The following is a 54,193-nucleotide window of genomic DNA, read 5'->3' on the forward strand; positions in this document are numbered from 1 at the left end:
ATCTGAATTGTGTGGAAAAAAAACGAAGTTTTTCTAATTTCAACACGCTTCGTTTCAAGAAAATCCTTAAATACAGCATGGAAACAATTTCCATGAAAGTAATCACGAGAAAGCTCATTTTAAAGGAAAAGAAACAAGAAATATTTCGTGGTTTTCAAAAAATTGGGTAAAACGGAAACAGTTAAACTGGTGGCAGAAATATTCTCCGTAAAGTTCGCTAGTGTTGTCGAGTGTTTTTCGAATTTTAAAATAATACAGATACAGCGGCGCTTGTGCCGTTAATATTATAATCAGAATCAGAAAGACGACTGCGCAGATTTATATACCTACATGCTTTGTTGGTTCCGTTCTACAATTGGTTTTTAAATTTTATATAATCGTTATTGTTTTGTAAGAGGTAAAACACTCGGCTTTGAAAGTAATTGTACGTAATACACGTATAAATTTAGGTTTCCGAAGGCGAAGTTTTTCACATTTTAAACACGTTATAGCTGCCAGAATCAAATTTCTAAGGCGGTACCTATCTCCAATTGCGCGATTGTGGTGAAGATTTACTTTTCATTTTCTTGGATGAGACATGGATATACAAGAACGGATCCATGGTGAAATTGTGGATCCATGATGATAACATCAAAGCTTGTCCTCCTAAAAAAACTAGTGAAGGGAAAAGATTCAAAATTTTACATGCGGGTTGCTCTTTGGGCTTTTAGAGGGATGCGATTTTCTCCTTGGTTCAAAAATAGATTCACCAGATTACCACAAAACCATCACATTTTCGATATTTGACCTTTACTTACTTACATGTCACATTTTTGATACCTACTTTCTGACATTCCAGTAATACATTATACACTAGAACAATTATGTCCGCAGTTACACAGCTTAAAAAAAAAAGTTACCAAATCTAGTTACATCTACCGAACGTGAATTCCTTATACTTTGTGTAACTAAAAACTCTTTAGATGAAATACTTATTGTGTATCTTAATTTATTGAAAGTAGATTTTAAGTAGAAAAATAATTAAGTGCTTTATCTTTAAAATATGTAAGTTTAGTAGATATATTAGATAATATATTATACTTGTTATACATATTATTATATATCTTAAAGTTATATTAATTTATTCAAAGTAAATTTTAAGGAAGTGAAACGAGTTAATATATTTTAATTTTATCTTTATTCAGCAGCTGTATATTTCTTACGATTTTTTTTTGATCTTGCATTACAGTACGTATGGATGAGCGCTGCGCTCTCACCGCCCTCTATCTCAAAAACGATCAAGCGCATCAAAAAATGTTTCAAATAAAACTTGTCCAAAATTGAATGCTCTACAATTATTATAATAGACATTAACATCATTGGAGCAATAGAAACCGAGATAATCGCGAAAAACTGTTTTTTTTTTTGACATTCGGTCTGGAATAACTTACGACGCAGACACGAGATTTTATGAGACTTTTGAGACAACTTTTAGAACGCTAAAATGAAGGTATATACGAAAATTCAGCTTATTATCTCTCATTCCGAGGTTGATCCCTTTTTTATGCTAAAGTGACTGGACTAAGATGACTAAAATTAATCATAAGCCTCCATTGAACAAAATATTACGAATGTTATTATTATAATTCTTACCTTATCATTATTTTATTGTTATAATGACGAGCGTATTCTAACATTTTGCAGAAAATGGGGTGGCTCGTTCTTAATTTAATCAATAATAAATTGACTGATTCATTAACTTTTTTTGAGTCGCCTGTTTAACCAAATCCAAAAAATATTAATGCAATGATTAAAAGTCTGTTCATATTTTGCACATTTGCGAAAGAATTTATTCGGCAAAATTTTAAGATGCCGTAATCAATTTTTTGGGGTTGATAAACAGATACATTTTCATTAAAAAGTTACCATGCTTATATGTAATTATAGTTTTTTTTTTGTATTATTATGAGTTTTTTAGAGTCGAAAATATGAATTTACTGTTTCAACAGGCACGTCATCTTCGTCTGCTGTTTCTTCTGTGATTAGTCCATTGATAATCTCTTCACCATTGCCTGCGATCCACTCTTCCATTTCTTCTGTAGTTACTTCCATTTCCTTTCTGACATATAATATCACCAGATAGAGGAATATGTCGCGCCCTTTGTTGCAGGAATCATGTGAAATGCCCACATTCTGTACCAGGAATTTGGCACAACTTTAGAGTTTTCCTTGTTCCTCAACCATTTTCTGCAGACGAAACGTTATAGCAGTTTTCTTTTTGTTTGTATTGATGAGGCTGATACGTGTTTAAACTCCATATTAATTTTAATAATAATGAAAAAACTTTCAGAGTTTAAAAAATATATTTGTAGTCACTGCTACACGTGTTTCGGTACACAGTAGAAGAGAAACTCTTCTGCCTGAAGACGGTACTGTGTACCGAAACACGTGTAGCAGTGACTACAAATATATTTTTTAAACTCTGAAAGTTTTTTCATTATTATTAAAAAAAAAAAAAGTTTTCTTTTTCTTGATGGTCGCCTTTCCAACATTATACTCCTTGGACAAATATGTGATAGTTCTTCCATCAGATTACCCAGATTAAATAAGTACAACACATGCAGAAGATATTGCTTCATTTTTGCATGTCGGTGCATGTTTGCAGTTCAGTTCGAATTGCAGAGTCTTTGTTCGGATTAAAGGGGCACCGACTTCAACTAGCCTCTGTGCGGATTACTGCATGTTCGGATAATCGTGGGTTGGGATTATAGACAATTTTATTTCTCAGTAGCTCCTGTTTACGCGACAAATTACAGAGCGATTATGTACAAAAATATTTCCGGAGCAACTTGTCTGGATTTTCTCGACACACGCTGGACTGATTAATCCTGTTCCCGACGATGGCCTCTATTTAAACGCACACTCTCCTTCTCGAGGTTTCCTGATCGAGGTCTTTCTGGAGTCCATCGCGACTTACGCTTCCAGGTCTTTCTTTAGCGAACGCCGCTCCGCCCGGCCGATGAGTCATCACCACCGTACATACCAGAATAAACACATACATACTAGAAGACCCATGAGCGTCCTACTGGCTTTCATTCGTAACAATGTTTATTTTAAAATGCAAGGGAATATAGCACGAATGAAACTTTGCACATGAGAGCTAGCGATTGTGATAACTTTATGAATGCCATAATAATTATGAACCCATATCATGTCATTTAATTCATGAAATTTGGATAAAAAATATGATATAAAATCCAAATAACGATGATAGTTGCTAGACTAAATAAACAAGAAAACTTTTGAAAAAAAAAATCAGAAGCTTTTTGTAAGAAGGAGTATGATTATGACTTTAATAATGAAAAAATACATTCAGTAAAACCATGATATTGCTTTTTGAATTTTTTGAATTTATAACAGGTTTTTGTTTTAACATGAGATGGGTGATTTCTTACAACACTATATTATTTATTTACGGCTTTTGAAATTGTCGTGTAATAAGTCATTGTACAATTGGTAGACAATGAATGTTATTATTATTATTAAAAAGTAAATATTAACACAATGTTTTATTTAAAAGTCTCCTGCAGATCGAAAACATTGTCCTCTTCTGATGACGAAGAACTGTCATCGGAAGCATAGTTGCCATCTGGATATTTCTGTTTATAACGCACCAGCCGCATAGCAACACAACCTGTTACAAACTGAAAATAAAACCATGCAGTTTTTTTCAACGCGTTATGATTTTCCTTACAGATAGTACTGCAACAACCAAGAATTCGACTTGCAGAGTTGACAAACAAGACGAGAAAACGTTAAACTTAAATTGGCAAGTAGGAGTGTACGCTACATCCAACGTACAGTTATCACCTGGGTACTTTTCTGGACAACAACTCTCAGGAATTCGTATTTTCCAAAATTGGCGTCCCGTGAATCCGCAACATCCCAACTGAAAAAATGTAACCGAGGCATTTCGTGTCAGACTTAGGTACTTTGACGGATTCTAGTCTAACTTCTAGGCGGCATATTTGTTTTGTGAACCAACAGCCAAATATTGATCTTGTGGTAAATGATGGTTGTCTTTTTCTGAACTTTACATCCTTGCGAATTTTTTTTTTTTTGTTTATGTGTATGTAATTTACATTTATCAAACTTATTTTGTACGAAGGTGTTATCCGTGAAATTGTCAGAGAAATCTTAAAAAATTTACATTTTAGTTTTTTATTTTTGGCTTACAAATCTGGACATTGACAACGGAGTCGCGTGTGGTTAAAGAAATTTCCACAAACTGTAACACGAAAAAAGTTATTGTATGTGATGGAACCTAAGACGACAGTCCAAGAATACCAGCTATACATTTCTGATTGGCAAAAGTTTTCACGAAAATGTACTATAAGACAACCTAAACGAAATTAATTTATAAACTGCTAATGATAACAGTTTCACTTCTATCGATTTGATTCTATGTCAAAATAACTTAAACTTACAATCTTTTCCAAAGAAAACAACCAATTCCCAAAAGTAAATAAACGAAAATACGAAGAAAAATATTTGTAACTTGGTTCACTTTGTATAACCAAATTTGCTTAAAATCAACCACCTTCAATTTACTCAAATCTGATACAAAAATGTCCAACGAAATACTTCAAAAGGTACAATGAATCTCACCTGCGTTTGAATGTAATCTACCTCTGCCTTTAAGAATTCACTGCCATTTGCAAAACGTACCCATCCATAAGCAAGAGGCAACCGATAGCTGTAAGTAGTCTCCCCCAATGTTTCCAATATTTTGTTTTCTGAGAAGGAAAGCAAGCTCTTGTACTCAGAATTCATTGCATTGACCTGCTCAAACAATTGTTTCATTTCTTGAATTACTATTTTTTCAAGGCTGTTAATAACCGGTACCAGAATCCATGCACCAGTTAACTCCAAGAGCATAATAAAAAAACAATTCATACCTGTCTACTCACAAGAAAAACAATGAGGTTGTCTTCAAGGAAAATTCTTACCACAAAAACGAGCAAAGGGCGAGAGTTAAAACATACAGCGCCGGCAAAACCTAGACCGCAAGTCACAACCGACATGAAGACTGTCACCACTGGCAACATTTGCAGCGAATCTATGCCTATGGCGATAGGGTCGCGTAAATTTTCTAAAAACGCAACTAAAATAATTGCAGATGAGAATTTACCCTGACAGTCGACTTCTGTAATTGCAGTCGCAAAGACTCCTACCTTAAAATGTCATCGTATTAGAGACTGCAGATACAAAAAAAAATCTTACAATTTTCAGGATAAGTAAGAGGAAAAGAAGATGTCGAAAGAAATTTACCGCTGCAGCAGTATTCATTTGAAAATTGTGCTGAAAATTAGTAAAATGACAAGGCGGGTTTTTGTTGTGATGGTTTCTATGGTACTTGTATGGAACTAAGATAAGGCCAGGCATTTTTGACAGTGAGACTAAAATAAAGCCTCAACATCAGCTCAACATTCATTTTTGAAAATTAGTTTTCTCTCTCAATTTTCCAATATTTGATACAGAATTCGGTGTACCAGGTGTTGGAATACTGACGGTTTAAACAAAAAATGACTCTCTTCTAGCCTGGCTAGATCAGCAAACGTATTTATAAAAAATTATGGATTAAATGATCTAAGAAAACACGCTTTTGTAGCAATACGAACTAAAAAATTAAAAATAATCTTTAAATACGGTTACGAAATAAAGCCATGCGCCGCCCCGATACGACGGCTATGGGTTTTCTAGTATGTGCGGCGATGACGGCGTTCGCTAAAAAAAACCTGGAAGCGGAAGTTGAGAAGGGGTTCCAGAAAGACCTCGATCACGGAACCTCTAGAAGCGGAGTATGGGGTTAAAGAGAGATCACGTTTGAAAAGGGATTACGAGTTTTAACCGACGCCGATTTTAAATTACCAATCAACGTAACAGTACATATAAAAGTTTAAGTCAAAAGCGAGAGGGCCTCTCACAATTGGGTATAACTTAATTTTTTGAATAAGCTTAATATAACAATAAAGTAATCGACAAAAAAAACTTAAATGTAAAGAAAACGTAAAAATACTAGTCCGTGACGATTAATGAGCTACATTTTTGGAATTGCCACGTCGAGATTTACAACGAGCCCTGAATTTTTTGAGAATATTTAGACGACTTTTGCAAAAATGAAATTTTCCATTATGCAAATTTCGACCCATTTTCGACCATTTTCCAAATTTAACAAAACCATTTTCGTGTAGAGGTCGGGCGCAGAAGTCACTTCCGGCCTCATTTCGTCGATAACTCCAACCATTTTTCCAGAATCGCCATCGAAATATTGTGTTTTTTAAAAATTTGGAAAAATTCGACTTTCACTCCGAATATTTCGAAAATAGTGTTCCGTGACTCTAAACACGCTACATAATTGGTATCAGCACCTCAATCGCTATAACCCTGAGTTTTTTGGGAATTTTTTGACAATTTTTAAAAAATGAAATTTTCCACAATGTAATTATAGTTTTTTTTTTGTATCATTATGAGTATATTAGATTCGAAAATACGAATTTACTGTTTCAACAGGCACCTCATCTTCGTCCGCTGTTTCTTCTGTGGCTAGTTCATTGATAATCTCTTCATCATTAATCTTGGATTCTTCATCATTGCTTGCGATCCACTCATCCACTTCTTGTGTAGTTACTTCCATTTTCTTTCTGACATATATTTAATATCACCAGATAGAGGAATTGTCGCAGGAACCATGCGAAATTTGCACATTCTGTATCAGGAATTTGGCACAACTTTAGAGTTTTCCTTATTCCTGAACCATTTTCTGCAGATGAAACGTTATAGCAGTTTTCTTTTTCTTGATACCACAGATGGTCGCCTTTCCAACATCATACTCCTATGCTAAATGTGTGATAGTTCTTGCATAAGATTACCCAGATTAAATAAGTACAACACGTGCAGAAGATATTGCGTAATTTTTGCATGTGGGTCCACGTTTGCAAGTTCAGTTCGAATTGCAGAGTTTTTGTTCGGGTTAAAGTGACACCGACTTCAACTAGCCTGTGTGCATGTGCGAATAATCGTGGATTGAGATTGTAGACAATTTTATTTCTCAGTAACTCCTGTTTACACGACAAATTACAGAGCGATTATGTACAAAAATATTTCTGGCGCAACTTGTCTGGATTTTCTCGACACTCGCTGGACTGAATAATCCTGTTCCAGACGATGGTCTCTATTTAAACGCATACTCTCCTTCTCGAGGTTTCCTGATCGAGGTCTTTCTGGAATCCATCGCGACTTCCGCAGCAAGGCTTTTCTTTAGCCAACGCCGCTCTGCTCGGCCGATGAGTCATCACCGCCGTACATATCAGAATAAACACATACGTACTAGAAGACCCACGGGCGTCGTACCGGGGCGGCGCATGGGTTTCATTCGTAACAATATTTATTTTATAATGCAAGAGATTACAACACGAATGAAACTTTGCACATGAGAGCTAGCGATTGTGATAACTTTATGAATACCATATTCATTATGAACCCATATCATGTCATTCAATTAATGAAATTTTGATAAAAAATATGATATAAAATCTAAATAACGACGATAGTTGCTAGACTTAAATAAACAAGAAATTTTTTGTAAAAAAAAAATCAGAAGCTTTTTGTAAGAAGAAGTATGATTATGACATTTATAATGAAGAAAAAATACATTCCGTAAAACCATGACTTTGCTTTTTGAATTTTTTGAATTTATAACAGGTTTTTGTTTTAACATGAGATGGGTGATTCCTTACAACACTATATTATTTATTTACGGCTTTTGAAATTGTCATGTAATAAGTGTTTTATTTAAAAGTCTCCTGAAGGTCGAACGCATTGTCCTCTTCTGATGACGAAGAACTGTCATCGGAAGCATAGTTGCCATCTGGATATTTCTGTTTATAACGCACCAGCCGCATGGCGACACAACCTGTTACAAACTGAAAATAAAACCATGTAGTTTTGTTCAACGCGTTATGATTTGCCTTACAGATAGCACTGCAACAACCAAGAATTCGATTTGCAGAGTTGACAAACAAGACCAGAAAACGTTAAACTTAAATTGGCAACTACGACTGTACGCTACATCCAACGTACAGTTATTACCTTCGTACTCTTCTGGACAACAACTCTCAGGAATTCGTATTTTCCAAAATTGGCGTCCCGTGAATCCACAACATTCCAACTGAAAAAATGTAACAGAGATAGATTCTAGTCTAACTTTCTAGGAGGGATATTTGTTTTGTGAACCACAACCAACTACCAAATATTGCCCTTGTGGTAAACGATAGTTGTCTTTTTCTGGACTTTATATCCTTGTAAATTTTTTGTTTGTTTATGTGTAATTAATTTACATTTATGAATTTTTTTCTGTACGAAGGTGTTATTCGTGAAACTGTCAGAGAAATCTTAAAAAATTAACATTTTAGTTTTTTATTTTTAGCTTACAACTCTGGACAATGACAACGTAGTCGCGTGTGGTTAAAGAAACTTCCACAAACTGTAACACGAAAAAAGTTATTGTATGTGATGGAACCTAGAACGACAATCCAAGAATACCAGCTATACATTTCTGATTGGCAAAAGTTTTCACGAAAATGTACTATAAAGCTACCTAAACGAAATTAATTTATAAACTGCTAATGATAACAGTTTCACTTCTATCGATTTGATTCCATGTCAGAATAACTTAAACTTACAATCTTTTTCAAAGAAAACAACCAATTCCCAAAAGTAAATAAACGAAAATTCGAAGAAAAACTATTTGTAACTTGGTTCACTTTGTATAATGAAATTTGCTTAAAATAAACCTTCTTCATTTTACTCAAATCTGATACAAAAATGTCCAACGAAATACTTCAAAAGATACAATGAATCTCACCTGCGTTTGAATGTAATCTACCTCTGCCTTTAAGAATTCACTGCCATTTGCAAGATATACCCATCCAAAACTAAGAGGAAACTGATAGCTGAGAGTAGTCTCCCCAAATGTTTTGAGTATTTTTTTTTCTGAGGAGGTAAGCTCGCTCTTGAACTCAGGAGTCATTGCATTGACCTGCTCAAACAATGCTTTCATTTCTTCAATTACTATTTTTTTAAGGCTGTTAATGACCGGTGTCAGAATCCATGCACCAGTTAACTCCAAGAGCAAAATAAAAAAAAAATTCATACCTGTCTAATCAGAATCACAAGAAAAGCAATGAGGTTGTCTTCAAGGAAAATTCTTACCACAAAAACGAGCAAAGGGCGAGAGTTAAAACATACAGCGCCGACAAAACCTAGACCGCAAGTCACAACCGACATGAAGACAGTCACCAGTGGCAACACTTGCAGCGAATCATTGCCTATGGCGATAGGGTCGCGTAAATTTTCTAAAAACGCAACTAAAATAATTGCAGGTGAAAATTTACCCTGACAGTCGACTATTGAAAGTGCGATCGCAAAGACTCCTACCTTAAAATGTCATCTTATTAGAAACTGCAAATACAAAAAAAGTCTTACCATTTTCAGGACAAGTAAGAGGAAAAGAAGATGTCGATAGAAATTTACCGCTGCAGCAGTATTCATTTGAAAATTGTGCTGAAAATTAGTAAAATGACAAGGCGGATTTTTGTTTTAATGGTGTCTATGGTACTAACATGGAACTAAGAAAAGGCAACTCTGATAATAATTAATATCAATAAAGACTGACAAAATTTTGATAAGAAATATGATACAGAATTCCGATAGCGAGGATGTCTACTAGACTAATTAAACAAGAAAATTTTTATGAAGCAAAAATAGGCGGCAAAAATTTACCAATCGACATTAAAAAAAAACTGCAAAAATGTTTCAGTGGACAATCATAAGCTGATAAAGCTATGCTTGCATATTTTTTGGACCAGATAAATTACATTTTCAGGATTAGTAAGATAAGAACAACAGGAGATGAAGGAAGTTTGCGAACATTTGTGATGGGTTCTATGGAGCTAAGAAAAGTCACTATGGATAGATAAAATGGATGAGTCCATTAAGCCTAAAACAACGCCTCAACATTTCATCTTTAAAAACTCTGTTTGATACAGTTTAAACGGCAAGGCGGAGTAATCCATTAAGATGCGGGCCTTAGGTTGCGAACATCAAGGCCAGGTGTTTACGTTGACGATTAGTGTCCTGAAAATTTGTCTCTTACCGGGATTTTTCTTTAATTTTGGATATATGAAAAGAAGTAAAACGTGTCAGTAAATTGGAAGTATGCAACCAATGTTACATCCAACCTTCTTCATTAAAAAAAAACTAAATACCAACTTGTTTGAATGATTGTAATAAAATATTTTACAAAAATATAAACAGTGTTTACACCATAAATGAAACAGAACAAATTATGTTTTAACTAAAGAAAAAAGTTAATATCTTATGAAAACCCAATCTCTTTACTCAACTACGTAGTTTGGAATTTTTGTTCGACAAAATCAGGTGCTTTTTTTTCAACTGAACATAGGGATTGAGCCCATACTTCCTTTCATATGTTCAAAATTAAAAAATGTCCTGGTATAAATAGCATTAATTGACATTCATCATCGCGCCAAAATATTAATTTCAAGAAAATTCAGTCAAAAATCTATACAACTTCAAAAATAGCACGTTAATTTACGTAAACAAAATTAAAACTCAAAATTTGGCGTAAAATATGACAAAAATAAAAAAACGCATTGAAAAGAAATGATTTGTTGTTTTTTTCAGTTTAATTTTTGTATTAACATTGTGTCCATAATACAGACATATTTTCCTGAATTATAATCGAACCAGATTGCCAACATTCAAAATTAAAATCGGTAATGTTGCAATAAAAAAAAAAAATCTTTATAGTTGATAATTTACACCATTTTTATGAATTACGTTGCAACAAAAATTTAAAAAAACTTGAAAAAAATGCAAAACACGGTCTAATCGCTAACGCAATGACAAATTAAAACCCGATCAGCAATACCAACCTATCTGTCTAATTTACGTCAATGTCACCATACCTCAGACTCAAACAAATAAAATGAATTAAAACTTTAGGAATTTTTGGAAGCGACCCAGTTTTATTTTAAATTGCGCAATAAAAAATCTAAAATTTCGTTCTCGGACCGAACTCCGCCAAAAGTAATCTTCCCGCCAAGCCGAGTTTGCCGTTGCAATCGTGTAGAGTGCAGCACTGTCGCTATGTTTAGAACGCTTGCAGTCGTCAAACATTAATAAAAAAAGCAAATTTAAGGTAAGACAAATATTTTGAGGCACTTAGAATTCTTCACTCTTACACCAAAAAACGACCTTCATGCACGCAAATAATTATTACGCCATTTTTCCATTTTCGCGTCAAATGTGCAACCGTAGAGCACTCAAGGATAAACGTCCATTTTCCGAACAAACCGTGTCGTAAAATCGGGATAATTTTTTCCCAGTGGCGCTAAATATAAAAATTTAATGTTTGAGGTTATGTTTATTTGCAGAGATGGAAGAGACGCCCGCCGACCCATTGGATATTTCCAAAGAACAGGATTTAATCAAGGGTAAGTGAGGTTTTGTTTGGGTCAAGTTGGTAATTTTCGCGTTGTAGACGCGCAAAAAGAGCTGTCAAAAATCGACGTTTTGGTCTGCGGGGGCTGTCATGAGGTCTTCCACTTCGTGGAGGAGTTCCAGAAGCACAAGACTTCGAACGAGTGCACGAACATTTCGGTGCTCAAGTGCGAGAACGAGGAGAAGTCGCAGATATGGGGCTTCACTCTCTGGAAAGTGAAGCAAGTGAAAACGTGCAAGAGCAACGGAGAGGAGCTCCCCACGTCGTGGGAGATCTACCAGAAATGGACAAAGCTCAACCAGATCGAGAAAGATCTGTGGATTTCCGCAGGGCGGACCTTACAATACACACACAAAGTCGGCACAGGGAAAATGCAGGTGGTCAGGGAGGAAAAAAAAGTAGAAAAGGACCCTCTGGCCATGGATGAAGGTAAGTCCAAGCGTTTCATTGCTATAAGTACGATCATCGCTGTTTCAGATGGGGCTGTCGAAAATGAGGTCAGCAGCAACTGCACGAAGACTGAAATCCTGAAAAACGTCACAATTATACAAGTCTGTTTTGTAATCGCGTGGATATTTTGAGGTTAATTTTGTTTTTGTAGGGCTCTAAAAAGGGTCTTCGTACCACAAAAGATAATGAAAGGGAGGAGTATAATGTTGAAAAAATTATTGGCAAGAGATTCAATCCTAGAAAGAGGCTGTGGGAATATGAAGTAAAGTGGGAAAGTTATCAAGAGTGAGGAGATAATTTTGTAAAATACGCGTTGCTAATGTTGAAAATTTGTAGACCGTCTTGGGAGCCTTTGGCGCATTTAGAGAATTGTAAAGCTTTGGTTCAAGAGTTTGAAGATAAATTGAAAGCAGAGAAAGAACTGAAAGAAAAGGAGAAACCGCCAAGTAGGGGGAGAGGCAGGCCCCGATTGAATCCACAAAGCCCAGGGGCCGTTAAAGTCGTTCAAAAGAAGCCCCCATTGCCTCCCACTTCGACAGTTCTCATTACAACGCCAGGAGGGTTAGTATTTTGTTTTAAATCCATTTGTTTAGTTAAATTAATAAAATTAATTTTGCGGATTTAACTTTTTCGTAAGTTAGAGTTTTTAATAATAAACTTTTAAGATGACGTCATCAAGTTTTTGGCAGGAATAAACACATTTTGAATTGCCGATTTACCTTGAAGTTCTAGTTTCAAGTTAGATTGTAAAATATTGCAACCAAAAATCTGTTACAAAATTCAAAGAGCATTTATTTGGCAGAAATTAAAAGTATATTGTTTAGAATTTACAAAGTACGGCGTTCGTATTGTAGCTCACGCTTAGGAAATAAAAATGCAAGGAATTTTTTATTGATTAAATATCCCAACAGCTTATCTACTTTCTTGAAATTCTAGAAACACACGTGTTATTAGTGTTACACTCAACCTTGAAAATAGATATATTTATACCCGCTGGAAAAATACTGACATCATCTTGATTTTTTCTTTGAATAAATCGTTATTAAAAAATATATGAAAGCTGTAACTGTTGTACTTCAGAGGTGAGAGGAATTCGTGTAGATAATTTTGCAATTGTTTTTCGTAGTCGCCCTCAGCGCACCAGCAAGCAAAAGGCCCTCAACCAAGTGAAGGCCTGGTGCGGCAACATCTCCGACGAAGAAGGCGGCTTGAAGCGCCCCTTCGACGACGACGTCGAAAGCGACGACTCCTTCGAGAAGCGGATGAAGCTAGAGGGCGAGTCCGAGGACACGGAAGAAGACGAACCGAAAATGCCGGTTCGCAAAGTCGCCAAAATCGTGCACACCTACAACAACGGCACCGGCAAGAAGCTCCCCGACAACGTCCTCATCCCCGACGCCAAGGGCGTGGTCCGGATCAGCCAAAAACAGTTGCCGTCGCTCAGCTCCGGCGTCTACATCATGTCGAAGTCGTCGGGCATCATCAAGCTGGATCCGACCGCGTCGAAGATCGCCACCAGCGGAGGCCAGGCGATCGTCAAGGTCAGCCCGAAGATCGGCCAGACGCAGATCAAGATAATCAAGAAGGAAGACGGCAGTAAGAGGGTGGTGCAGGTGAAGGGACCCGAAGCGGCGACGACGACAACCACGGCGACGATCACGCCGTCGCTGACCCCGATCGCGCCCAAGCCCAAGGTGGTGCAGCAGGTGGTGAACAGGACGCCGATCGTGAAGAAAGACGTCAAGAAGGTGGAGACGCCGAAGGCGCAGCCGATCAAAGTCGTGGAGAAGAAGGAGGAGGTGAAGGCGCCGGTGGAGAACGACGAGGATTCCGACGACGGGATCCCGGAGTTGGAGTTCCCAACGGACTTGCCGCTACCCGGACCCGAGAGTCCCCCAGGGGAGTTCACTCTGGACCCGTTCACGGGAAAGGTGGCCGGAATGGATTACCCAGAAGTGGAAGAAGCGGTTGAGGAGAAGAAAGACGCGACTGAGGAGGAGAAGAAAGACGGAGCCAAAAGTTTAGATAATATCGTGAAGTTGGCGGCAGCGGATATAACCGAGGACGATTTGAAACCCGATCTGGAGGTTACTACCAGTGAAAATAACCCTGCGAGTACTACCCCTAGTGTGTCGACGGTGACGGTAACCACGGCGGCTGTGACCGTAACCGCCTCCAAGACCCCCGTGGTTACACCCGCGGCGCCCGTAGCCGTCGCCGTGCTGGCTACCACCACCCCCAAAACCACGCAGTCAATTCTGAGCGCGGCGATGGCCAACTCCAACATCCTCCAGAAAACCCTGCAATCCCCCCCTCCCCGACCGAAAACTCAACCCAGGATAATCAACCAGTCGGTGGCCAGACCTCGAACCGCCATCGGTCAAGTCGTGAGGACCCCGTCGCAGCCGCGGCCGTCCGCCGCCCCACGTCCCCGTCCCCAAATCCTCCCCCGACCCAAATTCAACATCTCCTCCATGTCGCCCGTCAAGAACGTCTACTCAGCGAAGACGAACAACGTCGCCAAGAAGGTTAACACGCCGGTGCAGAAACCCAGACCGACGCCCACGACGCCGCAGCTTTTGAAGAAGAGTGCGCACAAGGCGGCACCCAAGCCCTCCATTAGCATGCCGACGCTGGACGAAGAGCCGGCGGCGATGGTGCTGGCGCCGAAGGTGGCGCAGGTCGTGAGCGAAGTGCCGACGGTGGAGGCCGACTTGTCGACGTTTACGTTGGCGACGACCGACAGGCCGATGTTCATCACCGGCGACGACGGGACGGTGTACCAAGTCGCGGGACAGAACGAGGAGGGACAGACGATATTGGTGACGCAGGATAGCGACGGGCAGCAGCAGTGCTTGCTGGTGACGAGCGAGGCCATACAGGAGGAGGTAGAGCAGGGAGAGAGTCAGGGACAGGTGTTGATGGAAGTGCAGGAACCGGTGGAGGTGGCGGAGGAACAGCCGCTGGTGGCGCAGTTCATCAGGACAGAACCCCCCAGTCCAGGTAAGTGAGGCCGAAACAACAGATAACGGATAGCAGTAACTTTTAAGATGGTGTGGTTGGTAGTAGAGTTTCCATCACAATAAATAGACACTTTTCACGACTAACTGCCGGTTTATCAATGCGCAGTTAAGTTAAAGTAACTGGCAGTTAAAGCTTGTCTGTTAGTTAACCTGTTTATCGTTACCCGCCAGCTCAAAACTGGTGGTCAAAGTGCCTGATAAATTAACTGACAGTTCAAACATAACCTAACAAATCTAAATAAATCTGTTATTAATTTAACAAATTTTGATGAGGATTATGGTGTGGAACAAATTGACAGAGAAAAGATCAGAAAAAGACTTTTTATTAGTTGATTACTTTCCAGGTCTAATGTAGGTACCAAAAATTAAAAACCTATCTAATAATACCGCGAGATCGAAAAAGAAATAATCGAAGTTAGCCATGCACGACAAGCCGTTTGTCGTAATTTAAATTTTTTTATTAAATGTCAAATTGACAGTTTAAAATTAGAATTATGACACCTACTTTTAAAACACATAAGAATGAATCAAAATCACCGTTTTCCAATTTTGCCCAAAATTTATCCCATTTCTGAAGTAAGATTCTAATAACATAAAAACATATTTTAAACTAAGACAAACTAACGGCTTTTCGTACATGGCCAACTTAGACTAATTTCTTTGTCGATCTCTCTGTATTTACATATTTATTTATGTACCTACTTGTTTCATTTTTAATTTCCAATACAGTTTTTCTAATGCTAAATTTTGCTTTTTTATGATTGATCACGTGAAACGCGATATACAATCGTTGAATACCGAATGCGGACCGAATCTGATAGAACTTTAAGTTCGGGGTAGTTTTGAACTGACCAATCACAACTCATTTCCAGTGGGGTGAGCGTTACCAACTTAAGAGAGTAACAGCTAAACTTCGAGCTACGAAACTGGAAAAAACATTGTGCATTGATAAACACTTTACCTTCGTTAACTGCTAGTTATAACTACTTATCTGGCAGCTACTTAACAGATACTTTTAACTGAGCATTGATAAACCAGCCCTAAGATGGCCGCCGATTCAGTGGTACCAATCAAGTGAAAAACATGGTAATGTGCGCACTTAAAATTAAGTTGGCAACAATGAATCGTTTAAGTTGAGCACCACATTCGATTGGTGGTGGTTAATTTTTAACATACACTCTCAAGGTTGCCATTGATTAGGTATTATAACTACAGGGGCTTATATTTTGCCCTTTTTTTCTTAAATATGTGTAGCCTTCTTTTCACAACAAGATAGCTAAAACATGCTTAAAATGGTAAACTTGAATAAGGAAATATCGATTTTACAATTACGCTCCGCCCCTCGGTCTGACAACGAATGAAAAATTGATTGATTGAGCTTGGGATGGATATGGGTGGGGCTTAATTCTCGGCTTGTTTTTTTCTTAATATAAATAGTATTCTGTGAACAACACGATACTGAAAAACATTTCTTGTACACAAATAAGGATTTTGCAATTAAGCTCCGCTCCGCTCACGACGAATAAAAAAATCATCACAATTGAGATAGGACGGGTGGGCGGGGCTTACTTTTTTTTTTTTCAATATGCATATCCATCTTTTCACAACAAGAAACTTAGAACGTGAAACTTAGAATGAGGGGCGGAGCCTAATTGCAAAATCGATATTTCCTTATACAAATTTTCCATTGTTTTAAATTTCAGGTTGTGAAAAGAAGTCTACACATATTAAAACAAAAAGACAAAATGTAAGCCCGCCCACCCGCCCGATCTCGATTGTGATGATTTTTTTTATTTGCCGTGAATCAAGGGAGCGGAGCTTAACTGCAAAATACATATTTTTACAAGAAATAAAAACATGTTTTTGAATGTCGTATTGTTCAAAGAATTTGTATGTATATTAAGAAAAAAAGGCAAAATACAAACCCCGCCCGCCCACCCCATCTTGTTTGTGATGATTTTTTTTTTATTATTATTCTTAGAAACCTAAAACACGTTTAAAATGTTAAATTTTTCTAAGGAAATATGGATTTTGCAATTAGGCTCCGCCCCTAGGTCTGCCAACGAATGAAAACTTCATTACTATTTAGGGCAGGTATGGGTGGGACTTAATCTTTGGCTTACATTTTTTCCTTAATATACTTACTTTTAACAACACGATACTTGAAAACAGGTTTTTAAATTCTCGCAGAGAAATAAGGATTTTGCAGTTAAACTCTGCCCCCTTGGCTCACGACGAATAAAAAAAATCAATACAATGGAAATAGGGCGGGTGGGCGTGGCTTATATTTTGTCTTTTCTTTTCTTATTTTTTTTAATATACATAGCCATCTGTTCACAACAAGAAATTTAGAACATGGTTAAAATGGTACATTTTTGCAAGGAAATATGAATTTTGCAATTATGGGCGGAGCCTAATTGCAAAATCGATATTTCCTAATACAAATTTTCCATTTTATACATGTTTTAAGTTTCATGTTGTGAAAAAAAGTCTGCACATATTAAAACAAAAAGGTAAAATGTAAGCCCGCCCACCCGCCCTGTCTCAATTGTGATGATTCTTTTTTACTGGCCGTGAACCGAAGGGGCGGAGCTTAACTGCAAAATGCTTATTTCTTTATAAGAAATTTAAAAACATATTTTTTTCACTAGCAGCCTGGACGCATGCAAATGTCGACTCATTTAGTGGTAGCAAATTCAACTTTTGCTACCACCGGTTCAAAAAGAAAAATTGAGGTTATGTACGCAATGTTTGATGTGATTATTTCTTAAAAAATGAACAAATGTGTGCTACAAACATTACTTGAGTATACGCATGGTAGTTGGTAGATGGTACAAGATAAAATGATTAACTCAGCGACAAATATAAACGGTTTTCTTTGTGTTGAAGATTTAGGGGCCAATTCCAAGTTGGTGGCGCAAGTCACTGGTGCAGCGCAACTTTATAATGCTAATTTGGGTATCAAATGCTGGTTGCTAGGGGTGACGGAATAAACAAGCGCAATTTTTCGAGATAAATTGCGCCAACTTGCACTGCCTACTAGAGGTGCCGCAACTCCATGGTGCAAATTTCAATGGAAAATTCGAAAAATTGCGCTTGTTTATTCCGTCACCCCTAGCAACCAGCATTTGATACCCAAATTAGCATTATAAAGTTGCGCTGCACCAGTGACTTGCGCCATCAACTTGGAATTGGCCCCTTAGATTAAGTTTGATTAGAAATCAAAACAAAATCGTGTTGTGTCAAAAAATTGAACGTTTATTTTTCAGTTTATTGTCTTATGGTTTCTACTAGTGAAAAAAATAGTATATTAACCACGGTTGCAAAGCCACTTCTAGACCTCGCACTTAGAGCCCTCGACGCTGCGCGTCTCGGGTTCTAATTTGCGCTCGGTCTAGAATGCTTGGCTCTGCAACCTTGGCTAATAATATACTATTTGAGTATCGTGTTGTTCAAAGAGAATACTATGTGTATTAAGAAAAAGGGTAAAATATTAAACCCCACCCACCCACCCTATCTCAATTGTGATGATTTTTTTTATTGTTAGAAACCTAAAACACATTTAGGGGTCTATTTTGTAATTTATCGCTCCGGAACGATCTCGTTCCCAAACGGTAATCGTTAGAAGCAATCGTAAAATCAGTTTAGCGAGATTGTACAAATTTCCAATTTTATAAACACTATCGTAATCGTAAAGCTTTGAAATCGTTAGCGGAACGATGAATCTAATGTTTTTAAAATGGGTAGTATTTAAATTTGTGTAGCGTCTAGATTACGTTGTTCTCTGTTGTGACATGTGACATTTGTTTTGCTACTGATTGAAGTTTGGACAAATTTGTGAACTTATAACATGTAAGTAAACAATAATTATAAAAGAAAAACATCAAAATAATCACACTAACACGAAATTCAGTTTACAATACGTTCATGGCAGCAATGGAAAAACGTAAAAGGGCCCAGCGTATTACCCAACAGCAACATGAGTTGTATGTGGAGGAGTTAGAAGGTAATGTAGATTTTAGGGCCCAAAAGTTCGTAGCGGACAAGCCAGATCTTTTAGAAAAGATATGGGAAGGGTTGGTAGGAAAACTAAATTCTGTGGGAGGACCACAAAAAAGTGTTCAGCAGTTCAAAGAGGTATGTGTAATTAATTAATCGCCCGAACACTCTTTTTAAAAATGTGTACTTCACTATAATTTATCGTACAACTATTAGCAATTATTCTGCTTACATCAACACTTTGTTTAAGACAAAGTGAACATCTTGTTTAGTCATGACCAATCAATTATGAGAACTGAGATGTTTAATCTTTATAAATACTGTTACACAATAAACCATAACCTCTGTGTTTTTTAGTACACCAAGAATATAACATAGGGCACTCTAATTACAATGTACTGCCGGGTAAGTAAACGTCACTGTGTGTTCCCGAGATTTGTAGATTGGAAATTCAATGTTTGAAAGAAGGCCAGAAATTTAAGACTATATGAAAGAGGAACTGTTTAATAATTTCATTATGTTGTAAAAAAAATAATAAATACATTAGTGAAAATGCTGTATTATTAAATTATTTCTTGTGATATGCCATTCATGTAGTAAATTGTGTTCTTCATATTCAAGTTCTTCATTATTATCGTTCTCCTTGTCATAGACAATATTGATCTCGTCATTTTCGATATTTCTTATGCGTAAGATGTTGTGTGAAATAGCACATGAGTATATAATTTTTCCTGCAACTTCTGGTGAATAATACAGAACTCTGCGGCAGTATTTCTGGAAATGTATCTCTCGCCGCTTCCCATTACAGTTGGTAGGTCTTCCTAAAGGTTTCTTCTCGAACGATCAAGGGGTCGTTTACATCTCTTAAGACCCGAGACAAATTTCTCATTCTGTCTCTGCAGTAAAAAAAATATATAATAAGTTATCAACCTAGTCCAAACATACATTAATTACTTACATTTACCTTCTCTACCCATATTTGCACCAAAACGTTCCTCTTCATTGTATAAATAGTTTTCTAACGTGTTCTGACACTTCTAACGGTGAGCTGAAACCTATCGTTCCGGAACGATGACATTCTAACGATACGATCGCTATGTAACGAGACGATAGATGTTACAAAATCGCTATCATACCCAAAATCGTTATGGGAACGATTATCGTAAGTTAACGATGCTCTAGCGAGATCGTTAAGAGTTACAAAATAGACCTCTTAAAATGTTAAATTTTTCTAAGGAAATATGGATTTTGCAATTAGGTTTCGCCCGTAGGGTTGCCAACGAATGAAAACTTCATTAATATTTAGAACAGGGCAGGTATGGGTGGAGCTTAATCTTTGGCTTTAATTTTTTCTTAATATGCTTACTTTGAACAACACGATACTCAAAAACAGGTTTTTCAATTCTCGTAGAGAAATAAGAATTTTGCAGTTAAACTTTGCCCCCTTGGCTCAGGACGAATAAAAAAAATCATTACTATTGAGATCGGGCGGGTGGGTGGGGCTGCATTTTGTCTTTTTTTCTTAATATGTGTAGTCATCTTTTCACAACAAGAAACTTAAAACATGTTTAAAATGGCTTTCAACGAATAAAAAAATCATCAGAATTGAGATAGGGTGGGTGGGCGGGGCTTATATTTTGTCTTTTTTTAATTAATATACATAGCCATCTTTTCACAACAAGAAACTTAAAACGTAGTTAAAATGGCACATTTTTGCAAGGAAATATGGATTTTGCAATTATGAGGCGGAGCCTAATTGCAAAATCGATATTTCCCAATACAAATTTTCCATTTTAAGCCTGTTTTAAGTATCATGTTGAGAAAAGATGTCTACACATATTAAAACAAAAAGGCAAAATGTAACCCGCCCTATCTCGATTGTGATGATTTTTTTATTTGCCGTGAACCAAAGGGGGGGCGGGGCTTAACTGCAAAATACATATTTTTACAAGAAATAAAAACATGTTTTTGAATGTCGTATTGTTCAAAGAATTGTATGTGTATTAAGAAAAAGAGCAAAATATTAAAACCCCACCCACCCACCCCATCTCAATTGTGATTATTTTTTTTTTATTCTTAGAAACCTAAAACACGTTTAAAATGTTACATTTTTCTAAGAAAATATGGATTTTGCTATTAGGCTCCGCCCCTAGGTCTGCCAACGAATGAAAACTTCATTACTATTTAGAACAGGGCAGTTATGGGTGGGGCTTAATCTTAATTTTTTCTTAATATACTTACTTTGAACAACACGATACTCAAAAACAGCTTTTTAAATTCTCCCAGAGAAATAAGAATTTTGCAGTTAAACTCTGCCCCCTTGGCTCACGACGAATAAAAAAAATCATTACTATTGAAATAGGGTGGGTGGGCGAGGCTTATACTTTGCCTTTTCTTTTCTTAATTTTCTTAATATACATAGCACATAGTTTCATGTTGTTAAAAGAAGTCTGCACATATTAAAAAAAAAAAAAAAAGCAAAAAGTAAACCCGCCCACCCACCCTGTCTCAATTGTGATGATCCTTTTTTATTGGGCGTGAACTAAGGGGGCGGAGCTTAACTGCAAAATACTTATTTCTTTATAAGAAATTTAAAAACATATTTTTGAGTATCGTGTTGTTCAAAGAAAATACTATGTGTATTAAGAAAAAGGGCAAAATATTAAACCCCACCCACCCACCCTATCTCAATTGTGACGATTTTTTTTTATTGTTAGGAACCTAGAACACGTTTAAAATGTTAAATTTTTTCTAAGGAAGTATGGATTTTGCAATTAGGCTCCGCCCCTAGGTTTGCCAACGAATGAAAACTTCATTACATTTTGAACAGGGCAGGTATGGGTGGAGCTTGATCTTTGGGTTTAATTTTTTCTTAATATGCCTACTTTGAACAACACGATACTTAAAAACAGGTTTTTAAATTCTCGTAGAAAAAATAAGAATTTTGCAGTTAAGCTCTGCCCCCTTGGCTCACGACGAATAAAAAAAAATCATCACAATTGAGATCGGGCGGGTGGGTGGGGCTACATTTTGTCTTTTTCTTAATATGTGTAGTCATCTTTTCACAACAAGAAACTTAAAACATGTTTAAAATGGTAAATTTGTTTAGGAAACATCGATTTTGCAATTACGCTCCGCCCCTCGGTCTGACAACGAATGAAAAATTCATCACGATTGAGATTCAGACGGATGGGTGGGGCTTCTCTTTTGGTTTTCTTTTTTAATTAATGCATTGAGTTTTCTTTGTATAACACGATTACTTAAGAACTTATTTCACATGGTAATTTCTCGTAGGAAAATAAGGATTTTACAATTAAGATCCGCCCCTCGGCTTACAACGAATAAAAAATCATCAGAATTGAGATAGGGTGGGTATATTTTGTCTTTTTTTTTTTTTTTCTTAATATGCAAATCCATCTTTTCACAAGAAACTTAGAACGTGGTTAAAATGGTACATTTTTGCAAGGAAATATAGATTTTGCAATTATGGGGCGGAGGCTAATTGAAAATCGATATTTCTTTATACAAATTTTCCATTTTAAATGTTTTAAATTTCAAGTTGTGAAAAGAAGTCTACACATATTAAAACAAAAAGGCAAAATGTAAGCCCGCCCACCCGCCCGATCTCGATTGTGATGATTTTTTTTATTTGCCGTGAACCAAGGGGGTGGAGCTTAACTGCAAAATATGTACATATTTTCTACAAGAAACAAAAACATGTTTTTGGGTATCGTATTGTTCAAAGAATTGTATGTATATTAAGAAAAAACGCCAAAATATAAACCCCACCCGCCCACCCCATCTTGATTGTGATGATTTTTTTTTAATCGTAGAAACTTAAAACACGTTTAAAATGGTAAATTTTTGTAAGGAAATATGAATTTTGGTCTGCCAACGAATGAAAACTTCATTACTATTTAGATCAGGGCAAGTGTGAGTGGGGCTTAACCTTTGGCTTCAATTGTTTCTTAATATACATAGTATTCTTTGAATAACCCAATACTTAAAAATATGTTTTAAATGGTAATTCTTGTAGAGAAATAACAAGGATTTTGCAATTAAATTCCCTTCCTTTAGCTTTCGGCGATCAAAAAACAAATCATCACAATTGAGATAGGGCGGGTGGGCGGGGCTACATTTTGCCATATTTCTTAATATGTGTACAGTTATTTCGACAACAAGAAACTGGAACATCAACGTCAATAGCAAGTTTATAAATCCCACTTTGTACTTGATTTACTTAGAAGATTCATTGCTGCCAACTTAAATTTGAGTACGGACAAATAGTACAATTTTTTTCACTTTATTGGTACCACTGAATCGGCGCCCATCTTAGTGGTGTAAAGGGTCAATTTTATCCGTTAAAGGGGCGAAATATAAAAAACACATATATATCTCATTGGAACACTTATTAATTTTAATATACTGCTCTTAACTTTCCCGCCCTTTGTCAACCGTTTCTGTTCCAGGTGGTACCCACAAGGTTGTCGTGATGTTGCCGGACGGCGACGTGATGGTGACGCAGGTGACGCCAGAGGAGTACGCGAGCTTAGAGTTGGATAAATAAGCTTCAGTTTCGTTTAGGTTAAGGCATGACGTTGAGCATAGTTGCGATTTATTCTCTGTTTCGAAATTAAGTTTGTTTTTTTGTTTTAAGCATTTATCTGTACTTTCCCTCATTTTTGTTTTCAATGGAATGCAATATTTGGAAAGAATTCTCTGTATATATAATCTCGTTTAAGATTTTTTTCACATGTATGGATAGTGAAAATAAAGATATAGGATTTTAGTAATTTGCTGTCATTACTGTCATTTTGACAATGGATCGTTTGCCTTTGATACCCAAAAATGAGGAGGATCACGACGTGCTCCCCCTCACTACTGAGATATTTCAAGACGTGTTCCGGGCGCAGAAGTATCCGAGGAATGTCGCTGATAATTACAAGAAGTACGAGGTGGATGTGGATTTTACTCAGTCGCGAGAAGCCGGATTGACTACGATTAAGGTTTTGGAAGGTTTGTCTACGGGTTTGAACGATATCACAGAAGTGGAGAAGGAAATTATGCGAAACCACGCGTTGGCGGTTATCCAGAAACACGAAAACGTGTCGCTTTACGAAGAACTAAAACTGAAACGGGTGTCCCTTTTTCAAAAATTGGGTGACTACGCTGTTCAAACGTATGGACTGATAGAGAAAAACGAGATTTACCCTAATGTTATCGAACAGTATTTGAATTTCACTTACAACCCGTCTTTACACACATGCCAGCCATGTCTACCTGAAGCCGAACACGTAGTACCAACCGTACCAAGCAAAAAACTTAAGAAACGAAAACAAACCGAACCTCCCACGGGGCCACTTTTCAAACTAGAACCCAATAAAATAATCTTCTACAACTACAACTTAGGGAGAACGTACAAGGTAAGTTCGTATTTCTCGTTTTCCGCACCCTGACTGACTTTCAGGAGAAATTCAAACTTCGAAACATCACAAACGTCCCTCAGTACTTCAGCTACCACGACTTCCCCAAAGACAGTTCTTTTCGCCTAAAACTACAAACCGACTCTGCCAAACTGGCGCCAGGAATGTCTGCAGAGTTCGTGGTTACGTTTCAAACCCAAATTTACAAAGACTGTCAAGAAGTGGTACTATTTAAGACCGCCAACGGTGTAGATCTTAAAGTACTTGTTGCCAGTGTGCGAGACCCTCCTAAGCTCACTTGCTACATTCTCAATTCTCTTTTACCATGGGACGTCGTACAAAAGCCGATGCCTGGAAACCGGTACTTCTCGGACCGGCGTCAAAGTGCTTGCAACTTCTCAATCGACTGTGGTACTTGTTTGCTGGGAAGTTACTCCCTCATGACTGTTATTATAAAAAACGACGGGCAAAAAGGACGATTTTTCATCACAACGGAAAACGAGTGGATTTTTAGCGAACTTAATGTGGTACTAGAGTGCATATAGAAATCGCACGATGCGAGTGTAATAGTGGTTGTTATAGGAGAGTACCAGAGCTTTGGAACTGACTCAAGGAGCTTTCACCCTTTTCCCTACGTACTTTGAAATCGACGAGGGAGAAGTGGGCCAACTTTGCGTGTGTTTTCTTCCAAAAAGCATCGAGTTTTACGCTGAAAAATTATTCATCATTTGTGACAATTACTCCCACCAGGAAATTGAGCTTCTGGGAGATGGTATAGCTTTCTCTGACAGTTTTCTCCGAGTAGACGTACCGTCACCGACAGAAATCCTACTCTTATTATACTTCTCTACGTTGTAGTTGTACATAGCGGAAGACCAATTCGCCTACACCGACCATATGGTCCAGGTAACTCTGGAACCTTTTGCAACCGCCAGTTTCGCATTTTCAGTCATTAATGAAAGGTAAAAGTGTGCAAATCCTTAGCAATTAAACCATTAATTGCAGCCCAATTTATTTTGAGCACTTCTGGGCTTTGAAAACCAACACCCAAGATGTTACCACGGCCGAAAAAATGGATTCTTCTTGGATTGAAATTTTGCACTCGGGTAAATATTTGCCGTCTTTTAGTACAACGGAGGTGGTGGTCAAAATTACCCCTCGAACTGAACTCGAGGGTTCGTACTACATATATTTCAGGTAACCTTGTCACGTGTTAAGGTTTTATTTTCACCTTGATTGAGTGTTTAGTTTGTACTTGAAAAACGTTCCGATTAAATCGGTGATGAGCGACCATTTTAGGGTGCGACGTGAAGGTGAAATAATAAGTCTCGAAACGTGTAATGTCTTGTGCAGACCCCTAGAAGAAACAAAGAGTGAAATGTTCGACATGTCGAACAAGGTCGGTATTCTGACCACTATACTATTAAGCGTCCATTTAAGTTTCACACCATTAAAGAGGGATTTATAAACTTGCTGTTCCCGCTGACGTTGCTTTTAGAGCTGAAAATTGTCATTTATAAACTTTATACGGGGTTGTAGAAGAAAAGTGGAGAATTTAAGTTGATTCCTACAAAACTTTACCATTTTAGACATGTTTTAAGTACGAAAGTTCGGAATAAGGAGATAAAATACGGGATGAAAAATTGTATGGAAGTCGCATTAACTTAAAAAAATACGTAGTACTTCTCTAAGATCAGTTGGTTGGTTTACTCTTTTTTTGAGATTTTTTTACCCTTCCATTGCCAAAAATTTCAAGAAAACTGGAATAACGTGACAACGTCGCATCGGAATTTCAAAAGTAACGCCTAAGCAGAAAGGACAATTACAATATGTAACGTTATACAGGACGTTTTATTAAAAAAAAAACTAAATTGTTCTCCTTAAAAACAGAACGCTCTGTACAGTTAAAAATTATTTTAAAATATAGTTCTCAAAGAACCGTACAACTTTAGTCTGTGATATTAAATTTCATATGGCAGGTAAACCAGTGTTGCCGTATCTACAGGGTGAGGCGCAATACATAATTTATTTTTTTTTTTTAAGAAAGACCGTATATATTTTTAGATATTTTGATTAACCTGTTCTTATAGTCTTTACAACCATTGTTTATTTTTGAAAATTTGATGCAACGTTGCCATATTATTACAATTTCCTTGAATTTTTTGCAATCGAAGGGTACACAAAAAAATCGCAGCAGCGTTATGTTTAAAATTTGTGTTACAATATTTTGTGGAGAGATGAGTAAAGATACGCGCTTTCTTGCGATATAAATGAAATGAAATTGTCATTTACAGAGTGTTCATAAAAAAATTCGATTTTTTAATTCTTCGATTATTCAAATTTTCGATTTACTTTTTCAATTTTCGATTTTTTGATGTTTCAATATTTCATTGACCATTGAAACAGAAAAAAAAAGGTAAAAACCAAAGTTGGGCGGATCTTCCAAGGCTACACTCTAAAATTATTTTTAGCTATACAGAGTGTTCTGTTTTTAAGGTACAACACACAAGTTAGTTTTTTTATGAAATACCCTATGTATTTTTAGATATTTTAATTAACCTGTGCGTGGTCTAAAACCACGGTTAATTTTTTAAATTCTCATGCGACGTTGCCATATTATTACAATTTTCTTGATTTTTTTAGCAGGGGAAAAGTTCACAAAATAAATCGCAGCAGGATTATATTTTAAATCTGTATTGCAATATTTTGTGGAGAGATAAATAAAGGTACGCGCTTTGTTGTGGTATAAAAGAAAGGACATTGTCATCTACAAAGCGTTTTTTTTATTATTACAATTTTCAAATATCGATATTTTAATATTTTTTCAAGTAGACCACCCTATATTTTTTTTTGTTACTGGAATTTTTTTACTTTTTTAAGTGACACATCGACATATTAGAATAATGAGAACAAAAAATAGAGTAAGAGATAGTAATAAAACATGTTCTCTTTGAAATTTTTTTGTGGACATTCTGTATTTTAAAATTTGATTTAATTGACATCACGAGAAAGCCCATACTTTTACATTATGAGAAAAAAGCAAAATGGAAGCCCGCCCACCCACCCTGTCTCAAGTGATGATTTTTTTATCGTCGTAAGCCAAGAAGGTGGAGCTTAACTGCAAAAACATTTTTCCTTTTTTTTTAAATATCCATAGTGTTTTTTGAAAGACACGATACTCAAAAATTTGTTTTTAATTTCTTGTAAAAAGTTAAGTATTTTGCAGTTAAACTCCGCCCCCTTCGTTCACGGTGAATAAAAATAATCATCACAATTGCGATAGGGCGGGTGGGCGGGGCTTATATTTTGCCTTGTTTTCTTAAAATGTAGTCATCTTTTCACAACAAAAACTTAAAACATGTTTAAAATGGTAAATTGCAAAAATGTACCATTTTAACCATGTTCTAATTTTCTTGCTATGAAAAGATGGCTATGTATATTAAGAAAAAAAAGACAAAATATAAGCCCCGCCCACCCGCCCTATCTCAATTTTAATGATCTTTTTTTCGTCGTAAGCCGTGGGGCGGAGCTTAATTGTGAAAATCTTTATTTTTCTACGAGAAATTACCATGTGAAATATGTTCTTAAGTAATCGTGTTTTACAAAGAAAACTAAATGTAGGTATTAATTAAAAAAGAGAACCAAAAGAGAAGCCCCACCCATCCGTCTCGATCTCAATCGTGATGAATTTTTCATTCGTTGTCAGACCTAGGGGTGGAGCCTAAATGCAAAATCCATATTTTCTTACAAAAATTTACCATTTTTAACGTGTTTTAAGTTTGTAGGAATAAAAAAAATCATGACAAGTGAGATGGGGTGGGCGGAAGGGGTTTATAGTTTGTCTATTTTTTAAATATCCATAGTATTTGACCGGCACGATACTCAAAAATTTGTTTTTAATTTCCCGTAAAAAAATAAGTATTTTCCAGTTAAACTCCGCCCCCTTCGTTCACGGTGAATAAAAATAATCATCACAATAGCGATAGGGCGGGTGGGCGGGGCTTATATTTTGCTTTGTTTTCTCAAAATGTGTAGTCATCTTTTCACAACAAAAACTTAAAACATGTTTAAAATGGTAAATTTGTCTAGGGCAAATATCGATTTTGCAATTAAGCTCCGCCTCATAACTGCAATATCCATATTTCCTTGCAAAAATGTACCATTTGAACCATGTTCTAAGTTTCTTGCTATGAAAAGATGGCTATGTATAATGAGAAAAAAAAAGACAAAATATAAGCCCCGCCCACCCACCCTATCTCAATTCTGATGAATTTTTTTATGCATTGTAAGTCGAGGGGCGGAGCTTAATTGTAAACTCCTTATTTTTCTACGAGAAGTTACCATGTGAAATATGTTCTTAGGTAATCGTATTATACAAAGGAAACTAAATGTATTAATTAAAAAAGGAAACCAAAAGAGAAGCCCCACCCATCCGTCGCGATCTCAATCGTGGTGAATTTTTCATTCGTTGTCAGACGTAGGGGCGGAGTCTAAATGCAAAATTCATATTTCCTTACAAAAAAGTACCATTTTTAACGTGTTGTAAGTTTTTAGGAATAAAAAAATGCTGACAAGTGAGATGGGGTGGGCGGGCGGGGTTTATATTTTGCCTATTTTTTAAATATCCATAGTATTCTTTGAACGACACGATACTCAAAAATTTGTTTTTAATTTCCCGTAAAAAAATAAGTATTTTCCAGTTAAACTCCGCCCCCTTCGTTCACGGTGAATAAAAAAAATCATCACAATTGAGATAGGGTGGGTGGGCGGGGCTTATATTTTGCCTTGTTTTCTTAAAATGTATAGTCCTCTTGTCACAACAAACACTTAAAACATGTTTAACATGGTAAATTTGTCTAGGGCAAATATCGATTTTGCAATTAAGCTCCGCCTCATAACTGCAATATCCATATTTTCTTGCAAAAATGTACCATTTGAACCATGTTCTAAGTTTCTTGCTATGAAAAGATGGCTATGTATAATGAGAAAAAAAAAGACAAAATATAAGCCCCGCCCACCCACCCTATCTCAATTCTGATGAATTTTTTTATGCATTGTAAGTCGAGGGGCGGAGCTTAATTGTAAACTCCTTATTTTTCTACGAGAAGTTACCATGTAAAATATGTTCTTAAGTAATCGTATTATACAAAGAAAACTAAATAAATTCATTAAAAAAGAAAACCAAAAGAGAAACTCCACCCATCAGTCTCGATCTCAATCGTGATGAATTTTTCATTCGTTGTCAGACCTAGAGGCGGAGTCTAATTGGAAAAACATATTTCCTTACAAAAAATTACCATTTTGCGTGTTTTAAGTTTCTAGGAATAGAAAAAATCATCACAATTGAGATGGGGGTGGGCGGGCGGGGTTAACATTCTACCTATTTTTTAAATATCCACAGTATTCTGTGAACGACACGATACTCAAAAATTTGTTTTTAATTTTTTGTAAAAAATTAAGTATTTTGCAGTTAAACTCCGTCTCATTCGTTCACGCTGAATAAAAATAATCATCACAATTGCGATAGGCCGGGTGGGCGGGGCTTATATTTTGCCTTGTTTTCTTAAAATGTATGGTCATCTTTTCACAACAAAAACTTAAAACATGTTTAAAATGGTAAAATTGTCTAGGGCAAATATCGATTTTGCAATTAAGATCCGCCTCATAACTGCAATATCCATGTTTCCTTGCAAAAATGTACCATTTGAACCATGTTCTAAGTTTCTTGCTATGAAAAGATGGCTATGTATAATGAGAAAAAAAAGACAAAATATAAGCCCCGCCCACCCGCCCTATCTCAATTTTGATAAATTTTTTTATGCCTTGTAAGTCGAGGGGCGGAGCTTAATTGTAAACTCCTTATTTTTCTACGAGAAGTTACCATGTGAAATATGTTCTTAGGTAATCGTATTATACAAAGAAAACTAAATGTTTTAATTAAAAAAGGAAACCAAAAGAGAATTGCAAAATCGATACTTTCCTACAAAAATTTACCATTTTAAAGATGTTTTGCCTTTCTTGTTATGAAAAGAAGACTACACATATTAAGAAAAAAGGGAAAAATGTAGTTATAACGCCTAATCTGTTTTTGAGACGAAAAGCAATAAATCTTGTTGTTTTAAACATTGAGAACTACATATCTTATAATTACTGACAAAAAGCTACAGTGTAGCAATTTAAAATATGAGGGTTTCGGTGAACAGGTGCTTACATAGCTTAAAGAAGATGTTCCTTCAAGTTGGCAGCACTTCACACTACCGCAATTTGATTGGTTGAAAACCCAACGTCAACGTCAGCGACAAGTTTATAAATCGACCTTAACATTTTTTACGATGACGTCATCGAATTTTTGAACGGGACGAACAAACCTCCTTTTACTATCCTTTCAGTTGGCAGACGTGCACATTTTCGAGCTGGGTTTAACCTGCGAAGTGAAAATTCGCACCGTGATTCCGACTAATGTACTCGTCATGTAAGTAAAACTCGAGTACGTCTTTCTAATCCATGTCCAGTGGGTCGCTTGACCCAGAGACTTTCCCACAAATGACTTTCACGAAAATCGTCCTCAATTTCGGACTAGTTCCAAAAGGGTACCAAACCTCGAAACATTTGTACATTAAGAACTTAACGGACCGCGAGCTCCACTGGAAGATTGCGGAAATTCGTGGCGAGAAAGACAATTTTCTGATATCTTCAGGATCAAACGCACTGAATCGAACGACGGGATCGTTGAGGAGGCACGAGAAAGGGAAAATTACGTACACCCTTCAAGCTAAAGTAGTAACTTTAAATGGGTTCTTGGTTACGTTATTGGTGTTTTCAGGAGTGCGTTCAAAGAGTCGATATTTTGTGTCTTTTCGCTGCCCCTCTTTGCGCGTGTCAGGATTATATCATGGAGTCCATTTGTTTAGTGGCTTACGAAGTCGCAGAAATTAATATATCGATTTACACAGAAAATAATAAGGCGATTTTGTGTCCTAGGGAGTTCATCTATGTAGGAATACCATCAGTGTATACGGTTTACGTTTCTAACAATGGACTAGTGATTGGTTGCTTTTATTTTCTGAAACCCGTAGGTACCCACGCTGATAAAGTCCAGTTAAAATTTAGTCCTCAGTCGGGCGTAATTCACCCAGGAGCTACAGTTGAAGTTAAAGTTCAACTCGTGGCTTTGGAAAGTGGAATTGTTGAAAACGTCCAAATACCATGTTTTATTGGTGACCGCAACAAATTTATTTTTTTGACACTTCTTTGTACGGTGGCAAATATCAATTTATACTTTTATCTACCTAATAGAGATAAAGGTTACAATAGGTTTCTGTGGCCACCTAAAACAGACCTACCTCCATGGGACTACGAAACGGTACGATCAACACTGGTAAGAAACGGTAGTAATGTGTACTTTTAGTACAACGGTGAAGACATTAAGGAACCCATGAGTATCACAGAGGGCTGGCTTCCACCCCTAGACGTACCTTTAATAGATCCTAGTTTAGCAGATATCATAGCTACTGATTCAGTAGCAGTTACATACCCCACGGTTAAAACAAAGGAAATCAACGTGAAGCAAAGTATTATTTTTGTGTTTTTGTTTAATTGACTGCTACTGAGATTCTAGAAGCTAAAGTCACTTTCTACATGGAAAATTTAACACCTATTGGTGGACACTACAAGGTTAACCCTACTAACTATAATCCCGAATCCGAATGTCTTAACCACATACTCGTGAAAGCAAAAACTCGAACTCCCGGTGAGTACAACCTAGATATACTCCGTTTACCGAACCGATGGAGTAGAATTTTTCTGGGAGAAAGCTTGCATGGACGGATACGGGATCGTGGTAGAACCCGAGCGACCCTCCGGCGACATCGTCCCCTACGAAGTCGTCGAAATCCACCTCTGGGTCTACGCCAACACTTGGGGCAAGTACCTCGAAGAAGTGATAGTCGAAGTCAACGATCTAACCCCCTTTTGCTTCAACCTGCTCCTAGAAGTGGTAGGCTTGCCCATCGAGTTCCCTTTCGCCCGAAATACGACCCTCCCCGGTCCCACAATCCGGTACTATGCAGCCACCACCCCCTCTAACTTCTCACAGTTTTGAAAATCTAGCCTACATGTCTGAGAAATGCGTCAGAGGCTTCACTGTTACCAACACAAGCGCGGTAGCGGTGGAAATCGACTGGCACGTGTTCACACGTGCCCACGACAAACACATGCTTCCAGTTAACCTCTTCGTGGAATTCCCCAACGAATCGCTTTGTGTGGATATGTCGCGGGGGTTTTATGGATTCGAAGCCTGCTCAAGGTGCGTTTCTGTCAAGCCGTGGTTTTTGGTGGTCGAAAAACAGGGGACTGTTGAAGTGTCTGTCGAAATTGCGTCAGATGGGTTTGTGCCGCAGTTTGACAAGACTAGACTTAAGTACGAGTTGCACGGTTTGATTGGCTTGCAAAACTGTGACAAGTAAGTTTAGGGTGTGTATTAAAAGTACGCTTAGGGGTGTAGGTTTAAGGAAAACTACTTCAAGAGGGATTGCGGAATGGATGCGCCACATGCTCGAATTAGCATTCTAGTAACACTAGAGTTGCCAATCATGCAGATGGCTTTGTCGAGTGACGAAACGTGTATAGATCTTTTCGTCAACGACATCCTACTTTGTGGTTATAAATTCCCCGAAATGTATTTGCTTCTGAGGAATGTCGACAAGAGTGTCATTCATTTCAAAATCGGGATCGAAAAGCCCTTTTTGATCAGTGGGGCGCGAACCGTCCCTGCAGGGATCACCAATACTGAGAACTTGACCCTTATGAGAAACGAGTCCTTACAGGTATATATAATAATAAATATAAAGGGACGTTTCCAGTGAATATAGAACTTTGTAGGTGGCGGTCACTTGTTCCTTCTCGTACGAAGACCTCACACAATACGCCGACCTCATCTACCAACATGACGACTCTGAAGGTATTGACAAAGCCCAAAACTTCGTCAGCGTTATTTCGAAAAGCTTGAACGTGAGTCAACGGGGGGCTCCGCGACAGGTACAAACACACTTTGTATACTAATAAAATTTTACTACTAACATTCGTTTAGGCGATTCCGTTTACGGTGCGTCTGCACTACCCACACATCGTGGTGAAGCCGAACTTCATCAAATTTGGATTCTGTTTACTCTATCGAACCAAAAAACTTATCTTCACTATTTATAATATGACAGGTAGTGGCATCAAGTGTTGCCAACTCACTGACAGTAATTTTCCAGGGGCACCCATTCACTACGAAATTGTCAAAACTACAAACCACGACGATTTCGAAGTGCGCCCCAGCTTTGGCGAAATACCCAGAAATACAGGAGTTAATCAACAGTTTATAGATATCGCTGTGTATTTCACACCCCGACATTGCAAACTATACTTGGAGAGTCTGCGAATCCTAACCAATTTACCTCAATATTATATAGACGTACCAGTGTCTGGACATGGATCCATTGACGAAAAATTCAACGTGTAACGATTACCTTTTAATAAACTTTGCTATAAAAAAACCAACAGAGTCTATACTTTGATCAGGTCCGAAACGCTGGACCTTTGCCAGTTGCTCGTCGTTTAGATTTGTACCTTTCCAGCCCGGTCCTGCCAAAATCGGAGTTGCTTCCTCTAATTCCAAGTCGAAATTCTTTAAAGCCCATGCTACTATTCCTTCGTTTTCGGCTAACGTCACAGTGCAAGTGCTATAAACTAGTATCCCGTCAGGTTTTAATAGTTTGACAGCCTGGAAAGCAAACTGTCTTGGAAAAGAATTATTTTTGGCGAATTCTTACGTTTTGGAATAGTTTACGTTGTAGAGGCACGTAGGAACGCAAAACTTTTTTTGTAACGGTATTCCGCAGCTGAGGTCTTTTTCCTAACGCGCTACAAGGGGCATCCAAAAGTATCTTGTCGAACGTTTCGAGCGCAAAACGTCCGTCTTCAACTAGTTTGGTCGAATCGGTTTGAATTATTTCAGCTTTGGCGCCAAAAACGTCACAGTTTCGGCGCAGTTGTGCCACTTTTGTTGGAGTTTTATCAATTGCTACCAACCTACCCTGAACACAACATACTTAACACAGGGTATAACTGGTTTTGTACTTAGTTACCTGATTTTTAGTGAGTGCTGCAATATGTGTCGTTTTGTTCCCAGGTGAGGCACACATGTCCAAAATTATGTCCCCAGGTTGTGGGTTAAGTACATGTATGCAAATTATTGAGGGTAGATTTTGCAGGATTGCCACTCCTGATGGGAGAAAATCGTCGCCGAGTAGAGGTGGACAGTTGGACTTGGTTTCAAGCATCTGTATTGCGATTCCTCTACAAAATGAAGTGTGATTAATTATGTGATGAAGTGACAAGAACTAACGTTTTGGGTGTTTCGCAAAACAGGTGGTGACGTTCCATTTTAACCAATCCGTTTCCGATGAAAGTTTTCTTGCCTTCGTATTTTTTTGACAAGCCTTTTCTACATCGCTTTTCGAGGTCACAGTAGATACTTACGTGGTCTCCTCTTTGTGTTCCTGCACAAAATAATCAGTGCTGATGGCAAAAAATAAAGACGGATTCATAAACCACAGATGTGTAAGTAGCTATGTTATTTTATAAAACTTAAATAGGATTTAGAGATGCCGTCATCAAATTATTGGTGGGGATTTTACTATCTACATGGTCAAAAACATGAAATCAGCTGTATGTAAATAAAAATGTGTTTCCCTATAAACACATTGAAATCACGATGATTTATTTTATAATGTGCATGACATAATTTCCTCTAGCGTCACGTAATTGTCATTTTATTTATTTTTAAGCACTCCTATCTCGTATTTTTAACTCATCATCTCCATCTTAAACAGTAAATATTCTGTTGTAACCCTGACAGCCAAAATTTATTGCTCGTCACTGTACTACTTGCTCATCTAGATATAATCTGCACCAACAAATAAAAATTTTTTGCTTTCTAATTTTCTGACGTCTGTATTTTTTTAATAGTTGCGACTTTCATGTCCCTCATTTATTATCCACGCCCGTACCTGCCATCATCGCCATAACACCTGGTGCGTAAATATGGGCCCCTCGTAAAACAGCAGCGGCACATATTGGATCCACTACGATTTCCTTCTCATGAATTTTTAATTGAAATTCAGCCGCAGTAGGAGGGTGGTGCACAATAATGGCCTCGTCGCAGTGGGGGTATCTCTCCACCATCGCCTCGCCACCTGCAACCTAAACCAATCCGTCCTCAACCCGGCCCTGGCGGTGATCTAATTACCGCCGATGACTAATGCGTAAACGCCCATCTAAAAATCGTAGTTTTTGCAGCGCCACTCACCCGCAGATGCGCCTCGACCGCATCCCGCACCTCCCCCACGTCGCCCCTGAGCGTGTTCACCCTAAACGTGGTTATTTCTGGAGCCCCACACAGCCACTTTCCCAAGCGTTCGATTTGAACCTGAAAGCGCGCGCTGTCACTCCCCCAGTGCTGCCAACCTCGTGCGACTCACCTCGTTGACAGCCGCTTCGCCGTCGTCATCGCCGAGTTGGAACAGCGCCTCCACGTGGAAACCGAGTTCGAAGGGCGAGTCCGGGTATGGCATTGCCCAGTTTCTGAAAAGGAAAAGCGGGAAGACGGAATTTTCGCCGATTTCTGGACTCACAGGTGCACTAGGTTAGATTGTTTTGATTGGCACTGGCGGGTCACGTGGGGCGGGGCGGCCAATGGGGAAGGCGGTAGGCCAAGACGTGGCATGAAGTACGAATCTCTTTCACGTCCGCCATATTGACGTACGACAACTTTTGGGAGGATTGGTGAATGTGATAGCGTTTCTTTGAGTGTGCAGTGGTGTTTTCAGAGAGGTATGTGTGAAAAGGGGGCTCGCGGACTCGAGGGGGCTGTCGGAGTGCGCGCGCGCCGCCAACTGCGTATTTGGCAGTGTTTTTGCGCCGGGTCTTCGCGGGGTGAAAAAGTGACAACAAGTCAAGCGGGCTTCGGGAGGGTTCGAGGGGGCTGCAGGGGGGCCGGATTCGGGTGCACGGGGGCTTACGGGCGCCGCAACCTCGAACTCCCCAGCTGATATTTAATCAATATGTCAATTTATTTAAAGATTAATAACCTCTGTTAACGCGGTTTGTCTCTTTGTTCTAAATATAACTGCGTCGAATTGTATCGATGATTCAGTTTTTCTCGATTTTTTAGGTTACTTATAAGCAGCCAACATGGGGAACGTGTTTGCGAATTTATTTAAAGGCCTCTTCGGCAAAAAGGAAATGAGGATATTGATGGTAGGATTAGACGCTGCTGGTAAAACCACAATTTTATATAAACTTAAATTAGGAGAAATTGTTACTACTATTCCCACTATTGGTGAGTGTTAGCCCTTAAAGAGCGCCCTTGACCTAATTCCGACCGCCCTTTCAGGATTTAACGTCGAAACTGTAGAATATAAGAACATCAGCTTCACAGTGTGGGACGTTGGTGGTCAGGACAAAATTAGGCCGCTATGGAGACACTATTTCCAAAATACACAGGTAGGCATCGATGATTCATCCACGAGGTTTCCCGTAATTATCGCTTCTACGTCATCATGATGATACATTTCTAATTACAAAGTCTCGCTCCACATCTGAAGTCATTACCCGAATTTTAATAAAGATTGCGCTCAATTTTTGTTTTTGCGCACCAATTCACAAAAGAAAGTCAGCGAAGCGCCCTCTCGCGTCCATTTCGATTTTAATAATGTAGATGATGTGATGACGTCATTGATAATCGGCGTGTTTGATTACGTTGTCGAGGTTTTGTTTGCAGGCAACAGGTGGCGAAATGTCAACGTTTTTTGTGAAAATGTAAATATTGGGTTGAGTGAATGGTCAATATTTTGGCTCCGTTAGCGGGGTTGCGGTTTCAATGTACGCAAAAACGTCTGCTTTGAAATTTATCGGTAAACATTAAATTCACATTTTGGAAAGAACAAAGCAAATGTCAAATAAATGCCAAGTGGACGTGAATCACGTTTGTTTTATATGCCGCAGTTCTTTTTTTACACGTGGATTGTTATTTTTGGCACGTTGCGGTAGCCAGGAATATCATCGATCAATATTTTTGTTTCTAAAACATTTTTCTGCTGTTTATATTTTTCTTTTATTATTAAGCGTCGAAAGTTTTATGTTTGTATGTACTTGGTCTAATGTGATTTTGTATTAATTATTTTCAAATACGGAGCTGCTTGTAATGAGCTTTTTATGATTTCTTTATCGCTTTTGTTAATGCGGTGATTTTAAGGTAAAATAATACGTGAAAAATGTTTTCTGATTAAATGTGCCGCACATCTTTTTGAAACCATTGCTTTGGGAACAAATGTTTTACCGCTTCTGGTCGACGGTGTTCTCAATTACCTCTTTAATTACCTAATTTTAAGTATTAAAGTCGTTTTTCGGTTTTATTTCGTTGGCTCAAGTGATTTTAATCACTATAATTACAGGGTGCAATAAGCTGGTGAGTTCAGTTTTTTGCTTTTTTTTTTTAATCCAGACTGGTAATTGGAAATGAATTAAGAAATAAAATAACCAAAAATTATTTTTATTCAAATTATTCCACATTGCCCAACATCGACATCGATGCGTCATCTAAACAAAACGGGGAAATCACACGTTCAACAATTTCCGATCATGTTATGTTGTGTTATTTTTAGCAAGTTTCTGTCAACGAAAATAACTTAATGGTGTTCATTCAAATTACTTCTAATGTTTACTGTTTTGCGCTTCTCTTAGTCATTGAATTTTCCAAACTTTAAACTTTTTTTTTCTACAATACAGTATTTTATGTTAAATAAAATTCCAAATTTCCGAATGGAAAACTGAAAGAAATCCACAACACGTTGTTACATTGAGTGTGGAAAGTGTCACTTGCGTGTTTTTGGTGTCTTTGTTTTTTTAACCGTTCATTGTTGTAATTGTATGTATTGTGTTGATTGTTTTATGAAGTAACGCAAAAAGTCGTGGTGAATAATTCGGGCGAAGAGTTCTTTTTAGAATTCGAGCACGCGACCAAAACTAATGAAACCTCAAAATTTCCAGTGCAGAAATTCATAATCGATTTTGGCCGAAAGTTTCAGTAAGTAATGGAAGCTGTTCGTGAAGTTTGGTGGCTGGGAATTAGTCGACCCAGTTTCTGTAACTGCGCGCGAAGGTAATCGTTTACACGTGCCGTTGTTTTTGCAGGGCCTAATCTTCGTAGTGGACAGCAACGATAGGGAGCGTATAGGCGAGGCGAAAGACGAGCTTATGCGCATGCTGGCCGAGGACGAGCTTCGAGATGCCGTTTTGTTGATCTTCGCGAACAAGCAGGATTTACCGAACGCAATGAACGCAGCGGAGATTACGGATAAGTTGGGACTGCACTCGTTGAGAAATCGCAACTGGTATATACAGGCGACCTGTGCGACTAGCGGAGATGGGTTATACGAGGGTCTGGACTGGCTCTCAAACCAACTGAAGAATGCCAACCGTTAAAAGTGCAGTGTTTGATTATTTTTCATTTTTGTTCTGAAGCAATCACATAAAAATTGTTGTGATTGGGACTCTGTCAATGTTACTATACCATATGTTGCAATTACAACTGTCACATCCACTGTTTGTCGAACATACTCTCTCTTAATAAATTCGTTCAACGTGGTTTGGATTTTTTTCTAGGTAGGTATGGCGGACAAACAGTCTCACCCCAGGCATGGCACTTTTTCTGTCGGTAGTTTTTTTTATTTATAGCTTGTACAGTAGTTTCGCGTGATGTTTTATTTGTAACATATGGTAAGTTCCATGTTCATCATAGGACGTCTTTTATTGAGCACAGCTCAAAACATTTTATTGTTTACTTGCTGGTTATTTTTCTTTCTTCCATTATCCGTCATTCATGTTTGATAGCCGTTACTGAAGGTAGTTTTTTTTCATTTTGACAAACAGCGGAGCGCAATGGTTTATAAATAAAACAAAATACATAAATAAATATTGGCTGATCAGTCTCGTCAACATTCCCGTTTGTCATCATACTGTATTATGAAATAAATTTATATTATTAACTTATTGTCTATAATTTAATAAATTTTAATCAACATGTTTTCTTTTATTATTACGTTTCAAAGACTCTAACACGAAACATGTTAATTAAAATCTGTGTTTGGAGATCTGCAACAACTATTGGAATTCTGTACAATGGTGGAAAACGAATTTGTTTTCAGCTAATATAGTTAGTTAATATTAATTACTGAAACTATTTTAGGTATCGCTTTTGCGATTATGTATGAATGTCAATCATGTGAAATATATTGTATTGTGCTTGATTGGTAAAAGATTTATTTTTATGCTTCTTGTGACATTTTTACCTCTTGAAGGAAAGCGAATGTGTGACAATACAATACATATTTTTATTTAGATTTTTTAACATGGTTGAAGACAGTAGTGGATTGCAGTTCCGCAAATAAATCACATTTCATAAAACACTTTTTTATTTTTATTGCGCGACAGCAGACGCCCGCATGTTTAATCGTTCGACTTATTTAATGACCTTAATGGACTCTGCGAACCTTGATCGCTCAAAATGGTTACATAAGTACTTAATTTTTTTCGTCTCGAGTGGACTGTTAGTGGAAACATAAAAAGACGTGACTAAAGTACCCAAGAGTGGGGAAACAATCCATTAACGAACTATTATAACCGTCGATAATCTACACTCATTGATTCGAAAATTACAGGTTTCTGCAATTGCAGAAAGCGATATTCGTTGTAAATCGCAGCCGCAAGATGGCGCTTTAATGTGAGACCAAGTTAAAAATCAAAGTCGATTTTCTTGTTTTCGGAATAGATGTAATTTTCTGATAACATTTAATTCCGGCGTAAAAATAACAGTTTGTATCAGCGTATATTTATAAACAATTAAATTGCGTATCATAAAGTGTATATTAAGAGGATTACGAATATTCTTATCAGCGATGTTTCAATTATTGTATCACTTTATATTACGGTTTTCTGTTTCATGCGTCCTTGGAAGATAACTGGAAAATTGTAAATTGTGCGAACTTATTATTCCTGCGGCTATTTTCCCCACACGTCACAATTAATTTTTTTCTTTGCGTTTCGCGAGTCCTTTAAAGTCCACATCATAAAAACGTTTTTGTCAGTATTTCAAAGCCCACATAAAATTATTGCACTGTCTGCGCTATTTATTTTTGTGGTGCCACTATTTTTAACATAATTCAATCAAAATTTTATTACGCTCAAGAATTTGGCAAACATCCCCGAAATACCAATATTTTCCAAAAATAAACAGCATTTTACAACTTTCATAAATAACAAACCACTAGAGAAATTTTGGTTTTATAACCCAAACTGTAGTGACTCTTAAACGCGAAAATGATCGTGGCGAAATTTCAATTCTAAACACCTAATTTCAAAACAATCTGATTCATTTACAACATCCTTCTCTATTTTTCTATCATTTTCAAAATAGTGTCAGGAATGGAAGATTTTTATCAGTTTTCGATTATCATAATTACACTGTTAATACACATGGTACTTCTTCGAGTCTGCATTGGCGTCATCCTCGACGGAACAATTCTCACCGCCGCAATAATATTTATTAGTCTTAATTAATTATTGACGTCCGTAATGAAATTACGTCGTTGAGAACATCTGATCAATATGTAAACGGCAAAAAATTGTGACTCACGTCGTCTAATCCTGCTTCAATGACAGCGAATGAAGAAAATTCCGCCAAGTGTCCACTATCTGGCACGTCTATCAATCCTTCAACGAGATGGGAAAAACAATTAAAGGAGCAAACTAATTAAAAATGCACTTAAGATACGGTATTAGCCAATCGTTATAAATAAAAATGACACATCGTTTAATTGGAAGCGGCTTCCGTCGGTAAACGGGGCCCCTCGCTGTCTACCATCCGCGAATTGTCCATTTTTTAGGTTATTAATGCGTATGACACAAGAATTAATTGTAGCGACGATCGTAGTTTCCCCTGTGGTGGCCATTGATCGATGCGCCAATCGAGCGCGTCCGTTAGTGCTTCCCCTCCGGGCGCCATCATGTGCGCGAAGCCACCTGAGAACCCATTATTTGACCATTTTTCTATAATTCGACGAAGTTTTCTTGGCATTTCCTGCTTTCCACGAGATTCTCAAACAAGTTACTCTTCCGGTGATTAATTACGCCAAAAACGGCCATAAAACCTGAAATTTTATAGTTTTCGAGAATCGACTGGTGATTTGTTAGTTCGTCGATAATTAGTGAAGAATAAAAAATGCTCTAAAGTCGACTCGTCTATTCATCAAATTTAAATTGAAATTAATGCGTTCAGATCGTCCATTTATATTTAGAAATGTTGTAAAGCCTGAATTGGTATTAATTATTTAATTCGAGCGTATCGAATTGAACCTTAATGACGAGCCGACGTTGTGAATGCGACTTTTTCCGTGAATTCCATGAGAAAGGCGGCGAATTGTGTTTTCATGGAACGCTCTTCTACCTTTTTGTTTTTTTATTAAGTGGATCTTAAGCTAAATTATAACTTTTATTCGAAAATTTAAAATGTCTGAACTGTCTTGTTCTTTAAAACGGAAAGTGAGTTTTATAATTGTATCGCTGTGATAACAAAACCTACTTAAAAGGTCAATTATTCAGCCAAGGAGATAAATATATTGCAAATTATTAAATAATCGAACGTATAACACACAAACAAATAAATTTTGCGCGATTGTATTGAGTTTTTATTACGTCGTAGCGATGCTCAACGGTGCACCACTAAATATTCGTCATGAAGTAGTCAGAAATTGAAATTCTCGGGAATCTTGAACGCCAAAAATTTTGACAATTTCCAGCTCCGTTGTGACAAAATAAAATTACTCAACCCGTGTATATTTTGTTTCTAAAAAAAAGATTCATGGAAAGTATCGTTCCCCGTTTCCCTGAAGCGCATCTGCACAGTGGCGTAACCGCAGATTTTCCCGCCGGGTTTTACCAATTTACCATATTGTCACAATAAATATTAATCGCACGGGCACAATGCACGAATATGGAAAAATGCGTCCGTAGGTGTTGTGCGCTATTATCGCTCGGGGATGATTTATGGGGGCCGCACGCCGGGCGCCCCTGGAGGGGGTCCGCGTTCGGTTTCTCGGAATGTCGGCTTCAACACTCTCCCGATTATGCACGCTCATTTTTATTATTAATAAAGCAAGGGATAAACACTGGCAGGTATAATAAAGCGCTTAACAATGTCTGAAAAATCCCGGATCAAGGACGGTCCGGGCCTTTGTCGACGAGGGCATTTTTATGGTCGCCGGGGCCGGTTATTTATCGGCGGCGGCGGCGAAGCGGCGATACGCCGTGTCATTGAACAATGTCGCTCTTGACGATGCCAATCTCATTTTCCTACAATGGCTGTCGCGCCTAAAATTAGGCGCGACGAGACGCCCGGATTCCGGACATTCCGGAATTCGCGAGATTGGAGATCGTGCCACTGAAGGCAGGGCCGGGATGGAGATAAAAATAGTAAAAATGTGGCGAGCTTGATGATTTACGCTGAGATAAGGTGCGGGTTTTCAGAGTGAAGGCGGCCGCGAAAGCGGCGAGCGAGCGCAGAGAGCCGCGTTTGACGGTTTATTATGTATTGGGTGAGCAATGTCTCTGATTAGTGGAGATATCGACGTGCCATCGGGCTAAAACCAAATGTTGATTCATATACAAGAAGTGGACAAGAAAAAAACTTAATTGCACGCTTATGAATTATGTTAAGTGTGTTGTAACACAATTATGTCATAAATATACATTGGTAATTATCTCAGGATTGGCGTTTAAATATTTTTTAAATTTCTGACACGAACGACGTGAATGTTGTATACCGGACGATACTTGTGTCTCGCCAATCCTAACAACAGAATTAGTAGCGGAAACGTTTGTTTATTGTGTAACAACTAGAGAAAAATCCCTGCATTACTTATTCGCATTCGTCGGTTTATTAAGAACGTTATGTAATGTGTGATTTCAATTGTAAAAACGACGTAAAATTTACCACAATAGTTCCAAGACGGCGTCATGACTTCATTATCGTTATCGGAGTGTTGTTGTGTATGTGTAATGTGTCACATTACATAGCGAAGGTTTTCAAGTTTCTTGTAGTTATTTTGAAACGTTATTATTATTACTTCTATTAGTGGAAAATATGAGCTAGGATAGAAATTACGCCAGTTAAAACACACAGAAATACTTTAGAGTTTTATTGGTTTTAAATCAACGTTGCACGTCAGTGGAACTGAGTTTAGCAATTGTAATAATCAACACCTATTTTTAATTTCTGCTCTTCTGTTTTTGAAAGATTTTGTAAGAATCTTAATGGCCCCTAGTTTTTTTGACAGATTAGGACCTTAGGACGCTAGAATTTTTTTCAAGAATGTGAAACAATCCTGGAGACCCTTTATGGCTTTTTTTTAATAATGTGAAAAAAATCTTCGGATCCCCGGTGTTTTATTTTTGAGATAATTAAAAATTTTTGATCTTGGCAACCCCTTGTCTTTTGTTTTGAAAGATTCTGTAAAAAATTTACTAGTCCTCAATGTTTGTGCTTTAAAAATTTTGAAAAATCTTGAGGTGTTTTGCTTATGAGTGAGTTCGGAAGAATCCTGAACGCACCTAGTATTTTTTAAAGAATATCAAATAATCTTAAGGGCCCTAGAGTAAGTATTTTCCAAAAACTATGAAAGAATCTTCGGAATTACTGATGCTTTATTTTCGACAGATTTTTTTTTTAACTCAGACTTTTTGTGTTTTAATTTTGAAAGAGTCTTGGAAGTCCCTGATATCTTTTTTTGAAAAATCTTAAAAAATTTTGAGGAACTTTAGTATTTTGCTTTGTAAAGAATTTAAAAAAATCTTGAGGGCCGCTTGATTTTTTTTTAATAGCATGGAAGAATCTTCCCCTCCCCCCATTTTATTTTTGAGAAAATTTAAAAAATCTTGGAGATCCCTGGGTTTTGTTTCTGAAAGAATCTTGCAGATCCCTAAAATCTTTTTTTGAAGAATCTTGGGACGCTAGAATTTTTTTCAAGAATGTGAAACAATCCTGGAGACCCTTTATGGCTTCTTTTTTAATAATGTGAAAAAAATCTTCGGGTCCCCGCTGTTTTATTTTTGAGAAAATTAAAAATTATCGATCTTGGGAACCCCTTGTCTTTTGTTTTTGAAAGATTCTGTAAAAAATTTACTAGTCCTCAATGTTTGTGCTTTAAAGATTTTGAAAAATCTCGAGGATCCCCAGTGTTTTGCTTATGAGTGAGTTCGGAAGAATCCTGAACGCACTTAGTAATTTTTAAAGAATATCAAAGAATCTTAGGGGTCCCTAGAGTAAGTATTTTCCAAAAACTATGAAAGAATCTTCGGAATTACTGGTGCTTTATTTTCGACAGATTTTTTTCTTAACTCAGAGACTTTTTGTGTTTTAATTATGAAAGAGTCCTGGAAGTCCTTGATATCTTTTTTTGAAAAATCTTAAAAGATTTCGAGGAGCTTTAGTATTTTGCTTTTTAAAGAATTTAAAAAAATCTTGAGGGCCGCTTGATTTTTTTTTTTTTTTTAATAACATGGAAGAATCTTCCCCTCCCCCCATTTTATTTTTGAGAAAATTTAAAAAATCGTGGAGATCCCTGGGTTTTGTTTCTGAAAGAATCTTACAGATCCCTAAAATCTTTTTTTGAAGAATCTTGGGACGCTAGAATTTTTTTCAAGAATGTGAAACAATCCTGGAGATCCTTTATGGGTTTTTTTTTAATAATGTGAAAAAAATCTTCGGATCCCCGGTGTTTTATTTTTGAGAAAATTAAAAATTATCCGTGTTGGGAACCACTTGTCTTTTGTTTTTGAAAGATTCTGTAAAAAATTTACTAGTCCTCAATGTTTGTGCTTTAAAGATTTTTAAAAATCTCGAGGATCCCCGGTGGTTTGCTTATGAGTGATTTCGGAAGAATCCTGAACGCACTTAGTATTTTTTAAAGAATATCAAAGAATCTTAGGGGTCCCTAGAGTAAGTATTTTCCAAAAACTATGAAAGAATCTTCGGAATTACTGGTGCTTTATTTTCGACAGATTTTTTTCTTAACTCAGAGACTTTTTGTGTTTTAATTATGAAAAAGTCTTGGAAGTCCTTGATATCTTTTTTTGAAAAATCTTAAAAAATTTCGAGGAGCTTTAGTATTTTGGTTTTTAAAGAATTTAAAAAATCTTGAGGGCCGCTTGATTTTTTTTTTTATAACATGGGAGAATCTTCCCCTCCCTCCATTTTATTTTTGAGAAAATTTAAAAAATCGTGGAGGTCCCTGGGTTTTGTTTATGAAAGAATCTTGCAGATCCCTAAAATCTTTTTTTGAAGAATCTTGGGACGCTAGAATTTTTTTCAAGAATGTGAAACAATCCTGGAGACCCTTTATGGCTTTTTTTTAATAATGTGAAAAAAATCTTCGGATCCCCGGTGTTTTATTTATGAGAAAATTAAAAATTATCGATCTTGGGAACCCCTTGTCTTTTGTTTTTGAAAGATTCTGTAAAAAATTTACTAGTCCTCAATGTTTGGGCTTTAAAGATTTTGAAAAATCTCGAGGATCCCCAGTGTTTTGCTTATGAATGAGTTCGGAACAATCCTGAACGCACTTGGTATTTTTTAAAGAATATCAAAGAATCTTAGGGGTCCCTAGAGTAAGTATTTTCCAAAAACTATGAAAGAATCTTCGGAATTACTGGTGCTTTATTTTCGACAGATTTTTTTCTTAACTCAGAGGCTTTTTGTGTTTTAATTATGAAAGAGTCTTGGAAGTCCCTGATATCTTTTTTTGAAAAATATTAAAAATTTCGAGGAGCTCTAGTATTTTGCTTTTTAAAGAATTTTAAAAAATCTTGAGGGCCGCTGGAATTTTTTTTTTTTAATAACATGGAAGAATCTTCCCCTCCCCCCATTTTATTTTTGAGAAAATTTAAAAAATCGTGGAGATCCCTGGGTTTTGTTTCTGAAAGAATCTTGCAGATCCCTAAAATCTTTTTTTGAAGAATCTTGGGACGCTAGAATTTTTTTCAAGAATGTGAAACAATCCTGGAGACCCTTTATGGTTTTTTTTTAATAATGTGAAAAAAATCTTCGGATCCCCGGTGTTTTATTTATGAGAAAATTAAAAATTATCGATCTTGGGAACCCCTTGTCTTTTGTTTTTGAAAGATTCTGTAAAAAATTTACTAGTCCTCAATGTTTGTGCTTTAAAGATTTTTAAAAATCTCGAAGATCCCCGGTGGTTTGCTTATGAGTGATTTCGGAAGAATCCTGAACGCACTTAGTATTTTTTAAAGAATATCAAAGAATCTTAGGGGTCCCTAGAGTAAGTATTTTCCAAAAACTACGAAAGAATCTTCGGAATTACTGGTGCTTTATTTTCGACAGATTTTTTTCTTAACTCAGAGACTTTTTGTGTTTTAATTATGAGAGTCTTGGAAGTCCTTGATATCTTTTTTTGAAAAATCTTAAAAAATTTCGAGGAGCTTTAGTATTTTGCTTTTTAAAGAATTTATAAAATATCTTGAGGGCCGCTTGATTTTTTTTTTTTTAATAACATGGAAGAATCTTCCCCTCCCCCCATTTTATTTTTGAGAAAATTTAAAAAATCGTGGAGGTCCCTGGGTTTTGTTTCTGAAAGAATCTTGCACATCCCTAAAATCTTTTTTTGAAGAATCTTGGGACGCTAGAATTTTTTTCAAGAATGTGAAACAATGTGTGTGTGATATGAAAAAGGTAATCGAAGAGTTGGTCACAGAAAACAAAAAATTGAGAGAGGAGATCGAATATGTGAAATCTGGAAAACAACAAACAGGGGAATCTGGTCCAGAAGTAGAGGAGGCAGCTGTAGAAGAGGCTGTTGAGCGAATACACCGGTCTCACAATGTTATTATAAGAGGTGTTCCGGAGTACCAAGGAGAGGTAGCTCAACAAAAACAAGCAGACGAGGAAATCGTTATGAATCTCATAAAGTCGGCAATTCCCAGTGATTTGGGCCAAAGTGTACTTAATCTCACCCGTTTAGGGAAACTTATCCCAAATCGTTGTAGAATTATTAAAGTCGAATTTAATAATCCAAATATAGTTAAAAAGCTAATACGGCACCGTTTCGGTAACAACATTTTCTTCAATACTGATCTAACTCGGCTCCAACAGAATAGGGCTTTTGCTGTTCGTAAGGAATTTAAAAGGCGTCGTGACAATGGTGAAAATAATATTCGATTAAGATACTACAATGGCATGCCGAAAATTGTTGAAACAAAAAACGAATGAACATCCAACAGACATCCAATTCATCGTCATCTATTAATTATAACATACTCAATACTACATCAACATATACACTAATTTACCAAAATGTGCGTGGTTTGAATTCTAAAGTGCAAGAATTTTATAACAACTGCTGTGACATAGAAGCAGATATATTGTTACTGACCGAAACATGGCTTCATGAAAATGTTTTTTCAGCTGAACTTTTTCCTCAAGATTTTGAAATCTTTCGATGTGACAGAAATAAGAGAAGAGGCGGTGGCGTACTAGCGGCAGTCAAAATTGGTTTTGTAGCTGAACGACTAAACCTTATTTCTCCGGTACCTGAGATAGATCTTATTGGTATCAAAGTTCAAGGTAATAGTACTTTCATTTTCGTTGTGATATACATTCCGCCAGCATTACATGTTGATGCATACACTCAAATCTTTGAGTATATTGAAAGTGCCATTGATTTTTCAAATCCGGTTGTTATTGTAGGCGATTTTAATATACCTGAGTTAGTAGATTGTGCATCTGGCCGGAACTCGTCACACATCTTCAATATTTATTCTCACTTCATTTCCATGAATAATTTGAAACAACATAATTCAGTTTTAAACTCCAACAACAGAATCTTGGACATAGTTTTGACAACTGATGAAGTCTCAGCTGAAGTAGCAAATAGCAATTTTCCATTAGTTCGTGAAGATGCTCACCACCCTTGCTTGGACATCAATTTATTTATCAAAGACCAATCAAGTAATCCATTTCCAAGAACATCGAACACAGTAAAATTTAATTTTCGTAAAGCAGATTTAGTAAGATTGTATAATGCCTTTATTGAAACTGACTGGTCAGAAGTTTTAGACACAGTGGATGTTGAGACAGCATGTTCTACATTTTATGATATCAATTTTAAATTATTAAATATTTATGTTCCGAAGTGTTCGTCATCAGCGAAGACATATTACCCTCCCTGGTTCACAAAAACGATTATATCCAGCATTAAAGAAAAACACAGGCTATGGGATCTCTATAGGAAAAGTAAATTGTTAACTTACTTGGACAGAATAAGAATTCTAAAATGCGACATACGACGTAATATTCGGCAAGCTTATAAAGTCTTCATCAGTGAGGCTGAAAATTCACTTCAAAATGACCCAAAGAAGTTTTGGTCATTCGTAAATAAAAGGAGGAAAACTACTTGTGTTCCCAGTTGCATGACAGCTGGTGATGGTGTTATAATGTCTAATCCGCAAGACATAGTGAACGCATTCGCATCACAATTCGCAAGTGTTTACACCAATGACAACCATAAACCCTGTGGTGCATCAAGTTGTAATAAAACTAACTGTGAATACTGCGGAAGCTGCCGATGCTCTTTAGTAAGTGATAATCCTATTTGTAATTATTTGAATGTATTATGTCAGACTTCCTGTATACCCACTGTATTTCAAAAATTGCCTTAGAACAGCATGGATTTATAAAAGGAAGATCCACTGTCACCAATTTATGTGAATTCACTGAATACGTATCCTTACCTTTAGATAATCGCTTTCAGGTTGATGCCATATACACTGATTTATCCAAAGCTTTTGATAGGGTAGATCATTGCATATTGTTAAAAAAACTTGATACATTAGGAATATGTCATCAGCTATTAATGATTTTTAGAAATCTCCTGTTTGGTAGGGAACAATTTGTTGAAATTCACGGAGTCAAGTCAACATTCTTTCCTGTGAACAGCGGAGTTACTCAAGGCTCAAACCTAGGCCCGCTGTTGTTTACTGTTTTTTTCAATGATGTCCTAAATGTTATTAGTTGTAGAGTGTTTATATATGCCGATGATTTAAAAATAGCTAAAGTAATAAAAACGAACAGAGATTGTTTAGTTTTACAAGATAATGTAGATAAATTAGCGCTGTGGTGTGAACAGAATAAGTTAAGCCTTAATAAAAAAAAATGTAGAAAAATTACATTCTCCAGGAAAGACACTAATTTTAATTTTTATTACAATATTAATGGAACTTTGCTAGAAAACTGTAATCAAATACGCGATTTAGGCATAATTGTAGGCTCTGCATTGTCATTTGTTCCTCATATCATTGATATAACAAATTCAGCTATCAAAACACTTGGCTTCATCTGTAGAAATACTAAAGAATTTAATAATATTTTATGTATTAAACAGCTTTATTATAGTCTAGTTAGATCAAAATTAGAATACTGTTCTATAATTTGGAGACCTCATCACCAAATTTACATTAATATTATAGAAAACGTTAACAGGAAATTTGCTAAGTATCTGTATTTTAAAATGTTCGACTGTTATCCTGTTAGTCATTGTAACCAGAGAGCTCTTCTTAATATAGTGAATGAAAATTTTCTCGAGTATAGACGAAATATTGCTTGTTTTGTATTTTTGCAGAAATTGGTGCGTGGTGATATATTCTGTCCAGCGTTACTAAATAATATTAAGTTTTGTGTTCCTCGTTTATTGTGCAGAAATCCATCCACTTTTTACTATCAAATTCCTAATTCTTATCATCACTTTAATAGCCCCTTAATTACATGTTTTAGACTTTATAATAACTGTACTTTAGACGATAGCATTGATATTTTTCACGCTAATTTTAATAAAGCATCTTTCAAAAAAAAGTTATTAGCACGATATGCACAATAATATATGTACATAATATTTGTTCTGATGTTAGATTTTTTTTTTTTAGATTTTTTTAAATTGTAAGTTTAGTTTAAGTTGAATTTAATGTCTTTTTGTGTATACATGTCCACCATAGACTAACGTCTGTTGGAATGAATAAACCTATTATTATTATTATTATTATTATTAATCCTGGAGACCCTTTATGGCTTTTTTTTAATAATGTGAAAAAAATCTTCGGATCCCCGGTGTTTTATTTATGAGAAAATTAAAAATTATCGATCTTGGGAACCCCTTGTCTTTTGTTTTTGAAAGATTCTGTAAAAAATTTACTAGTCCTCAATGTTTGTGCTTTAAAGATTTTGAAAAATCTCGAAGATCTCCGGTGTTTTGCTTATGAGTGAGTTCGGAAGAATCCTGAATGCACTTAGTATTTTTTAAAGAATATCAAAGAATCTTAAGGGCCCTAGAGTAAGTATTTTCCAAAAACTATGAAAGAATCTTCGTAATTACTGGTGCTTTATTTTCGACAGATTTTTTTCTTAACTCAGAGACTTTTTGTGTTTTAATTATGAAAGAGTCTTGGAAGTCCCTGATATCTTTTTTTGAAAAATCTTAAAAAATTTCGAGGAGCTCTAGTATTTTGCTTTTTAAAGAATTTAAAAAAATCTTGAGGGCCGCTTGATTTTTTTTTTTTAATAGCATGGAAGAATCTTCCCCTCCCCCCTTTTTATTTTTGAGAAAATTTAAAAAAATTTGGAGATCCCTGTGTTTTGTTTTTGAAAGAATCTTGCAAATCCCTAAAATCTTCTTTTGAAGAATCTTAGGACGCTAGAATTTTTTGCATGAATGTGAAACAGTCCTGGGGATCCTTTGTGTTTTTTTTTTTTAATATTGTGAAAAAATCTTCGAGCCCCCGGTGTTTTATTTTTGAGAAAATTTAAAAATATCGATCTTGATTCTTGAGAACTCCTTGTCTTTTGTTTTTGAAATATTCTGTAAGAATTTTACTAGTCCCTAATGTTTTTGCCTTAAAAATTTTGAAAAATCTCGAAGATCCCTGATATTTTGCTTATGAATGAGTTTGAAAGAATCCTGAACGCACCTAGTATACAAAAACAATGAAAGTCTTCGGAATTGATGGTGCTTTATTTTCGACAGATTTTTTTTATACTCAGACTTCTTGTGTTTTGATTTTGAAAGACTCTTAGGGGTCCTTCGCATCTGTTTTTAAAGAACCTTAAAAATTCTTGAGGACCTCTTTTGAAAGAGTTTGAAAAAAAGATCTTAAGCATTTTTTTCAAGAATTTGAAACAACCCTTGGTGTTTTTTTTTTTTTTTTAATGTGGAGTGTTTCATTTTTGAGAAAATTTAAAAAAATCGTGGGAACCCTTTGTCTTTTTGAGTTTCTTTGAGTTTGAATCCTGATCGCTCCTAGTATTTTTTAAAGAGTATGAAAGAATCTAAAGGGTCCTTGGAGCTTTTTCTAAAAGTATGAAACATTTTCGGAACTGGTGGTACCTTATTTTACCAGAATTTTCTTTAAATCGCGGAGAGTCCTTATATCTGTTTTTTTTTAAGATTCTAAAATAATTTCGAGGACCTCTGGTGTTTTCCTTTTGAAATGGTTTGAAAGAAACTTGGGCGCCTTTAGTATTTTTTTAAGGATGTGAAACAATCTTAGGGATTCCTAGTGTCTTATTATAATTTGAAAAAAATATTCGGCTGTCTCTTGTGTTTTGTTTTAGAAATTGTAGGGGTCTCTAGTGTCTGTTTTTTGAAGAATCGGAAAAATCTGGGGAATCTCCGGCATTTTGCTTTTGAAAAAGTTTAAAAGAATCGTAGGGACTCCTAGGTTTTTTTAATATTGTAGACTCTTCCAAAAACTGTGAAAGAATCTTCGGAATTGCTAGTGCTTTATTTTTGGCAGATTTTTAACTCAGGGACTTCATGTCTTTTGTTTTTGAAAGACTATTGGAAGTCCCTGAAATCTTTTTTTGAAGAATTTTAAGACATCTCGAGGACTCTGTTCTTTTACTTTTAAAGAATCTTGAGAGCCGCTAGATTTTTTTAATGTGGAAAAAATCTTCGGGCCTACGGTGTTTTAATTTTGAGAAAATTTAAAAAGATCTGGGGAACCCCTTGTCTTTTGTTTTTGGAAGATTCTGTAAGAATTTTAGTGATCCCCAATGTTTTTACCTTAAAAATTTTGAAAAATCTCGAAGATCCCCGGTGTTTTGCTTATGAATTAATTCAAAATAATCTTAGGGGTCCCTAGACTCTTTTCCAAAAACTGTGAAAGAATCTTCGGAATTGCTAGTGCTTTATTTTTGGCAGATTTTTAAACTCAGGGACTTCATGTATTTTGTTTTTGAAAGAATATTGGAAGTCCCTGAAACCTTTTTTTGAAGAATTTTAAGACATCTCGAGGACTCTGTTGTTTTACTTTTAAAGAATCTTGAGAGCCGCTAGATTTTTTTTCAAGAATGTGAAACACCCTGTTTTTTTTAATATGGAAAAAATCTTCGGGCCTACGGTGTTTTATTTTTGAGAAAATTTAAAAAGTTCTGGGGAACCCCTTGTTTTTTGTTTTTGGAAGATTCTGTAAGAATTTTAGTGGTCCCCAATGTTTTTACCTTAAAAATTTTGAAAAATCTCGAAGATCCCCGGTGTTTTGCTTATGAATTACTTGAAAAGAATCTTAGGGGTCCCTAGACTCTTTTCCAAAAACTGTGAAACAATCTTCGGAATTGCTAGTGCTTTATTTTTGGCAGATTTTTAAACTCAGGGACTTCATGTATTTTGTTTTTGAAAGAATATTGGAAGTCCCTGAAATCTTTTTTCGAAGAATTTTAAGACATCTCGAGGACTCTGTTGTTTTACTTTTAAAGAATCTTGAGAGCCGCTAGATTTTTTTTCAAGAATGTGAAACATCCTGTTTTTTGTAATGTGGAAAAAATCTTCGGGACTACGGTGTTTTAATTTTGAGAAAATTTAAAAAGATCTGGAGAACCCCTTGTCTTTTGTTTTTGGAAGATTCTGTAAGAATTTTAGTGGTCCCCAATGTTTTTACCTTTAAATCACGGATACCCCTTGTGTTTTGTTTTTGAAAGAATCTTAGGGGTCTTTTTTCCCGTTTTTGAAGAATCTGAAGAAATGTCGAGAACCCCCGGTATTTTGCTTATGAATGAGTTTAGAAGAATCCTGAGTGCTCCTTGTATTTTTTTTTTTAAAGAATATACAAAAATCTTAGGGGTCCCTAGAGTCTATTCCAAAAACTGTGAAAGAATCTTCGGAATTGGTGGTGTTTATTTTTGACAGATTTTTTTTAACTCACACTTATGTTTTGTTTTTGAAAGAATCGTGGAGCTGTCTAAAATCTTTTTTTGAAGAATCTTAAGAAATCTCGAGGATCTCTGGTATTTTGCTTTTGAAGCCGCTTGAATTTTTTTTTCTACCTTCGCTGCCCCCGCTTAATTTTTGAAAAAATAAAAAAAATCTTGGTAACTCCTGATCTTGTTTTTGAAAGATTTCGTAAAAATTTTTGTATTCCCCAATGTTTTTGCCTTGAAGATTTGGAAACAATCTCGAGGATCCCCGGTGTTTTGTTTATGAATGAGTTTGAAAGAATCTTAAGGGTCCCTAGAGTATTTTCTGAAAAGTATGAAAGAATCTTCGAAATCATTGGTGCTTTATTTTCAACAGATT

The 54,193-nt window shown here is 36.6% G+C and overlaps 6 protein-coding genes across 9 annotated transcripts; 3 read left to right on the top strand and 3 right to left on the bottom strand.

The window, feature by feature from the left end:
- Positions 1–3,548: 3,548 nt before the first annotated feature.
- LOC135133724 (uncharacterized) lies at positions 3,549–6,676 on the bottom strand. The gene is made up of 6 exons (XM_064062214.1): positions 6,542–6,676; positions 5,263–5,340; positions 4,989–5,213; positions 4,648–4,941; positions 3,734–3,928; positions 3,549–3,683 (listed from the first exon to the last, which is right to left on the bottom strand). Exons 1-6 carry the CDS (start codon positions 6,674–6,676, stop codon positions 3,549–3,551), a joined length of 1,062 nt encoding a protein of 353 aa, XP_063918284.1.
- Positions 6,677–7,749: 1,073 nt separating this feature from the next.
- LOC135134351 (uncharacterized) lies at positions 7,750–9,642 on the bottom strand. The gene is made up of 5 exons (XM_064063003.1): positions 9,526–9,642; positions 9,253–9,477; positions 8,906–9,199; positions 8,015–8,209; positions 7,750–7,964 (listed from the first exon to the last, which is right to left on the bottom strand). Exons 1-5 carry the CDS (start codon positions 9,589–9,591, stop codon positions 7,830–7,832), a joined length of 915 nt encoding a protein of 304 aa, XP_063919073.1. The 5' UTR covers positions 9,592–9,642; the 3' UTR covers positions 7,750–7,829.
- A 1,539-nt stretch (positions 9,643–11,181) lies between these two features.
- On the top strand, positions 11,182–23,831 carry LOC135138567 (uncharacterized). The gene is made up of 8 exons (XM_064068552.1): positions 11,182–11,263; positions 11,499–11,558; positions 11,606–11,995; positions 12,044–12,117; positions 12,168–12,301; positions 12,353–12,577; positions 13,143–15,019; positions 23,508–23,831. Exons 2-8 carry the CDS (start codon positions 11,501–11,503, stop codon positions 23,603–23,605), a joined length of 2,856 nt encoding a protein of 951 aa, XP_063924622.1. The 5' UTR covers positions 11,182–11,263; positions 11,499–11,500; the 3' UTR covers positions 23,606–23,831.
- LOC135138543 (deleted in lung and esophageal cancer protein 1-like) lies at positions 23,828–34,004 on the top strand. Of its 2 annotated transcripts, XM_064068534.1 has the most exons (17): positions 23,828–24,461; positions 24,506–24,988; positions 25,044–25,268; positions 25,320–25,423; positions 25,467–25,658; positions 25,710–25,860; positions 30,851–30,933; positions 30,974–31,238; positions 31,285–31,824; positions 31,870–32,032; positions 32,080–32,211; positions 32,258–32,519; positions 32,557–32,922; positions 32,965–33,286; positions 33,342–33,497; positions 33,550–33,673; positions 33,719–34,004. In XM_064068534.1, exons 1-17 carry the CDS (start codon positions 23,859–23,861, stop codon positions 33,964–33,966), a joined length of 4,419 nt encoding a protein of 1,472 aa, XP_063924604.1. In that variant the 5' UTR covers positions 23,828–23,858; the 3' UTR covers positions 33,967–34,004. The 2 variants fall into 2 exon arrangements, with proteins under 2 accessions (XP_063924604.1, XP_063924596.1); XM_064068526.1 differs by having other exon boundaries at positions 33,550–34,004.
- Positions 33,964–36,079, bottom strand: LOC135138610 (tRNA (cytosine(72)-C(5))-methyltransferase NSUN6). The gene is made up of 7 exons (XM_064068591.1): positions 35,987–36,079; positions 35,815–35,934; positions 35,516–35,708; positions 34,852–35,005; positions 34,592–34,802; positions 34,277–34,540; positions 33,964–34,227 (listed from the first exon to the last, which is right to left on the bottom strand). The coding sequence occupies exons 1-7, from the start codon at positions 36,077–36,079 to the stop codon at positions 33,970–33,972; spliced, it is 1,293 nt and encodes a 430-aa protein (XP_063924661.1). The 3' UTR covers positions 33,964–33,969.
- Positions 36,053–39,823, top strand: LOC135138676 (ADP-ribosylation factor 1). Of its 3 annotated transcripts, none has more exons than XM_064068666.1 (4): positions 36,053–36,141; positions 36,679–36,846; positions 36,901–37,010; positions 38,700–39,823. In XM_064068666.1, the coding sequence occupies exons 2-4, from the start codon at positions 36,699–36,701 to the stop codon at positions 38,988–38,990; spliced, it is 549 nt and encodes a 182-aa protein (XP_063924736.1). In that variant the 5' UTR covers positions 36,053–36,141; positions 36,679–36,698; the 3' UTR covers positions 38,991–39,823. The 3 variants fall into 3 exon arrangements, with proteins under 3 accessions (XP_063924736.1, XP_063924729.1, XP_063924724.1); XM_064068659.1 differs by having other exon boundaries at positions 36,062–36,150; XM_064068654.1 differs by lacking the exon at positions 36,053–36,141 and adding an exon at positions 36,250–36,338 and having other exon boundaries at positions 38,700–39,152.
- Positions 39,824–54,193: the final 14,370 nt, after the last annotated feature.

This window comes from Zophobas morio, unplaced genomic scaffold (assembly GCF_036711695.1).
Source record: "Zophobas morio isolate AGI-343-1 ecotype UQ-CSIRO unplaced genomic scaffold, CSIRO_AGI_Zmor_V1 ptg000004l, whole genome shotgun sequence".
In the NCBI taxonomy this organism is placed as follows: Eukaryota; Metazoa; Arthropoda; class Insecta; order Coleoptera; family Tenebrionidae; genus Zophobas; species Zophobas morio.

Excerpts from the sequence above, each read along its gene's own strand:
- LOC135133724 (XM_064062214.1), bottom strand. The coding sequence starts at position 6,676 with ATGGAAGTAACTACACAAGAAGTGGATGAGTGGATCGCAAGCAATGAT. Across the intron at positions 3,929-4,647 it reads TAGATTACATTCAAACGCAG|TTGGGATGTTGCGGATTCAC; the intron begins GTGAGATTCATT and ends ACATTTTTTCAG. Across the intron at positions 3,684-3,733 it reads TGGTTGTTGCAGTACTATCT|TTTGTAACAGGTTGTGTTGC; the intron begins GTAAGGAAAATC and ends TTTTATTTTCAG.
- LOC135134351 (XM_064063003.1), bottom strand. The coding sequence starts at position 9,591 with ATGAATACTGCTGCAGCGGTAAATTTCTATCGACATCTTCTTTTCCTC. Across the intron at positions 9,478-9,525 it reads TCTTACTTGTCCTGAAAATG|GTAGGAGTCTTTGCGATCGC; the intron begins GTAAGACTTTTT and ends TGACATTTTAAG. Across the intron at positions 8,210-8,905 it reads TAGATTACATTCAAACGCAG|TTGGAATGTTGTGGATTCAC; the intron begins GTGAGATTCATT and ends ACATTTTTTCAG.
- LOC135138567 (XM_064068552.1), top strand. The coding sequence starts at position 11,501 with ATGGAAGAGACGCCCGCCGACCCATTGGATATTTCCAAAGAACAGGAT. Across the intron at positions 11,559-11,605 it reads AGAACAGGATTTAATCAAGG|ACGCGCAAAAAGAGCTGTCA; the intron begins GTAAGTGAGGTT and ends TTCGCGTTGTAG. Across the intron at positions 15,020-23,507 it reads GACAGAACCCCCCAGTCCAG|GTGGTACCCACAAGGTTGTC; the intron begins GTAAGTGAGGCC and ends TTTCTGTTCCAG.
- LOC135138543 (XM_064068526.1), top strand. The coding sequence starts at position 23,859 with ATGGATCGTTTGCCTTTGATACCCAAAAATGAGGAGGATCACGACGTG. Across the intron at positions 24,989-25,043 it reads TTTTTAGCGAACTTAATGTG|GAGAGTACCAGAGCTTTGGA; the intron begins GTACTAGAGTGC and ends TGGTTGTTATAG. Across the intron at positions 25,861-30,850 it reads TGTTCGACATGTCGAACAAG|TTGGCAGACGTGCACATTTT; the intron begins GTCGGTATTCTG and ends CTATCCTTTCAG.
- LOC135138610 (XM_064068591.1), bottom strand. The coding sequence starts at position 36,079 with ATGCCATACCCGGACTCGCCCTTCGAACTCGGTTTCCACGTGGAGGCG. Across the intron at positions 35,709-35,814 it reads CGGTCGAGGCGCATCTGCGG|GTTGCAGGTGGCGAGGCGAT; the intron begins GTGAGTGGCGCT and ends GGATTGGTTTAG. Across the intron at positions 34,228-34,276 it reads AACGTAAACTATTCCAAAAC|GCTGTCAAACTATTAAAACC; the intron begins GTAAGAATTCGC and ends TTTGCTTTCCAG.
- LOC135138676 (XM_064068666.1), top strand. The coding sequence starts at position 36,699 with ATGGGGAACGTGTTTGCGAATTTATTTAAAGGCCTCTTCGGCAAAAAG. Across the intron at positions 36,847-36,900 it reads TACTACTATTCCCACTATTG|GATTTAACGTCGAAACTGTA; the intron begins GTGAGTGTTAGC and ends CCGCCCTTTCAG. Across the intron at positions 37,011-38,699 it reads ACTATTTCCAAAATACACAG|GGCCTAATCTTCGTAGTGGA; the intron begins GTAGGCATCGAT and ends TTGTTTTTGCAG.